Raw genomic sequence first — 72089 nt, forward strand, 5'->3', positions numbered from 1 at the left:
TTTCCACTAAAGCCACTTCCCAATAGGCTTCGTGATCTAACTGGATGGTCTGAGGTAATTTGACCGTGTAACAGCACAACGTGTTCTTGGGAAACACCTCCATGGAACTGTCACTGGGTAAGGTTAAGTAAAATTGGTTGTTATTGCTCATAATTCCAGAGTTTTGTGGCTCTCCGAGGCGATACTGGAAGTTAGAGGAGTGTCTCCGTCCAAAATGGGGTTGTTGTTGGAGTGGTGACTGGCACTGACACTGGACACAAGGTTCCCGTTGTTCCCGTTCGAGGAGAATTTCAGGGAGGGATTAGGAAGCAGGTAACCGATGTAACTGCTCAATACAATGGTCCACAAGTGTTTGTCTCCTTGTTGCAAACTCAGATTGGCAATGGCTGCACCGATGACACAATACACCACGAAGGTTTGGCAGAAAAAGACGATTTGCGTTTTAGGCACACGTTTTCCATACCACACCCACAAGGGTTGTGTTTGTAAATCTTGCAGAGAAGAATTGGGTGAAGGAGTGATCGCAGTAGCTGAATCTGTGTGAAAGGGCATGATGGTCACTTCCTTTTTTAGTGCGAAGCGTCGATGCAAGAATCAAAACTGGGTGGATATCCTTTCCAACGTACTTTGACTTCTTTGACACGTCGTTTGCCCACTTTACGGTTTCTGCGTTTGACAATGCCTTTGATGTCGTACACGTCGTCTTTTTTGGTGACACGACGTGATTTGAAATAAGTACGGGCTAGCGTTTTGTTGAGTACTTAACTCCCATGGCTGTCTTTTTGAGCACCTTTTTCCTCCTTTACCACGCTCGGACAGAAAAATGAGTGTGTGGTGAGACTATTCCCACTCATATTTAAAGCCTTTCAGTCAGGTTGTTAAGGACTAGTTAGTCCTACACCTGAGTGGCTAAATTTAAAAGTAGTCTGTGAGTACATAAAAGCCTGGGAGATGAGGCTCTCTTTCCTTCCCCAGGAGTAATTAAAAATCACGCAGTGCGTTATTAAACCAGTGATATATGCTCCATTAGAGCGAAAATCACTTTAATTCAAGTAAGCAAGCAAGCAAGTTCGGGTACCGTCTCTAGCACTCTTGATGACACCAACTGTCTGGGTTATTTTCTTTCTTGCAAGCCCCTATGTTCCACTTCTGTTTGTGATAATAACTTGTGATACTTCACATTTTCTAAAGTGGAAATCTTTACAAGCCGTACAAAATACAAAACTTATATGACTTTGGCTTTTGACACTTGCACAGACTCTTCACTTTATAAGTGTCACGAGAAAATTGTATATCCCATTTTTACCATTTTCAAAAACACGCACACACTTGCAGCTTGACCAGAAATATGTACATCTTGTTTTGTGGATAAGTCACAGACAAGTCCAAGCATATATAGGTGGTTATGAACGTTAGGAATATCCCCTCATTTTTTCAGAAATATCAAAGCTTGTATGTGCATTTTCCCTTTTCCACTCTATATTAGTGCTTAGATTTGTTCCAAAAAAAGAAAAAAGAAACGAAACAATTTTGAAGAAAAAAACAACTGAATTTTGAATTCAGGTTTCTCTCTGTTTATAATTTTTTTCAAGTTGATGGTGCATGACAGAGTACATTCGCCTACCTTTCCAAAGTGAGAGACATTTCTTCACATGTCACTGCCTTTGTTAAATTCGGTTTCATTGGTTAGTTATCGTTAATCTTTAATTTTTTGATGCATTTCTTTTTGATAGAAGATTTAAGGCTTTCTAGTGTTGTAACGGTATTTATGTTGTTTAGTCTGTTGATGAAATTATCTATAGCAAAGTGCTTAAGATTTTTTCAGGTTTTTTATTATTTCAAGCCCTACAAAAGGAGACCAAGTTTGTCTTCAAAGAGGATTGAAACTCTAAATTACACGGGCGTGAAGGAAAACATCGTTATGTTCATTCTAATCATGCTTGCCGTATCTCTTGGTGTTTTAGAGGTCATATTTCTTCTTAAGTAAATACACGCATCAATAGACAGACAGATTGGGTCATCATCCTTGAGTTTCACTGTACTTTCGGTTCTTTCCTTCATACAAACCCCAAATTCATTAGTTTAAAAAAAAAAAGAAAAAAAAAGATAACATGCCCCTCAATACTGTAACACGTCTGTTCTGACTCTATCGATGTGAGTGTGAGCGTTTATGTTAAAATGTTTAAGTGAGATATAAAAAAAAAATGGTCAGCTTGAAAACGCGAACCAATACTGTGACGCTCAGTATTTTGATGTGGTAAGAAGAAATGGTACAACACACACAAAGAGGGCTTGTAAGTTCACATTTCAGTCTGTCTGCACTGTAATGGTAACAACGCAAGAACATAGGGATTATTATGCCACACAGTCAAGATACCTAATATCGTTGTCAGGAGAAAGGACACTGGAATTCAGAGTGCCCTACGAGAAAAGAGAAGAAACAGAAACAAAACGAAACAGAGAAGAGGGATTCAGAAGAAGAAGAAGAAATTGAAGATGATGAAGAACTTGTGCCAGTAAAGACATGGAAATGGAAAAAATTGACAATGTGAGCCGATGCGTTGGCCCTGATGTGAAATTTCATACTACCTTCTAAAAGAGAATAAACCAGAAAGAAAACGTAAGTGTCTCTTGGTCTTGACATTGTATAATAAGGATGGCGTGTTTTGTTTTTACTCACACTTTATGAAATTGTGCTCTTTCACCTCTCTCTATCCTTCTGGATCATGTTTTAGTTAGAATTGAAATGGAAGGATGTTTTCCTTCACGCACGCTCTTTAGGCATGCAAGTCCGTAAACAATAGCCAGTCTATTCATCCATCATTTTGTGTCTTGATATTTCATAAATCACACACTGATGTCATAAAATAACGGGTTAAATGGGTTTTGTAATGTTGGGAGTGGGGGGTGGGGTGTAGGTGTTTGGCAGAGTTGGTCATTGCAGGTGAGGGCTTAGGTGCTTTCAAAAAACTTTTTCTTCTTCACTCTGTGTTGATAGTATATTTGGGGTTTGTATGCGTTCGCGTACGTTTGTGTGGATAGTTTATTTGGGGTTTGTTTTTTCCTCTTCCCTCTGTGTGTGTGTGTGTGTGTTCGCGTACGTTGTGTAGATCGTATATTTGGTTGTTTTTTATTTCTTCTTCCTCCCGAGTGTGGATAGCATATTTGGGGTTTGTATGCGTTAGCGACGTTGTGTGGATAGTATATTTGGGGTTTGTATGCGTTCGCGTACGTTTGTGTGGATAGTTTATTTGGGGTTTGTATTATCTCCCTTCTGTGTTGATAGTATATTTGGGGTTTGTTTTTTCCTCTTCCCTCTGTGTGTGTATGTGTGTGTGTGTGTGGGTATGTCTGCGCGCGTACGTTGTGTGTGTGTGGGTGTGTGTATTGGTCTCTGTTTGTCCCTATAAAACTCACTTTACCCCTATCAGATACACTCTACCTACCTACCTGCAGTAGCGTGTATTCAGGTCAGCCACTTGCAACACTGTTGACACTTATCCCCTAGTGTTCAGTACAGTGACGTCACTGACGCTGGAAATTTCGAGACTATAAATATGGACTTGGGGATTTCCACAGGTTGTAGCTATACATATATACTAGAGTTCATAAACAGGAACGTCACTCAAGCTGAGGCTATAAAAAGATAGTGGGATTTTCCAAAGGAATAACCCACAAGTTGGAACCATAAATAGATAGTGGAATTTCATAGGAATTTTAGCTGATTATAGCTATAAATAGATACATGGGTGTTTATCGACGATCGTCACACAAGTTGATTTTGTAAGTAGTTACTAATTTTATCCATTTTATTCTAAACCGTTGTAACTTAATTTTCGGGGATATGTTTATTTTCCTTTAAATTCTGGGACAATTTCGTCATTTTAGCGTTACTTTTAGTCACATCCATTTTGTCGTTGAGCATTTCCTTGATTATAGCTATTTTTAGCATCATTACAATTATGCAAATTTTTGAACACCCCAGCAAGATTTCAGGTTTTGGTAATGCTTTATATATAAATCTCACGCTTGTACTAGTGTATGTATGTCTCTGTCTCTGTTGTGTTTGACCCTCCACCATCATTGTCCCTAGACAATCCCACCATGTTCAATTTCCCTTGACGCTAGACAGTCCCACGATTTTTCTCCATATTCAATTCCCCTTGACGCTAGAGTGGCCCACGATTTATTCCCATGTTAAATTCCCCTTGAGGCTAGAGTGGCCCACGATTTATTCCCATGTTAAATTCCCCTTGAGGCTAGAGTGGCCCACGATTTTTCTCCATGTTAAATTCCCTTTGAGGCTAGAGTGACCCACGATTTTTCTCCATGTTAATTTTCCATTGAGGCTAGAGTGACCCAGGGGTCTCTGTAATGATAACTCCCATTGAGGCTAGGGTGACCCCATTCACTACTGGTATGAATGGGAAAGTTTTGATCCATTGTAAATTTAATGTACTTTAACTTGTGGTCATGCGTAAACTCAAGTGAAGGCTAAGCCGAATACTTTGGCAGTACGTAGTGGACCAGACAAGGTGTATTTTTAGTCTACTATTATCTTCTTTATTTATTAGCGATTTGATTCCGTTGCTGAGAGAAAATTATGATAGTGGTTTTTAATTTCAGAAAATGTCCCTGCTGTATTTGCTAATTGTGCCGATACATCAATAGCATTGCAACAAGAGATATACCAAAAAGGTAGTTACCTTGAACAAGACCAAAATATGTGTGTTTGGCAATGGAGGACCTTTAAGGAATTATTAAAAGTGGTTTATATATGGGACACTTATTAGTACAGTTACATTTTACACATATATGATCTTGTGTTTACACCCAAATTATCCTGGACCAATGCTATAGAAACATAAATACCTCAAAGTATCAAATCTGTTATGGCTATTATTTATTACAAAAAGAAATGTTGGTACTTTACTTGTGTAGATGCTTTTAAAATATTTGCTCCTATGGTAAAACCTATGTTTTGTTATTGTTCTGAAATTTGTGGACGCGTATATTTTCAAAGTCGCTTGTGCAAACAATATCTATGCATCTCACGTAATGTGAATGCTGCCCTTGGAAAATGTGGACTAACGTAGTGTGTGATATGTTACTCTAGATGCAATAAATACTGGTGTAAATTGTTACGTATGGACATGAGCAGATAACCAGCAGAATGCTACAAAAAGCTCAGATCATTAGATGATAACGGATATGTTGCAAGGGTATCAGATGTGAGACATAATTAGGTATGGGATTTGGTTTTGTATCGATATCGCAAGATGTTGGAAATGTTCGTGTATTTATAACAGAATTCTCTCAAATAGTGAAGAATTGTACTTGTCAATACTGGCATTATAAAGTCACGCAGTCGTCAAAAATGTTGAGAAGTAGCTTTCCATGGGTTTACTTATTTATTCCGGCAAAGTTGTTTCGAGATTTAAATTTTCTAGTGATAAAGGTCTTAATTTTTTAATTTTTTTTATAGATTAGATTGTTAGACTTGATGGTGTAGTAACTTCATAACTTTGTGTAATTTTTGTTATCGTAGTAATTTGGCGTCCGTAAAGATGAATATTGTGCATTTTGTCATTTGTAAACATTATCAAGAGAAAAGTATTTAGACAAAGCTTGGTATAATAATCCATCCCTAGAAAAACTGTGGTTTTATGCCAACACAAAATCCGCTTGTAATTCACCGATTTACATTACTCATATATAATTTACTACGTCGAGAAAATACAAACAATATTTGGTATCATGCCAAAGATATCCCACTTGCATCTGACAACCCCAGATACAACACAAATAACAAGTTTCTTGAATTTCCACTGAGCGGTTTAGAAGATATAGTCACGGGCAGACGAACAGACACACAAAGGGTATCACGCTATTTCGTGCAAAGGCGTGAAAATAACAAGTTTTAATAGTCTTTGCGAGCATGTCTACGTATAAATCCTCTCTGCAGGGCCAAACTTCCAAAAGCATGGCAAAAAGACCCTTTCGTTTAAAGTTCGTACTCTTCAACATTGATACAGTAAGGGGCCATCCATTTAGTACGTACGCAAAAATCTGGCAAAGCTTGACTCCTCCCCCCCCACCCCCGTACACATGCTTACTTTTTTACACCCACACCCACCTGCGTAAGTACGCTTGACGCATACCCTCCCCCCAATTCAATAGAACGGCCTAATTTAATCCACGCATAAGCGATAATAGATTTAAAATATTGACGTGTTTAATAAAACAGATAGTCCACCGACGTTGAATATCTGGCTGCATCAAAGAAATAACCTGCGCAACTTTAAAAAGTTTGTCTAGTGTCCGATAAAATTCAAACGCCGACTGAACCCAGTGCAACAGGTTACGTATTAGACAAATTATTATCGAGGTTTCACCCCCTCCGTTTCTTATGCGTACGTACATTATCAGTAGACCCCCCCCCCATACGCAAGCGTATGCATTTCGGTTAACCCCCTCCCCCCTCCATGCCTAGTACGAAATGGACCATACTTCACACCGTGACCCAGTTCGCAGCACTTATTGGTACAAAGAATAATTATGTCTTAATCTGAACTGCTTGCCAAAGAGTAAGTCGTCTTATCGGAGCAAAACAAATATACATTACGTTTTCTGAAAATGGCAAGCACTACTAGGCAAGAGTCCGATGACTAATCAGTCTTTGAGTGCAGTCTTACCTACAGTGGGTAATTGCTCAGGTGTGGCCAGACTTGTCATTGGAAATAATGAAGTGTACACTCGCTTTTTTGGTATCGAAGCTGCAGTTGGGTTTTACAAACATACACACAGCAAAAACACGGGTTTCCAGTAAATAAAGAAACCTACAGTGAACATCATGGCTACTGTTATAAATTCCTGCAACTCGCTGAGGTAAGTGTCGTGGAGAATGGCAGAGACCACATCAGACGTGATATTATTTTAACTTTCGGGGTGGGAATGTAGGGGATATAGGATTCTCATAGATAAAAATTCCGGCCCCAAATTCTGAAATAGCTTGAAGATATGTTCTTGCTCTGATTTGAATAATGCTAATAATACTACTGCTAATATTAATAATAACGAAGAAATTACTTATCTTGATGAGATAATAAAAAATACATTCTGGTTCGAACGATGATAAAAGCCTTCACCACCACCAGTCGAAAATTAAATGGTCCCTAAACTGTACCTGTAAAGAGAGAGAGCGATAGAGAGAGAGAGAGAGAGTATGTCTTGCTGTCTATCTGATTAGTTATAAAAAGTAGGTATTTTGTGTCATACATGTGCACTACTCTATGACAATGCACATGCTTTGGCCGACTTTGTAGGGACTGATCATTCATTATATTGTGGGTGGGGTGCTCCGAAATTGTCTTTCCTACTATAATATTTTTTTTCCTTTCCCCCAAAATTAATTGGTTAATATGTCTAACAGATAAAGTTTTTGTTGTCAACAGCTCAGAGCAAGAATTTTTTTAAAACCTCAATACAAAATGCCCTGAATTAAACGATTGCTCCCTTAATAACATACATTGGTTTCCAAGTGCAAGATGTTAACCATTCAGGTCGGCATGGCACTCTGCAATCATTTTTTTTATAATAAAACTTTAATACAGTCATGCACATACTTTACATATATTTATAATCCTGTGCAGATATTATGTGGTCCCATATCGATCTATGTAATACAGATCTGTATTATATAGATCGCATGGGCCCATATCGTTCTATTATATAAATGGGGGGGGGGGGAGCGCACTTACGGGTTCAAAATGCAGCTTGGGGGTTGTAATAGAAATTAACATGGGACTGCCACTTGGGGTCATATGAGAAGTTAACATGGGAATGGCAATTGGGGGTCATGCGAGAACATTAACATGTGTAACGTTATGGGGTTTATAGGGTAAAAATCTATTTATATTTTTATAGGGTCATAGGGTTTTATAGGGAAAAAGGGATTTATAGGGACAAACAAAACATAGACATACACAGACAAAGAAACAAATATAACATTAATTCAACAAAATGTTTGGCTATGGTTATATATTTTGGAGGCAATTGAGTGGTCCTGAAAATGGCCGCTGGTTTATTCTTTTTACCTTTTAGTGTCCTCCACTTCTTCCACCATCTCTTTCAGTTTGTCAAGTATCGTTCGTTTCGTTTTCTCTTCTTCTCCTTTTTTGCCCAGGTGGCTTTGATCTTGTCCACTTCCTTTTGAATGACTTTTCTGACCATCTTCTCAGCCTGTTTTACATTGACTGATTCCCACTGCGCATTCTTTAGGGGTAGATAAGACCAAACTGCCCAGTCCTGTATCTCTTCTAAAAAAATACTTGACTTTCACCATGCAATCAATGTCCTACTTCAGTTTACAATATTCAAACTCCATGAATCGTCTCATCTTCTTTACTTCATCCTCTATCACGTCTTTGTCCATCTCCTTGGCTGCTGTTAGAGCTGTCACTTGGCTTGTCATGAAGACTAGGGTGACTGGATATATCCAATAAAAGTCTAAGGTGATTGAAAAACCTTCAGTAACCATTTCTACCACATACTCTGCATCCAACATCCAATACTAAGCGTCTCTCAAACCACTCACCTAGTTCATTTTTCTACGTCTTAACGTGTTTACAAGGGATATCGGACTGATTGACTGACTAACCTGCTGTAAATTCTCAGGGGTTGGGCAATGAGGGCAATTTGGGTCCCACTCCCTGTTGGTCGGTAGGTAATTTCCGAAACTGCTGGATAATAGGGTTCTTCCAGTCTAGATCTATTAATGGTTTTTCGATAGTGCTTATTATCCAGCTTGGGTGTTTTAGCGTTCCTGCACACTGTTTTTTAATAGAGTACAGTGTACGTCCATTTGGGCTGTTGCCCCAGTTCGTGTTGATATTTTTCTATAATATTTCTGCCAATGATGCTATATATTTCCTTGATGCTGTTGTTCGGCTTGTTATGTTAAAGTTTTTTGAGTTTGAGCTTTGCTGCTAGGTCCGCTTTTTCATTTTCAGGGATGTCGATGTTAGAAGGTATCCACATAAATTCTATAATTTGGTTGTTACGTTCCATATTCTTTAAGAGGAGATTGGTCTCTTTCATAAAATTGTCTCGGCTGTCAGTGTGTCCGGTTTCTAGTGATTTTAGGACGCGTAGTGAATCACTAATAATTATAGATTTGCGGATATTGTTTGATTGAACCCATTTGAGTGCATCCATTATAGCCCAGAATTCTGCTGAATATATGGAGCAGTTGTCTGGGAGTCTGTCTCCCAGTTCTGTGTTCTTTTCTGGTATAATTACAACGGCTGCTGTTCTGTCGGGATTATTGGGTTAGGACCCGCCATTGTAGATTTTGATGTAGTCCTTGTTGGACACGTCTGTATCATTTGGTATTCTTGATCTTATTTCTAGTGGCTGGTCGTGTTTTTGATCCAAAAATCGTATTGCTTGTTAGTAGATTTTGTGTGTTTTACATGTCCATGGTATTGGATCATGGAATTTAATTTGATACTCTTGTATGCTTTGTAAGTCTAGAGCCATACTTAATTCGTGGATCTTCTTTTTCCCGGTGGATTTGGCACTAATCTGCGGCTGAATGCGATGTTGCATCTTCTGCTAATTGATTTGGTGGGGTGCGAATCTTCATGTATCGAGATTCTTGCCGCGTATTCAAGTATTAGCTCTTCTCATATGTTGTCTGTGAGAGACATTGGCCTATACGATGTTCTTTCTGTTGGGTCTTTGCTCTTTTTAGGAATTGGGATTACGATAGCTTGTTTCCATTTCTGAGGGATTGTACCGGTTCTTCATGATGGGCTCAAAAGGTCGACAGTTGCCATTTCCATATTTTCCGGTATATTCTGGTAGATTTCATATCCCAAATTGCCTTCTCCTGGTGAAGTGGATTTCTTTCTCTTTACTGCAGTTTTCCATTCTTGAATGCTAAAGTCTATATTTAGCAGGCTATTTTTCGTTTCCAAATCATGAAAAAGGTGATGATATTTGTTTTCCACTATTTTTCGGTTGATTTGGAATGGGGTTGTGTGGTTAACTGTTACTGCTCAATCCCTCAAAATGTTTTGCAAGTAGGTCTGCATGTTTTTGGTTTATTTTGGCTCCTGTTATTTTTGGTATGGTTTTTGTTGTCTTTCCTTTCATGGCCTTAATTTTGCTCCATACCTGTTTAGCATTGCATTTGAAATCTAGGTTTGAGCAGTAAGTTCTCCATGAGTTTTCTTTCGCAGTACAATTAGTTACCTTTGCTGTGTTTTCCTGGGATTTGTATGTGATAAAATCCAATGATTGTCCTGTATGTTTGAATCTGTTCAGGACTCTTTTCATCTCCTTAAGAGTTTTTTTTCTTCGCATTCGTAGTTCCACCAAGGGACTGACGGTTTTGCATTTGAGATGTTTCCTCTTCCTGTCATTGGTATGCCCTCGGTTACGGCCGTTGTTAGACTTTCTAGTATATTTGTTTTAAAAATATGTCTATGTTGCCGTCTCTCAGAGTTTCTATTTTTATACTAGTCAGTATGGATCTGAATGTGCCCAAATCGCCTTTGTCATCCTCCATCTTGGGGTTTTGGTGAAGTTGGTGATTTGGATGCTTAGATTAATAGTAATGATTATAGGGAAGTGGGTCACTTCCTAATTTACTATCTGATCTACTTTCCAATTTGTTATTGTAGCCAGTTTGGGGGTACTAATGGTTAGGGCTGACAGTGAGCCAGTTTCTGGGTCTATTCCGGTTCGTGATCCTTTATTGAGTATCCCTAGGTTAGAGCTGTATACCCATTCCTCAGTGAATTTTTCTCTTTTATTTAGGCAAATTCCTCCCCAGCTTTTGATGTGGGCGTTAAAATCTCCGTATATTATGTACTCATTGCCACTAATACTAGACAGTTCGGCGTACATTGTGCAGAGATTTGGTGATTTCCTCCCTGGTTATAAGTATTGTAAACCTCGAGTACCGAGTGTCCTGTGTGGATAATGACTGAATGAAACTTAAGTGTTTCCAAGTTGTTATTACTTATTTGTCCTATTGTGGAATTGGGCAGTGTATCACCGACATAAATGGCTAATCGCCCTCTTTTTATACCATTGTCTCTGTTGTGAAAATAACCTGTATATTATCCAGGGATTTTCGGGATATGTCTGGTGCCATTTGTTATATATGATTCTTGTATGCAGATAATGTTTGGTTTATTAGTTTCTTTATTTAATTTGATTATTAATTCAGGGCGATTCTGCAACATTTCTTGGCAATTCCATTGCCAAATTATTAAAGTCCGTTTTTTTTTCTTCTTTTTACTCATTTTTGAATACAAAATTTACTGAAATTCTTATTTTTGGGTGGTATTTATTTAGTAATAATCTGGTATTTTTTCCAGGAGATCACGAAATAAATTAAAGAGCGGCATACAAGGAGTTTGGCCATTTTTGGTTAGGGCTATAATTCCGGCAGTTAGTTCCTCTAAGTATTGAAGCATAACGATTAATTGAAAATATTCAGATTGATTGATTTTGGTATCTATTTTAACCACGTTACTATTGTCATTGCTTGAGGTGCTACCAGATGGTATAGTTTGGTCTTTTGGGTTGGGTATGGGTGCCTGTTGTCTGTTGGCATTTCTATTAATAGGCTTTCCTCTTGACTTAGATGTTGGGGCCTGTGCTCTATTTGCATTGCATTCGCTATTTGGTTGAATGACCTGTTTTCCATTTGCATTGACATTATTGCGATTAGATACTAGTGATTCATCTACTGAAGGGGCATTTTGGTGGGGAATGTTATTTAATTTCAGGGAAGGTGGGAGAGTAGGAGCGGAAGAGGAAGAGGGTGCTACTGCAGTTTGATAGTTGACCTGCAGTGATTCATTAGGTTTTTCCGTGGTTATGGTTCTTCTTGTTTCTTGATTATAATGTTTGACGACTGCTTTGTCCCTGTGGTATAGTAGATGATCCTTCTCCATTATGTTGATTATTTCTTCTTCTCTCATGGCATAGGTGCAATCGCTTGATTTGGGATGATGTGATTCCCGACAGTTGGCACACCTCTGTCCTTTGTATGTGCATCTATGGATATTTTGACCACCACATGTGTCGCACCTAGGTTTGTACATACATTTCGTTGTGTAATGCCCCCGTGCTTTGCAATTGCTGCAGAATCTAGGTTTGTTAATATAGTCTTCTAGTTGGTAGAAATGGTCTCTATCACCAAATCCGACTAGTAGGGGTGATGTTGACAGGAATTCCACCATGACTATTGTTGTCGTATATCCGTATCTGTTCGATAGTCTATAAGCTCTGCTTATATCGGATGCCTTTTTCAACATTTCTTATGTTATTAATGTGTTTCCTTTTTAGCTGTGTCTTCTGTGCAGTTTGAAGACATTTTTGTAGGTGGGATACATTTCGGATATAAGACGTCTTTTGGTGGCGCTCACCAGATAATATGTGCTTTTGAGAGAGTGACGTATGTAAGGTGAAGTAGTTCGCATTTAAAACATGCACAGTGGAGAGAATGTTTGCATACCTCTATGCTACATTAATGTAATGTGGATGATATTTCTTTTGGATATTGTACTTTTGGAAATTTTACATGATTTAAGCACACTGCTAACTAAAATGACTGCTCCCTTGTGTTAAAAAATCAGTCTGAATTAGTCTAAAGTACACTATACATAGCAGCTATTAAAATAGGGAAAATGAATTTTGCCAGACTAGACAATACCAGCTTCTGAAAGTGCAATGAATGAATTACCAAATATATAAAATGTAAAAAAAGTTATCGGCTCTTTTTTATACAATTGACCTCTGAAGTTCAGGAAGTGAAAATGACCAAGTAGAGCTAGCACTTTTTTGAAAGGTGCACATTTGAAGTAAGGCCAAGCTGTAGACTCTATAACCCATAGTACACCCATCAATCATACACCAAAATAAAGGGAATTAAAGGTTCTTTGCATTATACCTAAGATATACAAGGTCTTTTTTAAATAGCCAGTATAACCAGTGAGGAAAGCCGGGGACATTCTTTTTCTTTAAATTCCTAACCCTATGCAAAATGCGAAGCTGTATAGCGCCACCTTTGTGAGCTTCTTTCCTGCTTTGTTGTCCTTTTTTGTTCCTACTAATACTTTTGCAGCCTTTCTTGCCTGAATTGGTGTTGAGAGATTTGTGTCTCGAAACAGCTACTTTGATGGGACTGCATCTCACTACTATGATGTAATGAGTTTTAGTTCTAATTATTTGAAATTCAACTCCATGCGTTTTGGATAGAGTTGTTGCAATGCTCTTGGTACTCAGGTTGAATATCTGAGTGCTGTCTCTGCATATATATATATATATATATATATATATATATATATATATATATATATATATATATATATATATATGGTATGCTTTTTGCAGTAGTACTTGGTTTTGTGAGATTTTGGGTTGTTTCCATGAACAATGGAACTATCCATAGTTTTCCTTTCCTTGTTTTGTTCGTACCTTGTCTTCGTACACGTGTCTCTGTTCCGTTCGTTTACCTTCAGATTTATACGTTGTTTTGACTTATCATTTGTTGGTCAATTTGCTTATCATTTGTTGGTCAATTTGATCCCTGGGTATTTGTATGGTCGATTTGGCTTTGGATTGTCCATTTTTGTGTTTTTCCTTTTCCTTTGTACACAGCTGGTTCACCAGTGACTAGAGGTACGGAGTTGTTCTTCTTTAATATGCCTAAAGATGGGAAGAAATTTTAGATTTCGTCTGCATCTAGAAAGTCAGTGAGTATTTTCTCTTTGGAAGGTCCAGGTGGTTGGCTGTTGTGGATCTTTCCCTGTTTGGTTGTTTTTACTTTAGATTCTGTAGGTTTGTTTCTGTGGAATTTCTGAGGGTGGTATTACTGATGAGACTTTGGGTAGGGTAGTGATCTTAATATATTTTGAGAGACGTACTGCTGGGGGGATTAAACAGTGATGTTTTAATCTCCTTTCCCTGAGTGGTTTGATTATTGTCCAGCTTCACTATTTCATCATATGTTCAGGTTGGTAGAGTGGGAGTCTGGATATTCATGTGGGTGGTTGTTTGTCTTGGGATTGGAGTCTCGTCAGTATGTACCTGAGTTTCTTCAAGGTCGTCAGTGTAGTTGATCTTGTTAGCTTGAACAGGGATCTTTATTGTATTTTGTTTGCCAGGGGTGATTGATATAGTTGAAAGGCTATCAACTTTTATACTCTTATTCTCTAACTGGCCATTGTCAGTAGGCGTTTGTAGGGTATCTTTGTTATTTGCAGTTGCTAGGATATGCAAAAGTGAGGGGGACATTGCGATTATATCATTGAGATCTTGTGGTTCACGGGATTTTGTAAGTCCCGGAAAGGTTATGTAAGGGTCGTCCGATGGAAAGGACATTATAGAAACGACGTCTATTGGCCGATGTAGAAGTACACGAGAAGTTGGGTTTGACTCAAAATGTCCAAAATAAGTACGAAAATTACTTGGTGAAGAGGAGGATGCTGATAATATTGTTATTGCTGTCACCAATGAGTGAATTTCTTGGGGAAATTGTTGGGAGATTGTTAGGTTTACCTGCCATATTCAGCGTTGTTTTTGCTTTCCTAACATGATGCCTAATAGATTTCATTGGGACATTGTTTCTGGTCTGTTATTACATTTTTAAATAAAGCGCAAAAAATGTTTTGATTTTCAGGTAAGATCGGGTCAGAATTTCTATTTAATATGCTAATTCAGATAAAGCAGCAATTGAATGATCAGTTTGTGTCTAATACTATTTTAACCTACTGTCTAGTGATAACAATAAGCTGGGTAGTGAAATAATGATAACTAATTTAAAATGCTGAGCTATAATCACTGGCAGAAAATCTCGCAGTGGTGAAGATCGTGAAGGTGTTCCTACCTTGCAAGGATTCCGCTCAGGTATGGGTCAGTATGATTCCTGACACCGGTTGTGAGTTCTAGTTCACATGTATATTATTTACCTTACTTGTTGATTTATTTGGGTTCAACTATTGTTATTAAATATTTATTAATTGATTTCTTTAGCACCATGGGTGACTAAAATAATTAACGGTTAAATACTGTGAAAAAATACACTCTATAATTTAATTGTTAGATAGGTAAATAGGTAGTAACATTGTAGAAATAGATGGAAGAGCATGTAGAGTAGAAATGGAATAGAGCAACAGTACTGAGTACAATACCTGTAGGTTTAATAAATCCCCTACCTTAAAAACATTTTCCCTCCGTTGCCAAAAAGTTCCTAATTAGCGTGGAGTCAATTGGACTGTCTGCTGTGCGGACTGCTGGACCTCCGCTTGTCGATACCGGATGGCGGCTGCTGGTCCTCGTCTGTTGGCCTATCTGCTAGGCGGGCTGCAATGTCTGATGGTGGTGACTCAGTGTTTATGAATGCCCTGTATGCTCCAACTCCATCTTGTTTTATGTGGGTCTGGACACTTCTTACGAGTGACGCATCCTGTGTCTACTCTGCATGTGAATGTAATGAATGAATGACTAGCGAACGCAAGACTTTATATGTCTGAAGCACCGACATGAAGGAAAACATCCCTTCACACAAACTACCCATAACGCACAAAACGTCACGAAAAATACTAAAAACATGATCACGCATGCAAAGTTGGTAAGTATTTATAGTCACACCACTAAACCCTCATAAACACACATTAGAACAGGAGTTTTTTTTGTAAGGGAAAAAAGACAAACACATACGCACAAAGAAACAAACAAATACATTCATACACAAGCATTTTCTTTTGCAATTAATCAATCTAGAGATATCTTGGCTCTGAAAAGTGCCTTTTTGTTTTTGCTCCAGTGCACCTAGTAAAAGCCCGTACCTCTCATGCCGAGCACCACACACATGTGGAGACTTCAGTCATTCTCACAAGCCAATGACAAAGTTGGGAGTTCAGGGTGTGGATGGTTGTCTTTAACCAGACCCGATCCTTCATTTGATGGACTCTGAAGACTCTTTCCCTCTGAATGTGCCGATGTGTATGTGGATGTTGTAGCGGTCGTGGTTGTGGTAGTTTCAAGTTTTCTGTTGGAGCGACAGCAACCCTTTGTTGTGATGGTTGGCGTTGTGATGGTGGTGCCATTACCACAGACTTCACCTCATCTGCCTGTCACATTATGAGATGACGCAGCATTGACTTTTTCGTTTCATATTCATTCCTTGATCTTCTTCTGCTATTTTCTCCGCTTCGTTTATTGCCTCCATGGCCAGCTCGTCCAGGAGGAGATGAGCATATTCCAAGAGCATCTGGAGCTCTGACAGTTTATGTATTCTGCTCATTTGTTTTAGTATTGACACGTCAGTGATGGATAGCCAGACTTACGTTATGGGATTAAAGTCGCCATCGCTATTTAGGCATTTGCGACTAGTTTTTTCCCCACTTTGTGGTATAGTTAATTGGTTGAGAAGGTAGGATTGGAGCCACTACCCTTAGCTTTTATGTATGCAGTGCATACTACTCAGCTGTAATGTCCGGGCGTGGAATAGGCGAGAAGCGACGACTGAAAGCGCCCCAGACATCCAGGCTGAGACATCCAAGGTATTTTGGAGTATTATAACTGGGTAACATTTTTCCTTCTTCATGAATGGAGAAATAAGCATTTATACAGTCTTGTTCTTGGAAATGTTGAAACCCCACTTATCTGCCCTGGTTCCAATAGCATTTATATTTGTTTGGATCTCGCTGATGATGTAATTTTCAGGGTTTCCTGGTCTCCAAATTCCACGGTGTCAAATAGGGTTGGGCTTATAACGCTTCCTTGCGTGGTTCCATTGTCTAGACTCTAGACTATAAGTGTCTGAATATTGATCGCCTGTTCTTGTTTTAATTTGCCTCCCTGTTGGAAAGTTATCCATCGGTGCTTTCTGTCCGTTATTCCATATTGATTGAGTTTAGCTATTAATCCTTTTAAGTCGAATGCTTCTTCTAGGTCGAGAAAAATACGATTATATGTCAGTCGCACTTACGTTTTGTATTAAAGGCTAGTTTTGCACTGGCTTCTATTCGGATCAGTTGGTCGATAGTTGATCTTTGTTCCTAAATTCGCATTAGTTTGATGTGATAAGGTTATTTCTTTTAAGGTGGTATTTGAGCCTTTTGTTAATCGTTATTTCCATGATTTTGCAGATATTGTTCGTCAGAGAGATTGGCCTGTAGGAACTGAGGGTTGACGCATCTTTTCCCGGTTTTGGAATAGCTATGACCACTGCCTCTTTCAATTTGTTTTGAATATTTCTAGCCTGCAACGTTACGTTGATGAGGTCTAGCATGATTAGTTCCATATCTTCTGGTCTGTTTCGATATATTTCATATCCCAGTTGATCTTACCGGGTAAGGTAGTTGTTTTTTGTTGCTATTTACTGCATTTCTCCATTTTCAGGTTGTAAAGGTATCCATGTTTGGTGACCTGTCACTATTATTGCCTGGTCTGTGAATGATTCAGGATATTTTGTTTCTAAAAATGTTACATTGGGTTTACAGTTGAGTAGAGTGATTTCTATTATTGCTCAAATCTTCAAAGTGTTTGGCATTCAAGTTTGCTTGATTCTTTATCGGTGACCGCTCCTGTGCTTGTCAGACAAGTTCTTGTCGATTTACCTTTGATTGATTGACCCTGGGATTGTCAGAAATATTCTTGTTGATATACCTTTGATTGATTTAAATTTATCTCAGACCTGTTTTGCATTGACTTTTCAGTTGAGATATGAACAGTATTTACGCTATGAGGTGTTTTGGCTTCCCTAAGTATTTTTTTTTTGCAGTTGCTTGTTTTTGTTTGTATAATTTAAGGTCTGAGCCCAGTTTGATGTGTTGAAGCGGTTAAATGCTTTCTTTTTGTCCGCAATAGCTTGTTTACATGTTTCTGTCTACCAGGGCATTGTAGTTTTTGTCCCTTTTTCCGCTAGTTTTTGGGATGATCTTACTTGCAACATCATGCAGCACTTTGGTAATGTTATCATAATATATGTCAGTGTTTGTATTTCTAATACTACGTAGTGTGATTTTAGTTATTGCTGCACGAAACTAATCCCAATCGACTCCGTCAAATCTCCATCAGGGTAAGTTATGTGTCTTCCTTAATACTGGGAAGTGATCGCTACCAAGTGTACTATTTTGTAATACTTCCCAGTCGATAGCTGTTGCTAGTTGGAGGGTGGGGTGCTGATGGTCAAATATATTGCTGTTAGTTTATCAATTTTTGGATCTAGTTTTGCGGGGTCACCATTGTTGAGTATTACTGGTTTGTCTCTCTGATCCATTTTTCGATAAGTGTTCCTCTTTGACCTTAATATTGACCGCCCCAGATTTCATTATGGGCATTAAAATCGCCGCATATTAGAAGTTTTCTTTTAGTTATTCTGTTTCCATAATCTTTGAAGGTGTTAGATGTTGATCCTCCAGGGTCATTGATATTGTATAGGGTTATTGAGGTTTGATTAATTTTAAGTTGTATTTGTTGTACCTAAATGTGGGTTTCATTAGTATTTTTATCTGGTATATCAATCTTATTAACTTCGGGGAAAGTGTCGTGGACGTAAGTGGCTAGTCGACACCACTTTTTATTATTCTTTCAGTGTTTGAAGAATTGCCGACTATATCCTGGTAGTTTCGGAGTATAGTGAGTTTCTCCGTTTAGGTGAGTTTATCGCAGGCAAAGAATGTCAGGTTTTTCGCTTGTTTTGTTAATTGCTATGATCAGTTCAGCTTGTTTTTTTTTTATAATTAAGCCTCGATAGTTCCATTTCCATTTTACAATCTTGTCCTTATCACCTGCTGCTATCGTTGTTTACTTTGAGTATTGTATTGATCGAGATTAGTTAATCGAAAAGTGTTTGTCTAACAAGTTAGTAATATAAAAAAAAATTCTCGTTTTTAACCAGTTTTTTATTAGATATATGTAATATACCCGATACTAATGCATTGGTATAGTTTGTTACAATATTTAACTCGATATCTTCAAGTCATTTCTAATTTCTGTGACATTTGGGATTGAATCGTTCAGATATATAGTCAGTCCGCCACCCTTTTTTCGATTATTCCCATTTTGAATGTACATCTTATTATAACCTTTTGTTTTCAGTACTTATGTGTTTTTCTTGTAAGCATATGATGTCGGGTTTGTTTTCTGCTGAGTTAATGGCGGCTGTTAGTTCAGGATGATTCTTAATTAAGCCTCTACAAATCCACTGCAAAAGTATTATGCTTTCAGTTCTAGTACTATTATTTTTGATCTATGCTGTTTGATGGTAGTAATTTGAACATTTTACTCATTGGTCTCAATTGTTTTCAAATAAGCTGGTTAATAAGTTAAAGAATTCTGGGATTTGCATTTTATCTTGGTTATCAATGTAATATGCCTATTATTTGTTCTTTAATATATTTTAGTATTACTATTAGATTTATCTTTCTATATTTATCATTTTGATTTGGGACCATGTTACTATTGCTTATGCCTGAGTATGAAGAAGTGTATTTTTGTTTTCTTGACCAGTTACTGTAAGATTTATTGTCTTGCTGTTAGTACCTGTTACAGTATTGCTTTATGTATCATCCATTACACTGCTTGCTACTTTTATATGGAGATCTTTGACCTGTTTACTATGCTTGCTGTTTGATTTGGTCTGATTACTCCTGTTTCTGTTCTGATATTCATTTTTATTGATAGTCTTCTCCGTCTTTTTTACTTAGTATTTCTCTTAGCTCGTATCCTTTCCTTTTCCTCGTCTTCAATTTGATTGAGTTCCTTCGTCCGATTCTTGTTACGCTCTGTTTTACTTCTGTCCATTATATTTTCTGTAATTGTCTCTTTTTTTGCTATATTTGTCACTTGTATCCTTGTCTCGAGTTTATTGTTTAGCTCTGTTTTATTCTTGGCTTGGTGATACGTTAGGTACTCCTTCCATCAGCCTGATAATTTCTTGCTCCTTGGTGGTGTAGATACAAGCTGTGATTAGGGTGTGTGTTTTTCATGGCAATTAACACACCTTGTTCCTTCCGATTGTTATTGCTTGGTCAGGTTTTGGTGGTTGGGCTTTTGCTTGGTAGGTGGCGCTACGGTTATTTTTGTTGTTATTGGATCCATTTGTTTATTATTTGCTGTTTGTTGACTAAGTTTTGTGCAGTTTGTGGTTTTAGTTGATTTGTTTGCTGGTTTCTGTCCTTTATTGCTTTTGCTTGGTTGCTTCCATTTACCCCTGGTTTGATTAAGGGTTTGGGGTGGGGGTGATTTTCCAGTTTGGTGTGTTGTTTTCCTTTGTTTGAGTTGTTTCGTGGGTGTTATATAGAATCCTTAAAGTTAGTATTCTAGAGGGTCTTGGGGTTTTGCTATTATGATACATATTTTGGCGGGGTTTTACTGGATTTTGGGGATAGGGTTTGAGTGTTTATTGGCTTTACTTTTTTGTTTCTGGTTTTGGTAATTTAGTTTGTTCAATGATTGTTGCAATTCGTTTTTTAATTGGTGATTGCGCAATTTCTAGGTAGCTGGGGGTGGGTGGTTGATCTTGAATTACTTGTTAGTCTGTGTTAGGTTTTAATAACTCAAAATGAAAAATGGGCAGGGTATCTTCGTACGAAATATCATGGCTGGTGTTGGTCCCTAATTGTCCCGTGGCTTCGTACAAGAACAAGTACGATCTCAAGTAATTCTTCTGGGTAAACTTAAGTTCGAAGGGTCTGGTATACAAGGTTTTGCCATTGCGACTGACTTCAAACTTGGACACTCTGTAATACGTAAATTCGAAAGAATTGGCAGTGACGGCTCCGTTGAGGGCTTCATTGCTGACGATACCAATGAGTAAACGTTTGGGTAACTGTTCTTGGAATAGATGATCTTCATTAGATTGGAGTCAAGTGGCAATGGTGAAGGTTTTCACTTCCACATGTCGTATCGAATACTTGGCGGTCATTCTGTGACGAATGTCGTTCCCCACTTTAGGTAACACTTCCACGCGTCGCACGTAAAGTCTGACTTCTTGGATGATGGTTTTGTAGTCGTTGGCACGAGCCGTCAAATGAAGAACGGTACTGCTGAGATTCAGTCTCAGGCGGATATCCACTCCATTCAGCAAATATTTTTCTTCCAACCACATGTCCAAATGCAAACGATCCAACAGTTCTAAACTAGGTCCTTGCAGGATTTTCTTTCGACGTTCATTAAAGCCCACATTGTGAGGATCGTCATCAGCTGTCAGGACTGTGTCGTTAAACTTCTCCACGCCTTCACTGTCAGGTTTCGATACCACGCAAACATCCAGATGAGTGTTCTTGGCCTCCTTTCCTTACGTCAAGAGATTTTCCAAGTACGCTCGGTAAGAGTACGTACGCATGCTGACTAGTTTGTTGTTCAAGTACAAATAAACTTCGCTGAACAAGGAATGCATGAAATTGTTGAAGGCAGCTACTCTAGCATCGGCTCCCGGAGCGGTGTCGCCCGTTTTGATCACTTTGACTTTCAGGTATAAGTGACTGCATTTCAGATCGATGTACTTTTCAGGCAGTCATTTGATTTCAGATTCGATGGGGCTGAGGTCGTCAAAGAGGAGACGGGATGAAATACTACCCATTGGGATTCCTGCATCGTCATCATGGTGGGTGGCATGGCAAACAGATTCAGTTCCGACTTGGAACATTCGCAATACTCTCGGTGCATTATTGTTTCTCTCTGTGATTTAATAATCAAATACGTCTAATTATCGGACGGTTCTTCATTTCTTGGTTTTTCTAGCTCTGAGTGCGTGAAGTCCTCTGGTTGAGTGTCTTTGTAATCCTTTTCCGCCTTGTCCTTGCTGTGGCGTCAGGGAAGCAGAAATGCTTGGCTCAGCAGTGTCTAGGGCATTTATTAGAGTTTCTTGTCGGCCCAAAATGTCTTTTCTAGTTTGAAGCAAGACATTTTTGCCTGCTCTCAAGAAGGCTTCTTTGGGATTTATTTTGTCGATGATGACAATTAGGAGAAATTATTTGCCGTCCGTCAAAGCGGCATTTTTCAAGGCGTGTAATCCTCGTGTCACCATCGGTTTCAAAACGTGGGCACCGAACGAAACGACAATTTCAATATATTTCCAAACTATGTCGTCGCTGTATAACGACTCCTCGATACACTGGATACATGACTTACAAGTCGTTGGAAAAATCTTTTTCGAAAATGGAGTTTCGCCGTGACTTTCCCTTTGGAGAATGAATTATTTTGACCCAGATCTCCTTTTATAGCAATGTTGACACCGTCAAACTACGACTTTCTGACGGGTAAATAATGAGGATGTAAAATTTCACGGTGAACATGATAGGTGTTTCCACTTTTTTCGTCAGCTGTTACGGCAGAATCCACATTGAAAGGACTGACTTGCAGTAACGGTGCGGAAGTGTGTCCCACCACGTTGTACTTTACCATATCGGATAACCCAAAGATCAAACTGAATCCTTCGTTCAGTTCTATTGGCTGACGAAATAACTTTAAAAATCGGCAGTTGCTGAAAAAGCTGATGTCAGCGGAAACCTGACCATTAGATAAGGTGATCTTCTCTCCACCCAATATGCCAAATAAACTGGGATTCAAGGTGATGGACAGCGGTTGGGCATCCGTAAATTTCATGAGCCACTTTATGGTACTCGATTGTGACAGGTTCGTTCTGCTTGGTCAGGGCTTTTACAAACTGAGTGGCGAAAATAGTGGCAATCGTTTCCGCCAAATATTGACCATTAAAATAAAAGCATGCATTAATTTTCATCTCATACATGCTCAGTGGAGAATTGGTTTGTGATCTTTTTTCGATAGGTCAAAACCAGGATCATTGGTATCCAATTTTTCTTGTACTTGTATATTCCGGATTTCGATTTAAAACTTCGTTTGATTTTCGGTGAGGTTTACGATTTGTGTAGGGTGGATCATTTCGACCAAAGCCACTTCCCAATGGGCTACATGATCCAATTGGATGGCCTGAGGTAATTTGGCCGTGAAACAGCACAACGTATTGTGGGAAACATTTCCATGGAGCTGACGCTGGGTAAAGTTAAGTATAATTGGTTGTCTATAATTAAAGAGTTCTGTTGTCCGACGGGGTCATTCGAAGTCAGAGGACTGTCCTAAAGAGGGTTAATGTGGTTGTTTTGGTAGTGACTGCTGAAAGCGTGATTAGTGTTGGGCGCAAGGCAGCCGATGTTACCGTTCGAGTATTTTATGAAAGGGTTGGGGAGAAGGTAACAATGCAGCCGGTCAGTTAAATGGTCCACAACATTTTGTCTCCTTGTTGCAAACTCAAATTGGCAATGGCAGCACCGATGACACAATACACTACAAAGATTTGGCAGAAAAAGATGATTTGTGTTTTCGGCACACGTTTTCCACACCACATCCACAAGGATTGCTTTTGTTGATCTTGCAGAGAAGAACTGTGGTGGTTGAGGCTGTGTTGAAGGGCATGATGGTCACTTATTTTATACTCGATGACTTGCAAAGGGTCGATCCAAGAATCAAAACTGGGCGGATACCCTTTCCAACGTACTTTGACTTCTTTGACACGAAGTTTTCCCACTTTTCGGGTTCTGCGTTCGAGAGTGCGTTCGATTTCGCACACTTTGTCATCTTTTTTAGTCACGTGTTGTAACTCCGGCAAGTAAAACGTTCCTTTTAACACTTTTCGGTTCATGTCTTCCAATTTATAGATGACAGGATGACGATCACGCACTCGTCCGGTGACACGAAACAATTTGGTAGTCTAGTTGGGTAAGCAACCTTTGTCGAAAGTGCTTTTCGTGTTGCCATAGCGCACCTAATTTCCTGTTCTTGGGGGACAGCCTAAGTCGGGGACGTACCAAGAAGGTGCTCAAAGACGACCTCTTTCTTGTCGGGAGTCACTTCTTTGAGGGCACATCCGATGCTCCGATAATAAGATTGGTTGTACGCTTGGACCAGGTGTGGTAAGACGTCGATGTACTTGAAATTGCGTTGATACGTAAAATATTTCCACATGCGTTCTTTCATTGTGCGTTGAAAACGTTCCACGATGCTGCCTTTGGTTTCTGGATTCACGATGGTGAAAAAATGAATGTCTCGTTTCTTTAATTCTTTTTGGAAAGCTTACTTCAGAAATTCGGTGCCTTTGTCGGTTTCCCATCGTACAGGGTGACGACCACTTTGTTTCGACACCAGTTTTAGGGCTCGCACTCAGTCAGTGCTCGATTTGGAAGTGAATGGCACCACCCAGACAAATCTGGAAAAGACGTCGATGACACAAAACAAATATTTGTAGCCACGATTAGGTGGCCAAATGAGAGACATCGGCTACATCGGCTTGCCATTGATGATCAATGCCCTCCACTCGGGTGCGATTTCTGGAAAATTTTCGTTCAATGGGTTTGTGTAAGGTGTATGTGGCTTGCTCTTGTAACCAGCGTTGCACTTGAGGTTAACGGACACTTTTGAGTCGGGTTTTGGCAGCACGATACAATTTCTGAACTCCTCCATAACCCTCAGGATGGGATGGATCGTAGTAAATGCTGGCTAACACCTTCTCCATCAGCACTTTATTTAAAAATAAGTCACGCACTCTTTACTGATCCTACTTTGGATGGGGTAAGGTGGTGGTTTGGAAACGGCTTTACGTGGGGGAACGGTCGTGTCGTGTCGTGTTACAAAGAGTGTTAATCTAGGTACAGTCTTCTTCGAGAAAGTCAATGCGTTTCCATCGTATTTTTGGAAGGCGTTCCTCACGAAGACGACGGGATCGTGTCTAACCCCAGACAAACTCATCTGGTCATCTTTGACAACATGTTAGGAGAAAATGAAAAAGAAATTAAACTGTGGTTTACTCGCAGATGCATCACCGTAATGCTAGTGTCATTTACATACCCCACATTTGTTTCAATAAAGGTTAACCCTGCTTAGTTGATTGAGTGTGTAAATAAGTTATGACAAATCTATCGGATGGTGTACATTTGCGAGAACTGTTTGATTACTTTTTTCACGTTTTTCTTGATTCCTTTATATCGGTTTTTGTCTTACTTCGCCGCCACAAATGTTAATCAAGTACATTTTACGGTGCAATCCGACAGATTCCACTATAGGCACCGAGTTCTTTTCGTCCTTGAAATTTCCGATATCTTTTTTGTTAGAATCGTCGTAAAACGGACTTGATTTGGGAGTCTGAAAAGTCAAAGAAGCGCTTGTCCTCCAATATGTCCTGGTATACATGGCCTTTGTTCATTTCATACATAAACTGATTGTGTCCGTAAACATCAACTTGGCCTGGATCCATAGCTCACTTTGATGTTTGTCTTTCTGTTTTTTTCTCTCAAAAGTTTTCATGTTTACAAATGTGGGATCGTTTACCAGTTTATTTATACGTTCGACATCGTTGACGAGTTCGACGTTGACTCGTTTTCGTATGTTTTCACTGTTTTTTCTAAACACTGAGTTGTTCGTGAGTTTGAAGAAGTCATTTTTGAAATCGTTCATGGACGAGGCCCTTTTGGATGTGTTAAGTCTGATGCACGTCTCTAGACATTGTTTTTTTGCTTGGTAAATTTAAGCACGTTCTGAAGTCTCACCAGCTCGATTCCTAAGCACAGACACTGCATGAGATTTTTGTAATGAATACGAACCGAACTTTTCCGCATTAAATTAGGCGCGAGTTTAGCTGCTATTACCACTTCACAATCGAGTTTGGAGTCTAGCGCGAGCGTATGTGGACTCATCATGTCGTCATCGATCACTAAACTTTGTGGCGCTATCAGATAGTCATTGTGTGGATCGTGAAGTTCTGGCGGATAATACATGTCGACTTCGAGGAAATGCCCAACACATCCGTCATTGTTCGGCTTTTGCTCGGTAAACTTTTCCGGATTCATTCAGGCAAAATAACCCACCGCATCTGTTGTGACGTGGCCTAATCATACAGATTGTTCGTTTCAAGGTAAACGGTGTACTTGGGTTCGTTTTCCGGATCGTAACGGGCATATACTTGTTTTTGGCTGCCGAGTGGTGCCGAGTGCTACCGAGTACCTATAGATAATCACACTAATTCATCCGCGGATTCTCTTTTCGACAAAGTTGTACATGTTGACGTCGGTAAACATATCCAAGGTGACTCCACTGCTTGTCAACATGACATCCCACGACAGTATCGGCAATGAGTAATACTAAAAGGATCTCGCCCGTACTAATTCGTGCACAGATTCCTGAAGTTTTCGAAAATGTCCCCGAGCAATAACACGCCCGTGGTCAGATACAAAGCGTATTAATCTCCCATTTTGACTATTCCAACCACGTCCCACACTAGTAATGAGATTTTCTCCTTGTTCTTTTTAAGTGGCTTCATCACCATGACGTTAACGCTATCGAGGTCGTGTTTTTCGAGGTTTTCCCGTGTGGCGAATGATGCCAAACATATTTTTGCAAAGAATATCTGGTACTTTTTTGGGACCTAGCCGCTTTTGATCTAGCAATTGTGACTGTCGCTAAAGACTGTGTCGCCTGTGTGGCGGTCCGTATATCAGTCCATATGGACTAACAGGAGATCGATGCAGGTCTATGTTTCAGGCAGGGAAGTCAATATGAGTGGGTACACTCCTCCCGCGTCAAACCCAAATAAATAAATGCCGATGTTGGTTTGTTTTTCAAATTTGCGGCTGTCGGCGACTTATACCGGAAATGAAATTCCAGTAAAATCTGACGTGTTTTACTAGGGCGTGTAGTGGCTGACTCGGTCTGGGTTTTTCTCTGCAGGATGAAGCGCAGATAACACTGCTGACATGAAACACTTGTTTTCAATGTTGATGCAGCCCTGGCTTTAGGCTACTTTGTCGGGCAGTGCTAACCATGAACTTAACCTGAGCGGATTGTACTTGAACATGCTGACCACGAGTTGAGTCTCGCAGTCGATCACCCAACCAGAACTGTTGAGATTACATTTTTCAACGTCCTGTGCTCTTTTCTTGTACAAGGATTTAACAACGATGTCTTCTACATCAAGAGGAGCCCGCTGACGCGTAGCGAAATTGGGCACGTCAGCTATTCGTTGTTGTCGTAGCCGTCTCCAAAGAGCTTCACTAAACGAAGTTTGACGTTTAAATTGAATTTAATGATGTAGTTCTCTATGATATTTGAATCCAGCACGTGTTGTATACTAGATTCCGATACCGCGGTGATTTTATCGATCGACACGGGCTCGTCAAAATGCTCATAAAAAGCCTTTGTCAAAAACCGTTGAAGCCTGAAACCGCATTCTAAATTGCATTGTTTCTTTAACTCATTGTGTTATTATTATAAAATGGATTCCACTCTTGCGGCTTCATCGTTAAACGTGTCGTTTACGTCTGTAATGAAACGTTTTGATGAGATGATGGAGATAGCAAATAAAGATAACGAGTTATATTCCTGATTTGATTTTTTTTTCCGAGAAAGACCCCGACATATACGAAGAAGACCACTGGAGACGGTGTCAGCGCCTTCAGCGGCCAAACAAAAGGCATTGCAGCTATACCACATCCAAAATAAACTCAAGTGTTTAAACGTGGCCGTGCCACAACAAGAGCAATTTTATTTGTTGCTCAGGAGGGTCACGCGCAGCCACTTCCAGGCCTGATAAAATTTATTAACTTTGATAATGTATTCAAGCGTATTTTTGAGGCCATGGGACTGACCTAACATGTTGCGATATGCCGTCGCTTCTCTGGCAAAATGTTACCGCAGCGTACGATAAAATTACTTCTAATGCGTTTGGTGTGCATCATGGATAGGTATTGGCGCCATTGTTGCTAACGCCGTTGTCGGGATCCAGGAGTTAAATTTGTCCGGGTAACTAAACCATTTTATGAGGGATTTTTTGCTTTGAGTCGATATGATTTTTTCTATCCTAAATACGTCCTGGGTGTTTTTTTTTGTAATTCCTGGTTGTAATAATAACCATCATTATGCTCTCTTTCCGCATCGTTAAGCGCGTACGTGACTATCAGCGTCTTATGAATTTTATCTATCACACTGCTCTGTCCAGTTGCTTGAGTATCCTTTTTCTTTGCTGATTCTTACGTGGTCTCCCACCTGAAATGTATGATTAAAAATAACGCGTCTGTCACGTCCTGTTTCCGGCCATCAGTTCGTAGTTCCATGGTCGTCATTTTGTAATGCTCACTTGCTTTGTGTGATTGTGCTTGTTGACAATCTCCAGTAAAAATCTACTCGTATCCATCCCACAGTGCCTGAAATGTCAGTCTGCGAATATTTTTATATACAACTACGCCATCCTTTACTAGCAACTATGGCAACTCCGTTGCGGGAAGCACCGCTGCCGTTGTTGAAACAAAGTCGAGGCCACATTGTCGCCGGCCACGATCTGTGACTTTTTTTTAGTACCACACACATTGCACAACAGTTTGATCATAAGTCGATTAGTTTTTCTTGTCACTTCTACAGGGTCAGTATTACGCGTTCTAGTACTGTATCTGAGATATCACAACGCCATATTTTTATGTTTTATACTTTATACGGCTACTAAATGTTCGAGGAAGCTTTACTGCGGAAAAGTGATAACCCCATTTGTAATTGGTGACCTCCCTTTGTATCTTTGCTGAATGTAGTTGATGCAGTACCTACCTCACGTGCTGTCGTCAATATCCCGAATTTGAAGCGAATTGTACACGGTTTCCTTGGCAACTCCATTGCACGCACCAGCCGTCGCTGACGACTTTACAGTCGCTAAATACCGGACAACATCGTCGTGAGGAGGTTAACCGAAAGAATCAAAGTACCTTACGTCGCTCTGTTTGGGATCGGTAGCCACAGCGACCCAGTGGTCAAATGCACATCGTAATAATTTTGAATGTTAATTACCTTGATTTCGCTGGGCCAGATTTTTTAGGGAAGCTGCTCCTTGGAAACAACCCCACGATCATTTTTACGATCGGCACCAACTCGATTTCTACATCCGAATTAGACATGGCATTCACCTCCATGGCATCGTCCCTGGCTAGGTCGGACGTTTCTTCCTCTTTCTTTAACGCCTCTGCAGTGATCTCAAGCTATGGAATCGATGTCCTGGTTGTCCAGTCCGGAAATGAAGCACAAACCAGATTTTACGTCGGATGTATTCAGCATGTCGTAATATGACTACGTGAAGTAAATGCCGTTACGGTGTCTGTTACGCGGCAGCAAATACTCCCAAATTTTAGCCATGTTGTCGCGGTTGATTTGAATGTCGTCCAACTCGATAAATTTTTACCTGTCCGGGTCCAATTCCTTCACTGGCTGAACCTTGTCCGGCTAGGTAATTGTAAAGGTGACACCGGAGCTGAGCTGTCATCGCTGTCGACGCTGACACTGGTGTTGAACAACGACTCGTTAAACACGGACAGAGTTTTGTATTGCAGCGCGTTAATCACCACGCGTTCGTAATTGAACATGTTATTAAACAGTAAATTCATCAGCAAATTCGTTTTGCATCGACTCCTACGATCATGTAATGACAATCTGTCATCCAAAAATGGTGCTTATTTATTTTTTGGGCTTCGTACTGTTATCAATGTGTATTTATTTATATATTATTCATGTCCTACACTTCTTTCGGCACGTTAATAGGTACAACCTTAGGAGATGGCGCCACCTTAGTCTCCCTGAAAAAACTCGATAAAACAAATCAACCTCACCGGGACGCGATGTCAGGAATTCTTAAAATGAGTGGTCAGAATGCCCGTAATCAGTGAGTTACCCGCCGCCGTACGTTAATGTCATGCGGTGGTCGTTCATGTCGCGATTATCTCAAACTAAATTGCCGCTGGCTGGAGGCACTATGACGGGAAACCCCAGCATGGGAGCTCGTCTTTTATTCGGACTGCCCATTAATCCGTTCTTGGATGGCGTTGTCGAATTTCATGCGCAGTTGAAAAACACGCTCAATCTCAAATACAGCACTACAGATAGAATCATTAATGGACACGCGGATGTGCGATGGGCTGTCACGGCTAAGGATATTCTCATATAATCCGATGTCGCAGGCAATAGCAGTGAGAAAACGGTGAATTAAGTCGGAGCTTTCTCTCATCTGAATCCGGCGAGCGTGCTCCTAATCAGTCTCGACACAGTACACCATAGATTATACCTGCACAGGAAATTGACGCTGTAACTCTATCCAGAGCATGATCCAATCACTGTCAACGTTCCAGAAGGGTTCCGGATCGACGTGCTCGAAGCCGGGAAGTATTAAGAGTCAGCCAGTATTACGTCAAGATTACGCAGTCGATATACATAAACAATAACAAAATACTCGAGATGTACCAGGGGCCAGACCTCCTTGAGGAATACCAGTGGTGATCCATAAAAATTTTTTTATCGATGATTACGCGCTCTACAAAGCTGGTAACGCTACCATGGAAGGCAATGGACGGGCATCTCACCGTTAACGTAGATACGACATCAGCGTTGCTGACTAGCTACGTGCCGATTTGAAAACATGTCACCAATTTCACGCCATGACGGGAAATCTCGATAAGGGAGGGGATATGATTACCGAGCTACCTACCAATGCAGGATCAAGCGGCGAGTTACAGACAACACGTGACAGATTATGTGCTTCCACACGCGATCTGGTCTATTGCTCTGGGATCTCACCATGGATTATAATAAAATTTGCATGTGGTCAACACTCATCAAGGGATTTGACGTCACTAATAAACTGTACGTTAATGAACATAGACTTAAAAAATAACGTTGGCGCGATGCTCACGCTGACCTCAAAACAACGGGAACAGGACGTTATTACCAGTTGGAGAGTTAAAGTGCAAACAATTGTTAAAAAAATGGCAGATTCAACATGAAATGTTTTCTACGTAAGCGCAGCCACTATCGGAAACACACTCCAGGAAGTCACGTGGCAGCACCATCGTTGAAATACAGCATATTAAGAATTTATTGTGCCACGGAGGAGCCTTCGTATCCTGGACACAGTTATTTCCAGTTGTTTGCATTGGACGATATTGTATGAGTCTAATAGTATAAAAAAAACAATGACCGGTATTGTAGGCATTTTACGAGATACTATTGTTTTTACCCGAACAGTCGCCAAGGCCAAGATCGCCTATGACACACTACCATAATTTAAACAGGAAGGTACTGAAAAACGATCCAGCCAAATATGACATCGCATTACGGACCAGTGGCTAAATATTTCGTGGCTATGGAAGAACTCAAGAAGCTCTCGACAAATGGAACACCGTGGAGACGTTCTGTAACCAATAATTTTCTCACCCATGCTCGATAGAAATCTATAGTTTTTCTAACCTTACTTTTCTTATCTTAGTCTAGTCATCTCAAACCAGTCGTCTCAGTCAAGGTGTCCACGTGCTCAGAACTACTTTTAACAAACGACACCCTTGTTGACTTCTGCTGTGCCTGACATATTTGTTCTAAAATCAAACAAAAACTACAACGAATATATAACAAAATCATAGTAACTTAAGGTCAATCCATCTTTGAGAACACACCATACAAAAACATTTCGAGATAGACAAAGACACACGCATACGATGTCGAGCTTTTTGGTGTTATGCTAGTTCTTTCCAATAGCCTGGTCAATTTTCATCCTATATACAGGTCTAGCTCAGTACATTTTCAGGTCATTGCCATTAAAAGTAGCTAAAGCTACCTAACTAGTTTTGAATAATTTGTGTGAAACAAAATTATATACTTTTAGCGACATTTAATGATCTTAAAATTGACTTTGCTAGAGATAGGATAAAATTCTCAATGCTATGTGAGATTAACTATGACAGAAAATACGGATCCATGCACATATACTATTTACCTATACACTTTATAGCCTCCCAACTCTCTTAACAACTAAGGAAAACTCAGTAAAAGATGCTTTATTCTAATTTTGTCAAGCATCTACATTGTGCCCCAGTTGAATCTAAAATATACCTCCATTATTTAATGATAAATAATGCACTTCCCAGCCAGAAGGAATCATTTAACCGTCAACACATTATTTCCAAGACAGAAAAATAAGTTCTCAAAGAATCCGTGTACTCGAAAGTTTAGCACATGGTTATCAGCTAGTGTCCGTATTTGGGGGTGTTTTATACACGGGGGTAATTTTACAATCAATATTAAGGACAACACAAGTATGTCACAAACAGTTTCACCTCATCCAATGAAAAGGAGAGTTATATATGATAGTGACACAGATCACTTATTACTCGTGAATAACCCAAGCACGGACACTCATGCTACATGTAACGTTTCGTTATGATAATAGCCTGTACACTGCAACATAGATGTGAGGCCAGTATCATTTCATTATTTTCAATATAATTTTCTAAATTGGAACTGATGAAAATTAAATATTTTCTTGTCATAAAAATTAACTATTTATTGTTAATGTCAGATGACATCCATATATTAAATGTGATAATACCTCAGTACTATGCAACGTTTTGTGTTATTTTTTTGGCTCACGCAAAAAAACTTTGTACTTCAGACGACACGGTCACCCCACAGTCCTCATTAACATATTTGCGTTAATGCAGCACATGTGAACATTTGCGCGTGAACTAGATTGCACTAGTGAGAAGTTCTTTTTACTTTCAAGGAAATTATTGGGTGACAAAAAGAATCTACGTTGGTTTTGCATCGAGACAAGGAATTCCCAGTCGCGGCGTTGCATTATATGTCTCTCCATTGGCAAGCCTCGAGGGGAGACAAATAATGTATCCCCATGACTGGAATTTCCTTGTCTCGGTCCAAACCCCAATACAGAATATATATGTATCATAGCTGAGTTCGATCACGAGATCATCGAAGCCATCGTGGCCGCGGAAACACAACGGCGTGGTAAGAATGGCCACAGATGGTATTAAACGCCAGGACGAACACTAAGGCATGAACAAACCGTAGCCCAATTTTTTTCTTCAAAACCGTCGCTCGCTGCGTCACAAGGCGGCAAAGCAAAGCATTTTCGAGGAGACCGGTATCGATTAGGACTATATCCACACAGTTACCGAAATCAATATATTGTCCGATAAATCGATGAAACCTGACAACTCTCCTGAAGAGCACGAGCCGTACACGGTTTTTTAAGATGGCCAAGCCATGGAGGCGTTATTATACGTGATCATGTACCGAGAGTATGGAAAAAGTCGATCCGGACCTGGTCTCGGAAGCGTATCATAACCTGAAAAGTCTTTACCTGTCCCATCCTGTATTCGAAGCTAAACTCGCACTAGAATTTAGGCCTGTGAGTATGATTTCTAAAGAAAATTTCAGTGATCTAACTGGGACATGGCCAGATCTGCAAAACAGATTTCTAATGTGGAACTTGATGTTTCTAAATGCACAAAGATTCCTTGGTTGCATGAGTAGATCTATGAAACCCTTGTTCATGAAATAACAGCGTACGAAAAAAAGGACCTCAGCAAGGAAAGAACCGCCCAGACGTTTTATACCTTATACCGCTGACTATGTCAGAGATATTCTGGCGGCTTAGAGCTACTTAGAGGCTGTTAACCTGCAGGTAACTCCGATACGATAGACGATCTTGTCAGGCACATTAAGTTAAAAACAATAACCTCAAGATTATATTTTACTGTGCCTGATGAAACAGACAAAATCATAATATCAACTAACATTGGAGAACAAAAGTTTAGCGTGGAAAAGTACATGAAATTTCTGGCGGTACATCTGTTGAACTGGGTGGGTTTTTGTTCAGAGTTTAATCGATGAAAAATTATAAAGCTGACAGGCCACGGTGTGGTTAAAACTGTGATCGATTTTAATCACATAAACAAACATCAGCCACGGGATGAGCAGCACGAACTGGAATCATATTACTGCTATTATAACCGTAAAGGCTACGTGTACAAAAACGCGTGTTGGTACTATAATTGTGGTTTTGACGAACAAAACAGTGGTGTCCATGGTGGTGACAGCGCCCGGCATATTGTTTACGGGTGCTACGCCAATTCTTTCATGCTTATTTTATCCGGATGCGAATTATCTTTGCAAACGATGCTTAACGGATAGAACCCAAATTGGAAGAAAAAAAAAGAAAATAAGTGCCCGACAGGCGTTGTTAGCCAACCAGAAAGACCTCAACAAGATCAGGTCGTATTTGCGCGGTAGAAATCTGCCATCCTGATCCATAAACAGAGAACGGTAGATGATATTATCATCGGGGGCCCCGAGTGGCCGAGTGGTCTGAAGCGCTCTCCTTTACGGATCATTGCCGTCTCACCTCTATCTACGTGGGTTCGAGTCTCCGATACGGCCAATATGGGTATGTGAGAAAGCTTGCCAGTAGCTTCTCGTGGGTCGGTAGTTTTTCCGGGGTTTTCCAGGGTTGTTCCTTCACCATTAATACTGGCCGCCATGTATAGCCTATCCTGTGCTGAAAATGGCGTTAAACCTACAACAACTACACCAATATCATCGATTGGATGCCGATGGCCATGATGCGGTTTGAAAAAGACTATGACGGAAAGTTTTCAAAAGCCAACAAAAGTAGAAACGAGCCTTTAGACGTCTGGATAAAGGTACATCGCTGTGTTCCAACTACCACAAATTTTACACACATGGAATTGATTCCATGAATTTTGGCCTCTTTTGCAAGGGAATCGTGTTCAATATGAACATCGGTTTTGAGATTTGTCGCAATCACAGGTCGAGCAGGCCCAATATTTCCATAGTTCCACTACGGCGGCGACGACAGTTTTCGCGTTGTCTGACCACTTATATATTTTCTAAGTGGTTATATATCTTGTTGCCGTTCACGTGGTCGATGACATACCTGATCGGGATGATTCTCCGGTGAGCTTCAAATACACAGCGATGTCGGTCCACCACCTGACACACCAATACGGCTGTAACTTGTATTGGTAAGATTGAACGCTAATAACTTTTTTGCTCGCACTTGAGGGACGTCTGTTTGTACGTTATCCTCGTAATTATTAAACACTGTGTGCTCTTTCCAGTTGGATATTGCCATGCACTATCATCGTATTTAATTGAACGTGTTTTTCCGTTGATACGCGACACGGCTTTGTAGATCATAAGGCCGTAGTTCTCTAGACGGTCCACCGAGTGTAGAGCCAGCGTCATACGTTAAAACGGATTATATCCACCATGTTTTTATTCGGATAAATCATGTCGATCAGGTAGTAGCTTAAAATTTGGTAACTTTCAGAGTACAAAATCACTTCCATGTCCAGGCCTTGGCGGAGTAAATACAACAACTCTAACTCTAAATACAACAACTCTAACTCGCCAACGTCGCCGTAATCGACGTGGACGTCATGATTCTCGAAAAATAAAATGATTTCGATGGTTATGGATGTATTGTTGTACCGGCCAAAATCGGGTGATGAAATTTAGTCATAACGCGGCGTAAACTCCAAGTAGTGGTAAGAGCACTTGCGGAAAACTGCATCCAGCAGTAAGCCTGGGGAAGCCATGGGAGAAACCTTTAAACCCGATAACACCTTCAGATAATAATAATTAGGCAGGGTCCCTGCGCGTCTCACAAACGAGCATTTGTATTTTAACAGTAAAATTGTATTGTTCATCACGATATATCCGTCAGGGGGAGGTCGGAAACACTGGATAATGTCTTCTGTGCTAATATTAATAGCATTGCCTACAATCTTACCGACCAATAATTATTCCGTATAGCGTCGTTATATTGTATGCTCAAACAAAGATCCCCACAGGCACGGCAGCGTCATAGAGACGATTTTAGCACCGTGCGAGGACAGTGCTTTAGGCACGATCGAATCGATATCGCGAAATGGACAGCAGCCCATGACAGTAGCCAGCTCAGACCCGCCGATTGTCTTCTTCATCAAATCATATCACTCTTCGGATTTTCGCTTGATGAGGTAGCGTGAAATAATATAATCGAACTGTTGATGCAAATCCATTATGATTATCTTAAATACCATTTCTAATATAAAAATATCTGAAGACGTATTCATTACAGATGTAATCTCGCACAACCCGGAGTGGCTGGATGAAGTTGTCGCTACGGTTATTATAAATAACGTTCCTGTAACTTTAGAAGTCGTCGCGACAAAGTCGGCAGGCATAGCGTGCATACAAATCTTGCGCACAGGAGAGCAGCGCCAAAAATTATCAGATCATGTTATCGGTCGAATCACCTATGATTCAGACCTCATCAGACAACATTCTGTATCTTGCATGTGAACAGAGTATTTTAAACTACTCTAGAATTATCACGATCGTGGTGCGTTGATCTCTTGCATATGGTCCTAAAGATATTGGACAACCTGGCCAAGACAATGTGCTTGATGAGCCTGGCTTGATATAGGGTGGAGACAGGGTGGGGTGGGGAAAATCACGAGGAGGAGCTGCGCCACTACATACAAAAATGGTAGTAGAGGAGTCAAAACCTCTTTTCATTTACATGGTCACGCCGCTTTTTTTTTTAAAAAAAATCACGTCAGTGAACCATAACGCGACTAAAAAATGAGGAATTGTCAAAATAGACCTTATTTCAAACTGTCAGAATTAACCTGTTTCATTGTTTTCGGAACCGCTTGTTTATATGCTACTCGCGGTTATCTGCCTTTCTCCCTGTTATAGAGAGGACACGATAAAGGAAAATCTTCCGACTATATGAAATGTCAAGCTCCTGTACCTTTTCATTCCTTTGTATTTCCCTATATATTTCATCTATGGCCATTTTGATGACCTTTGTTAAATAAATTTTTGTATGAATGCTATTTTTTGCTTCTTTTTATTTTAGAAAATAATGGTTAATTAAAATCAAAATTGTAAAAGCAAGCCAATGAAATCTTAAAAGACAGACAAATGTATACCTTTTTCTTTCTTCACAGATCAAGATCGACTCGGACAAAACAGATCATGATTTTGTTGTTATTTCCAGTCTTAGTATCGTCTGCTCTTCTGTCAGACCCTTCTCCGGGGGTATGTCCAGAGCCGTGTTTTTGCAGTAAAACGCTAACGTCCGTTAACTGCCAAGGCAAGAAGCTCACCAGTATCCCATCTGGCATTCCAAGGTCCGTTGAGAAACTTTACCTTAGCTACAATGACTTGACTTCCATTCCGGCCTTTTCATTTCAAAACTTGACCAATCTTCAGCTTTTATACCTGGACCACAATACAATATCAAACATTGAACCTTGGGGCTTCGGAAACCTCTCAAACATGGTGTATATCGATCTAAGAAGTAACCTGCTGACATCACTTATAGGAAATTCATTATCTGGCATGCCGAAACTGGAAAGTGTCTACCTAACCACAAACAGGCTTGAAACAATCGATGGACAAGCTTTCCAAGGCTCAAATAACTTGAGAAATATATCCCTCAGCGCTAACAAGTTCTCATCTATCCCATCCCTTGGATACCAACCCAAGTTTAAATCCTTGGTAATGGAAGGAAACTCTATAACCAATGGAACATTTCCCGAATCTTTCTCCAGCAGCATTCAGTTCACAGACATCATTCTCAGTAACAACAAGATAAAAAAGCTTGCAAAGTCAGCGTTTGTGGCTTTAAGAAACACCAGTGTGAGTAAGGTAGAAATATCTCGTAATGCTATCTCAGATATTGCTGAAGACACTTTCTCAGTTTTGAAATCGTTACGGTCTTTGAAGCTAGCAGTAAATCCCCTAAGTGGACAGGCGTTAGAGATAGCGTTGCGTGGCTTGATTAGCAAGGATTTCACCTATCTGAACATCGAAAATATCAGACTTGGTGGTAATCTTCCCAACACTACATTCCATTTGTTGAGGAATACTTCTTTCAAGTACCTAATTATGTCGAATAACGTCATAAGAAATATTCCAGACCGCGCCTTCGCTGACCTTGATAATCTTTTGACGCTTGATCTGTCTGGATGCGGAATCATGACTATTGAAAACACTGCCTTTCAAGGACTGAAATCACTAGAGATACTTTTTATGAACGACAACCTTCTGAATGATGTCCCACCTAATCTCCCATCGACTTTGCGTAAGCTTTATTTAAATGGTAACAGGATCGCCTCCTTACCAGACAATGTTTTTGCCAATCTAAAGCTGCTTCAGGAGCTTTACCTAGGGGATAACTTGATTCATGAATTAATGGAAGATTCATTCGCTGGTTTGGCAGGTTTAAGTAAACTTCATCTTGTTGAAAATAAAATTGCTACGCTCCCAAAAATGGTTTTCAACTCTCTGGTACGCCTCGAATCGCTGGAATTAAACAAAAACAATTTGAAGCATGTTCAAGATACAGATGACATTTTCTCTCCAATGGTTTCATTGATCTACCTGAACATCGCAGACAACTACTGCAACTATATTCCTTTGCATTCCTTTAACAAGTTAACCTCTTTGCAGTATCTACATCTTGAAAATAACAACCTTGGACCTTTGATAGCTAATGACGGCACATCGTCTCTCCTGCTAGGGCTTCAACAGTTGCATGAACTTTATTTGGATACTAATAACATCACAGAGCTTCCAGACCCTTTGTTTCGCGATTTGGTCTCTTTAAAGAACCTCGCTCTTAGGAACAACAAAATCTCCGGATGGGGTTCAAACCTCTTCAAGACAACTGTACATCTGACAGACGTTGACCTCAGTATGAATCTCATCGCCATCCCTAGGGACCAGAATTTGAATGATCTTAGTGGTCTGGATTCCCTGAATTTGAACCTGACAGGTAATCCGTTTGCATGTACGTGTGATTTAAGATGGTTCAGGGATTGGATCAAAACCACTAAAGTAAAACTGTTCAACATAGATCGTTACACGTGTAATTCTCCCAAGGAATGGAGCGGAAAACCTCTACTTACCTTTGATAAAATGAAGATTAATTGTGACATTTTCACTTGGTATGAAGTAATGGGTGCCGCGGTGGGGTCAAGTGTCGTGGTCATTCTAGTTCTTTATGCTTTTTATCGAAACCGTTGGCGAATTTGGCTGCGTTTGTTCAAGATACAACAGAGGTTCAAGAGGACTCGTATTGCGCTTAGAGACGGACATGGGGACTACGAAGCGTTGGCTGGAGTAGACAGGAAATACGACGCCTACATATCGTATACAGATGAGGATTATCGGTGGGTTATTGAAAATATACTCAAAGGCATTGATGCAGGTAAAGACAATAATGGGCAAGAATGTGGAGGTCGCTTCAAGTTGTACATGAAAGGCAGAGATGATAATGCAGGTAAGATTATACAATCGTTTGCCAAGAAGTTTCTTTGCTTAAGTGTGTGGTTGGGAGTGATGACATGCAATCCTCAGGATATTCATACATACGTACTTTCCCTATCACTTGTCGTAGTATGTTAGTGTTAAAATTGAAATCGCTTTTGACTGTAGTGTTAAACAGCAACACCACCACTGCCTCTTTATGTAGCACTTCTCGAATTACATCACAGGTACGGCGCACTTTTTCAATTAAAGTTAATGTGATGCATATAAATATTTTGTGACGCATGTTTAACTCCTCGTGATCTCAAGGTCTAAAATAGACTTAGTTGAATTAGAGACGTTATAAATTAAGACAGAAATCATATTTTTTTCGATTTAGGATAGTCGTCATGAATAAATTTCTCTCATGTATTTTTTTAAATTTTACAAAAATATTATATTTTTCAAATTCAAATAGTCATGGATCTTGCCGAAATGAAGTTATGTATGGGATTGGTATGTTAACAATACAGACTGAAAAAATGCATGGTATTGACTCAAGTTCAGAGTATCGAAATTTAGAATTAGCATGGCATGTAAGACACTTTTTCACTGTACTGATCAAATATGTTTATACTCGTTAACATATATGTTGTTCATTCATACTAATTATGCTAGTAGTAGAGTGGGATACTTTAGACCCAAAGGGATAGAAGGAAAATTCCACTGGGACAGTTTAGGCCCAGACGGGAGTTTAACATGGGTTCGGGACTGTCTAGACCATTGGCTTTGGGACTGGACCAGACCTATGGATTAGGGACAATAGGAATTGAACATGGTGGGACTATCTCGGAAACAAGATAGGAATTGACCATGGATGGGACTGTATAGGGACAAAGTTAATTGGATAGGGAGACGTAACGGTAGTGGACACTGGGGAAACAATAAAAACAATGTTGCAAGGTTCTGACCTCAATCAAGCAGTGTAAAGAAGGACTGTTGCAAGTGGCTTACCAGAATACGCGCTACCCTAGGGATAAGGAACAAATGGAGACATAGACACAATGTTAGAGACATAGTTTTACATACATAGATTTATCGAAATAAATATATCACACAAACATACTATATGGACAAGGGGAATTTAACATGGGTCGGCTACTATGCGGACAATGACATTTTAATATAGATGGGACCATATACGGACAAGGGGAAATTTAACATGGGTGGGCTACTATACGTACAAAGGGAAATTTATCACGGGTAGGATTGTCTAGGGACAATGGGAATTGAACATGGGACTATCTAGGGACAAGGGGACCTTGAACATGGGTGGGCTTGTCTAAGGTTAATTGGGAACTTGTATAGGGCTTGTGCAGGGACAAGGGTGGTAGAGGGCCAAACAGAACAGAGACAGAATTCATTGGAGACTAAACATATCCCAGAACATTAAATTACATTGGTTTAGGCTGAAAAGTATTACTAAAATTGCCAAAATGTCCCAAACTCAGGCGGAGACTGAGAAAAACTCCGGGAGGTTATACTCACATTGCCGTGATTTAGAATATTGCACTAAATTTTCGAAGATTTAGCGGACTTGAATGGAAACTGATAACTAGCCAGATATATTGGTTGTCAGAAATGGCAAAGTTAAAGCGTAGCAATAAATTCTGAAATTGCACCAGACTTTAGCGAAGACTGAACATAATCCAGAAATATTTTATTTTTTTTTAAATTCCAAGACTTAACGTTGTACTGAAATTATTTAAACTAATAACGGCCTTCGCGGGAACTAAATAATCTTTGGTAAAATAAATTAAAGATAGGTGGACAAAAAAGTAAAACTACATTTCTAATCCAGCTCACCACATACAATCCAGCATCCGTTTTGTTCAATACTAAGAACACTAGATATACAATATAACACCAACTGCTTGAACACAATCCAACGCCTACTATTAACTACAGTCAAACACAACATATATAATATCCAGCACACCATCTATGCCAACTAATATCCCTATACCTTTCAACATCCCTTACACACACTATCCAAAAAAGGTCTTGTGTTCGCTTAGAGTGTAGGAGGAGCTGAGAACATACAAAACATACTGTCACACATCTTACCTACCATCCAACACCCCATAACATACTATACATTACATCATCTATACCATCCATCATTTGTACACACTATCAAACAAAATGTCGTGTGTTCGCTTAGAGTGTAAGAGGAGCTGAGAACAAACAAAACATACGCTCACTCATCTGACCTACCATCCAACACCCTATCAAATACTATTCATTACACCATCTATACCATCCATTACCCCACATACTATAAAAAAACGTGTTCGCTTAGAGTGTAAGAGAAAGAGCTGAAAGCAAACAAAACATTATCTCACGCATCTTACCTGCTACTCATTACACCATTTATACCATCCATCACTTCCACACACCATCAAAAAAGCCTCCCATGTTCGCTAAGACAGTAAGAGGAAGTGATGAAAGCGAAAAACAATTACTCTCACTTTATATACCATCCATCACCCCTCACACTATCCCAAAACGTCTTATATTAGCTTATATCATCCAACATCCCAATATCCCACCTATATCATCCAACATCCAAATATCCAACACCCCTCACACACACACACACACACACACACTATCACTATCGCCCTGTGTTAGCTTAGAGTGTAAGAGAAGGAGATGAAATCTCACAAACTTACTATCCCTCACACCATAAATATATTATTCATTACACCATCTATACCATCCATCACCCCTGACACTATCCCAAAACGTCCTGTTATCTTATGTCATCCAACATCCCAATATCTCACCTATATCATTCAACATTCCAATGTCATCCAACACACCATACACACACACACACTATCACAATCGCCCTGTGTTAGCTTAGAGTGTAAGGGAAGGAGAATTTTTTTTACAAAATAGACTATGCCTTGCACCACAAAAAAATAATATCCATCACATTAACTATGCCATTTAACATCACATGAACACACTATCCCAAATGTCTTCTTTTTTAGCTCAGAATGTAAACGAAGATGAAATTTCACTAAACAGACTATCCCTTACACCATACAATATTATCCATCACACCACTATGATATCAGACATATCATACTTACTATCCGAAATGTCGTATGTTCACTCAGAATGTAAAAGATGATATCTCACGAAAAAGAATATCCCTTACACCACAAAAAATACTATCGATCACATAACTATATTATTTAATACCACCTAAATACACTATTCCAAAAATCTTGTGGTTTAGCTCAGAATGTAAACGAAGAAGATAAAACACCGCACAAATTATTATCAATCACATTAATTTTACCATTTAACGGGGCGGCGAGTGGCCGAGTGGTCTAAAGCGCTCTCCGTTACGGATCACTACCATCTCACCTCTGTCTGTTTGGGTTCGAGTCTCGGGTTTGGCCAATGTGGGTATGTGAGAGAGCTTGCCAGTAGCTTCTCGTGGGTCGGTTGTTTTTTCCGGGGTTTTCTCGGGTTCTTCCTTCTTTATTTATATTGACCGCCATGTATAGCCTTTCTTGTGCTAAAAATTGGCGTTAAACCCCAAAATAAAATTAACAACAAAACTGCCATTTAACACCCCCTTAACACACTATCCCAAAAATATTTCTGTTATCTCAGAATATAAACGAAGATGAAATCCCACAAAAAAGACTAACCCTTACACCACAAAAATATTATCCATCACACCACTGTGCTTTCCAGCATATCATACTCACTATCCAAAATGCCATGTGTTCGCGTAGAATGTAAGAGAATGAGATAAAATCTCACAAAATAGACTATCCTTTACACCACCAAAATACTATGGAAAAAACGCTAGTGAATATTTATAGTACGACTTGTGGCAATTCCTCTTTTGAAATGCTAGTATCTATTTATAGCTACCTGTTAAATATATGCGTGCAGATACATGATAGCTACGGGGATTTTAATTCTTCCGTTAACCTTAACGTATCCCTTTTGAGACGTATATTTGTGTGTTTTTTTATGGTGCGAGGGATAGTAAGTTTGTGATATTTCATCTCCTTCTCTTACACTCTAAGCTGACACAGTTCGATTGTGATTTTGTGTGTGTGTGTGTGTGTTAGGGGTGTTGGATGATATTTAATATTGGATGATATAGGTGGGATATTAGGATATTGGATGATATAAACTAACACAGGACGTTTTGGGGATAGCGTACGGGGTGATGGATGGTATATATGGTGTAATGGATAGTATTACAACTTAATGTCTCCAACATGCGTCTCAGAAGGTCCCAAGACAAGCCCTATACAATTTCCCAATTGTCCTTAGACAGGTCCACCCATGTTCAAGGTCCCCTTGTCCCTAGATAGTCCTATGTTCAATTCCCATTGTCTTTAGACAGTCCCACCCATGTTAAATGTCCCTTTGTCCGTATAGTAGCCCACCTGTGTTAAATTTCCCCTTGTCCGTAAATGGTTCCACCCGTGTTAAATTTCCCTTGTCCATTTAGTAGTCAACCCATGTTAAAATTCCCCTTGTCCGTATAGAATGCTTGTGTGATAGATTTTTGTCGATAAATATATGTATGTCTATGCCTATGACTTTGTCTCTAACCCTGTCTCTATGTCTATGTCTCTATTTGCCCCTTGTCCCTAGAGCAGCTCCAATTCAGGTAAGCCACTTGCAACACTGTTCCTCACTACTCCGCTTGATTGACGTCAGCCCCTTGCAACATTGTTGTCATTGTTTCCCCAGTGTCCAGTACCATGAAGTCACCCCAAGCCAGTTCCCCTTGTCCCTATACAGTCATATCCATGTTCAGTTCCTACCTAGTGCCCAAGATAATCCCACCCATGTTAAATTCCCATTGTCCCTAGACAGTCTCAATCCCATGTCGCTACGGTAAATTTCCCTTGTCGCTATACAGTCCCAGTCCCTTGTCGCTATGTTAAATTTCCCTTGACCCTAGACAGCCCCACCCATGTTCAATTCCCCTTGATCGTAGACAGACCCAATACATGGTTGCTATGCATTCCCTATGCTAAATTTACATTGCCCCTATACAGGCCCACGCATGTTAAACATTCCCTTTGTTAAATTCCCATTGTCGCTATATAGGCCCACCCATGTTAAACATTCTCTAGTTTAAATTCCCATTGTCTCTGTACATGTTCAATACATTGTCATTATACGTTCCCTATGTTCAATTCCCATTGAAACCCGGCGTATGCCACTCATGTTAAATTCCCCTTGTCCGTCGGGTACAACCCCCAGTTTTAACATTAAAGTCTCATAGACCACAGGTTGCCCCACTCTACTACTTATGTTTTTAGTCAATCACGAGGTCTACTAGTATTTGTTGTGTCATATACACTGTGCCTTCAACTTTCAACAAACTACCGTGATATGAATCATTAGTTCTTGTCTTGAGTTGAATATTAATCATGCGAAAGTTCATTATTTTGGTTCGGTGTTGAACTGATTTTGGTCATTTTGTATTAAATATGGAGTTGTTGTTTTCGGGTTGAACGCCATTTCTCAGCGCGATATGATATCTATGGCGCCCAGTATAACTGTTGGAGGATGAACCCGGGAAAACCCCGAAGAGAACGACCACTCCAGGGGAAGCTACTGTTGTCTTTCTCACATACCCACATTGGCTGAGTCCGAAACTAGATTCCTCGAGGAGGTGAGATGACATTAAATCTATAAAAACGGAATAAGACATATATAATGGAGTTTGGCAAGCGTAATACAGCGATGTGATTTTTTGGTGAATAAGCAGTGATCCGTGACGGAGAGCGCTTTAGACCACTCGGCCACTCGGGGCCCCCACCAACTAATAAGTAAATCCGCATCAGCTGGGTTTGTCGTCAATCCCTGTTCGCTCTTCAAAGTATTCCAGCGCCACCATTGATGACCAATATTCACCCGAGTCTTACTTTTACCTAATGCATGCTTTTTCTTCTCAGATCCGCTTTTTTTAAAAAGCGGGCTTGCATATCTTCTTTCCTTCTGGAAAAGAGTTGTCTGACACTTGCGAATGTTGTTTTTCTTAGATTAGTCACTAGCGGAATTTGTCGAATATTTGACAGCAATACGTTTGGAGTAATACTGACAACTTAGGCGACTGAATTAAGAGGTTGTGCCTCTTGATTCCAAACTGAATATTTGATCATTGTTTAAACCTAACATCTTGATTATTTCAAAGAACGATTAATGCCAGATAATTTTTAATTTTAAAAAGAAAACCCACCCCAAATCATTTCTCTACTTCCAAGCGTAGAAGAATGGTGATATTTATGACAAACGGCGGCATTGGGGCTTTAATGACTGTAGTATAGAGTAGTGTAAGGCTAAATCATTTCTCTCCTTCCAACCTTGGAAGAATGTTGAAATTTATGAAAAACGGCGGCATTGGGGTTTTAATGACTGTAGCATGGAGCTATGTAATATTATTTTATCCATTACGGATACTAAAGAACCAAATTGGTTCAAGAAGCACTATAGAAGTTAGATGAGCCACATTTTCATTCAATTAAAAGGTTACACCTTTTGTCGCAGTTTTTAGCTCTACTTATCAAATAGCAGAAGAGCTTATTGAATAGTCTGTTGTCCGTCATCCGTTAGCTCATATGTGTTATCACTACTCATCCTCGTCATGAAACTTTACACACACATATGCACATTCAGCCTTAGGTCCAATCAGTCCTAAATGAACATAGTGCTGTTCAGATATACAGTATGGCCACCTGAGCAACCATCTTAAAAAACTTGTTATCACTATTCCTAATGAACGGATGACGTCGAGGTCACTTGAGGCAGCGCTTTACAGTTCCGTATTTGCATAGGATTAGATTTTTTAAGAAAAAAGAATTTTACAAGATTTCTTCACTGGTTATCCTGGGTATTTAAAATAAAACCGTGTATATATTTGGTATTGTTAAAAGAACTTTTAAGACCCAATATTTTGGCGTATGATTGATGGATATAATCTGGGTTATAGAGTATAGAGGTTGGCCATACATAAGATGTGCACCTCTCAAAAATACTACTATCGCCGCTTGGCCGTTTTCACTTCCTGGACTTCAAATGTAAATTGTATAAAAAGGATCCATAACTTTTTTATACTTGTTATGCATTTTCATTTATTACACTTTCAGAAACTGGTATTGTGTAGGCTGTCCAAATTCGTTTTCTCTAATTTAGTCACAGCTAAAAATAGTGTACGTTAGACAATTTCAGGCTGATTTTTCGAACACATGGTGGCTTCCACTTTAGTCAGCTGTGTGCTTAGATAGTGTACAGTATCCAGTAATTGTCAGCCATTGTATATGAAAGTAACATAGAAATATGCCAACATTCTGTCCATTGTGCATGTTGCAAATGCAAACAACTTCATCTTACACCAGTCACTCTCTCAGACGTTCGTAATATATGGAGAGTGCCCACATAAAGAACATATAGTTATTATTATTATTGTGTGATATAACGCTGGTTCTATACTGAAACATTTAAGTGGCAAGCATAACAGTAATCTTTTTAAAATAATTCTCATGGTTTCCATACATAACGGCATTCATTAGTAGCAAGGACCAAGATATGCCCAGCCCCCCTCCCGCCCCAATAAAAGTGAGCTACTTTAAAAATACCCAATGCATTGTCTCAACACAGTATAATAAATCTACAGTGTGTACCGTTTGTATTTACGTATCTGTTTTATATATTTATTAGAGTTTAGTGAATAGTTGTCATGATTATGGAAAGTCGGAAATATTCATCAGCCGGAGTAATTAGCCAATATCTACGGGCAAACGTCACAGAGTGCAGTGTTGATGAGATTTCCTGATGGCATTGTTTAGTTTCGTTGTGTGTTCAGGTCAGATGTGCATAAGTGGGCCTTTAGCCAAGTAGTTCTATTACAATCTAATTGTTTGATTGATTGTGTATCTCCATCTGAACTATTTGTGACAGGGACTGATACATTGTACAATGGAATAATTGAGAAGGGATTGTTCCATTATCTGTAGACGCCTTTTATTGTTGCTATGATAGTAAATATCTTGTCGTGATACAGGTGAAATGAGGTTTATAATCGTGATTCGACTTACTCAGTATAGCAAAATAGTTCTCTGTATTTGGTGTTTGAGTGGTGACTTGTATTTTTTAGCATTTATGTACTGGCGCTACGTTACGGAAATCTAACAAGAAACCATGCAGTTGTTGGGTTGCCATGCAGTTGTGGCAATGTGATGCAAACGCGAAGTTGTGATATTTGTGGTCATTCATTGATTAGAGGAAATTAATAGCCTTGGCGTATTATTAGAACTTCGAGTAGACAACGGCCGTTGTTGAGAAGTCCTTTGAAATAAGGGGAAAACAAGTGACTTCTATCAGTATTCACGCGAGTGTTGGATTTGTTCGGTAAATAGATCCCTTGATAAATTACAGTAGTAACCAATGGTTAAGCTGAAAGACAGGAACATAAAACTTGCCACAATTATTCCTGACTAATAAATTTTACGGTTTGAACATGGATGGAACAGATCAGGTTCATGGAGCTCAAAGATCGAAGGGTAGAATGTTTCCTTATTCTTCTAACACTTGTGTATGGAAGAAAGCGAATATGCTTTATCATAATTTTTCCCGTTAATTTCATTACAAATGGATGAAAAGAAACATGTTCGCTATATGTTTCTTACACTTGATGCAACAGTGTTAAATTTAAGTTCACTACACTCCTATGTTCTAAGACTTCTAACTTCCCCATAATGAAGGTCAATAGACACACAATACTGCCACAGTGTATAGAGAAAGCAAGGGCAAACAATCATAGTTAGCTTATTTTCCTGCACAACATCAATGTTTTCTTGAGAACATGATACATAATATAAGAAAATAAGAAAGAAAAAATGCACAAATTTATATTTATTTTAAGGTTGCTCTCTACCGTTTCGTATGCATAGGGTTAGAGTTTTAAAGACAACGAATTTCCCAACATTCCTTTACTGGTTATCCAATCTAGATAAAAAGCCCTTGTACACCTTAAGTATTGTTTAAAGACCGTTTATTTCCATTTATTTGTGTGCATGATCGATATGTGTTATTTTGACTATGGAGTATACAGGTTGGCCTTACTTAGATGTGCACCTATCAAAAAGTGCTAACTCCGCTTGGTCATTTACTACTGCCTGGACATCAAAAGTAAATTGTAAAAAAACTATAACTTTTTAATACTGTTTATATATTTTGGAATTGATTCTTCTTACTTTCAGAAGCTGGTATTCGTTTCCTATCAACTGTAATAACTGCTAGTAATAAATTACTTTAAACTACGTTTAGGCTGATTTTTTCGAGCACATGGGAGCATCGATTTTGGTTAGCTGTGTGCATAGATTATGTACAGTTTCCCACAAGAACAATATGCAAAGAAATTTCAGCCACAGTACATGAAAGTAACATAAAGGTGTGCCAGCATTCTGTCAATTGTGCATGTTGCAAATGCAAACAATTTCACCTTACATCCATCAATCTCTCAGAAGTTCATAATAACTGTAGAGCGCCCCTTCAATATAATGATATCTAGCTGATTTTAAATGAAAATAGTGTCAAGGCAGCCATATTGAAAATCTTGTTTTCGCAATTCTTGTTCATATTGACATGCAATTTTCACTTCTTATGGTATCTAGTTGATTTTAAATGATTTCGACTCGGACATTCAGTATGACCGCCACAGCGACCAACTTGAAAATCTTGTTACAGCTACACTTCTGAATTGATGTTCATAGTAACATGGTGCTTTTACAAGAAAGCTTTTGATAATGTCTAGTTAGTCATAAATGCAAATGTTGTCGATCTAACATCCAATATGGCCGCCATTGCAGCCATCTTGAAAATCTTGTTATCGCTACGTGTAGTTAGTGAAAATGATTTCACTCAGACATATAATATGGCTTGTTATCGCGACACCTCCAGAATGGTCATATCAGCACAGGGCTTTTACTGAATGACTAATAATGTCTAGTTGGTTCCAAATGAAAATGTTGGCTATCAAACGTACATTATAGCTGCCGTCGTGAACATCTTTACTATTGTTACTCCACCTGATCGGAAAGTCTATTCGGCATGGAGTTTACACCAGAATACGTACTGTGTGACATCTGTTTGTCCTTAAATGCAAAATTGAGAGTATATATATATATATATATATATATATATATATATATATATATATATATATATTAGCTTTTACATTTGATATTTTTTGTAGGCAAGCTTTCATTGTCTAGTATGTTTAAAACGATGGATGCCAGTCGTCACGTGATAATCGTCCTAAGCCAATACTATATTGAGGACAGATTCCACGAAATGGAGCTAGAGGTGATACTTGGCAAGTACGCGAAGCAGGAAATCGATAGCTTTGTGGTCGTCGCGGTAAGTCCACTGAAAGCCATGCACGTACCAAAATGTCTTCACCAAACGATGAAGTGCGAGAATTCCCTGGAATGGGAAGACGATGAGGACGCAAAAGCAGCTTTCAGGATAAAGCTTCAAGAGTGCCTTGACTAGAAAGCTTAATATTCAGAGTGATAACGGTGTTGTCCTTCAGTTTGCCTTGTTTATTGTTGTTTTTCAATGGGTCTGTAGACTTGCATATTAGTTTCATTTGAGGCTAATCTTTTATTTTTTTGCATAACTGAAATTTACATTTGCGGAAGAAGGGTATGTATTACATGTGTCATATATCTTGATCAAGGCAGAAATACTCTAGAACCTTTATTAATACTTAAAAATACAATAAATAAAAGAACGTGTACCACCGTGTCGGCCCATACTGCGTTTGTAATTCTGCGCAACGATACGTCATTTCTGTAATCATTGGATGACTTGTTGTTTTTGGTCAAAATTCATATTTGTATCAAGAAAGAACGATCGTCCTTTAACTAAGAAACGTGATATTCATAAAGTGTACAAAAGTATTCAAATAAATACGAAAATGTGATTTCTAAATGTCAACATGAAGACCCACTCCATGACTTTTAACCCAGAAAAAAACCCTATTTAATATTCATCTTTTAGAATCATACAAATAAATACATTATTTAAAAGATGGAGATGTTTATCTTAGAACAATACTGCATCTTAATCCAAGTTTCTAATGTGCAAGAAGTTGTCCCACACCTACTTTATCGTCTCCTATCCAACTTGTCAAGTTCTCGCCCGAGCGGATTCTCAACAAAATTCACAGGCATATAGTCTGTATCTAAATTCTTTAGTAATTTTTTCCACATAAACGAGATGTTGTTAACACAATATTTCATATTAATTGTTGTTTCTCATCAACAGAATAGCTTAGTTTATAAAAAGTCGAACTTCTACAAATGTTTTACAAGAGCGGTTTAGGTTGCTTATTATGTCTTGCCATTTAGTGGTATTGTTGAATTATTTGAAACAAGCTATACACTTGACATAGTTCCTCGGCTAAAATGCTGACAGAAAGAGTACAAAGTAATGCATTCAATTTTCATCGCCCGATGCAAAAATATTACATATTTTCAAAGCCATTCGCAGAATAGGCCGACATATAGCGATTCATGAAAACACAAGGGTGGTATCCTGTGTTTCCAAAATTAGTATTATTTTCAACAGAATGTTCTGGCGAAAATTGCTGCTTTTCAAATGGTAAGCTTTGCAGTATTTTATTTTCGACAGTCGGTCGAATGCGGTATGCGTTTGGCGCATATATTGGTGACGGAAACAGATGCGCAGAAAAGTCCGACAGCGGCGTACTTCTAATATAATCTCTAAAAAGGACTTTTCCGCCAGTTCTTATTCGTTCGTGCCATTTTTTAAAAATTATTCTCTGGAACCGTCTTATCTAACCTTTTATTCTCATGCGATAACTAATTATTAATTGTAGTTAATTTTGATTTCGTCTTGTAGTTCATTTGTCTCTGTGTTAACTTTACATTGGTTAGTTCAGTGTTTCCTTGCCATATGTCTCTATTTGTATTATAGTATTCGTGTAAACTCCTGCCATTTGATCCAGCCCCCACCCGCAGTTTTAAATGCAAAATATACCAGGGATATTAAAATGCGCGAAACAGTCATTTGATTCGTCAGTTTATAATTTCAATCATAATTGTCGTCGCGGGGGTGGGGTGGGCAGGGAATAACATTTTCATCTTGTTCGCCATTTGTAACTTCAAGGCCTGTCTTATGTCGTTAGCTGCCATTCTGCTATTTGCGAACCAAAGATTGATCGAGAAATTTCAAATGGTGAAACTCAAAGGGGGGGGGGATACATTTTCAAACTTCTTAAGTTTAGGAGTTTTCAACACCGATCGCTTCGAATAGGACATTATGGGATTGCCGAATACTTGAGCATTCACTTACCTCAAAAATACTAAATTGAATGATAATATAGCACTTATCAACACACAACACGACGCCTTTCGGTACCCATACAATTAAGAAGGGGGCATACCCTGTAGTGTTAAAAAAATATAAGTGGATGCCCCCCCCCCCAAAAAAAAAGTCGAACAAGAAGACAGAAACAAACCCACCCCGACCCCGCCGACGACAAGGTTGGAAATTATAAATTGACGAATGAATTGAGTTTTGTGCATTTTTTCAAAAAATATCCTTGATGCTTTTAGTTTTTAAATCTGGTGGTGTTTCCCCCGTAGGTGAATACTATAGTTAAAAGGTTTCGTTCTTGGTAACTGTTTCTTCTTCGATGCTAAATTAACATTAGTGATCTATAAACATTTGAAATATCAAATTTGACGCAGATTAACTTTTATAACTTGCTATTCTTTTTCCTTTCAGAAATAATCTAATAATACTTGAGGACTTTAATATCTTCAACTACCTTCGCGTTAGCACAAATGATGTACAATTCTCTCCAAGTCTAGAGGGAAAGGAAAAGTGGGTTGGGGAGATCCGAGTTTTAGCACAAGAATTAGGAATGTCTAGCTACCATCAAAAACCAAAGTCTGCCAATGAAAACCTAAATGTTATAATTTTTCAGCAAGATACAACAGGAATTGATAGTGCTGAAACAATTCTTTCTATATCCTCAGATTGGGGCAGGATATCCGAAGTTGCCGAACTTCTGGCTACACCCATTTTATAGATCGCATATTTGCAACACAGATCTGAAGTTTTCTTTCGTTCATTGGGTTTTTTTTTGCACATCCACGATAAGGTAGAGTTTTATGTTATGTTGTCCATCCGTCCGTCAGAATGTCTGTTACCAATTTAATTTCTGCACTATAACTCATGCTGTCTTCCATCTACAGTTATCGAACTTCATGGAAGGGCTTACCTGAGGAAGGAAGAACCGTATTAATTCTATGCTCAAAAAATGTTGAGGTTAACGTCACTGTGACCGAAAGAACGACACAACCGATTTCTGTATAATAACTAGATGCGTCCACCGTTTACAGTATCAAACGTATTAGAAGGCTTGCAGATGCGGTAAGGAAGAATACTTTAAAGTTTGGAGTCAAAAGGTTAAAAGTCAAGGTCACTGTGACTAACAAGAGAAAATGGTTTCCGCACAATAATTAGAGTTCTCTGTCATCTGTAGTTACCAAACATGTGACATGGAACAACCATGTCGGTCATGGGTTCAAAACGTAAAAGGTCATGGTCACTGTCTTAAAGAAGAAAAACGGTTTCTTCGTAATAACAATCGTTCTACATCACACACTTTAACCAAATGTATGTGTTGCCTAATGAACCTTTTGCTCTGCAGATTGTATTTAAGAAACCTAATTTGATCTTGTTAACATATTCCTCAACTGACCACAATCTAAGACTGCTTATTGTTCTCTCTTTATGCGATCACTGATCGAGACCTTGCATTCTTCTTGCAGCTTTTCTGTGGCATACTTCTAGGTCATATATCTGCGATTCATTTTTGACCGCAATTCGCATCCATACATCATAGCTGGCAAAACTGTTGTTGTCCCGATTTCAGCCCTTGTTAACTGGATTCAAACCATCCTTTCCTATGTCAATCCCTACAAGGGAATACAATGCTGATCTTCCTTTTTCACCAGCATTTTAGAAAAGTCTCAGGCGAGAGTAACTCCGGCATATATTATTGACAAAACTATAGGAACCTGCTTATCTCCTAGCATGAACGTGTTTTCTTGCTGGAATCTTTACTTTGATAATACGACAATATTGGTTTTATCCGCATTGTAGCGCAGTCTCCACTGAGTTACAAAGTCATGGAGTTTCCGAAGCATAATACTCATGCCTTTAAATGACGAGGATCGCAGGGTTGAGTCATCAGCTTCTAGAACACGTGAGATGCTTAAGGTACCAACTTGAAGAATACATGGATGCTTAAGGTACCAACTTGAAGAACACATGGATGCTTAAGGTACCAACTTGTAGAACTCATGGATGTTTAAGGTACCAACTTGTAGAACACATGGGATGCTTAAGGTACCAACTTGTAGAACTCATGGATGCTTAAGGTAACAACTTGTAGAACACATGGATGTTTAAGATACCAACTTGTAGAACTCATGGATGCTTAAGGTACCAACTTGTAGAACTCATGGATGTTTAAGGTACCAACTTGTAGAACACATGGGATGCTTAAGGTACCAACTTGTAGAACTCATGGATGCTTAAGGTACCAACTTGTAGAACTCATGGATGCTTAAGGTAACAACTTGAAGAACACATGGATATTTAAGGTACCAACTTGTAGAACTCATGGATGTTTAAGGTACCAACTTGTAGAACACATGGGATGCTTAAGGTACCAACTTGTAGAACTCATGGATGTTTAAGGTACCAACTTGTAGAACACATGGGATGCTTAAGGTACCAACTTGTAGAACTCATGGATGCTTAAGGTACCAACTTGTAGAACTCATGGATGCTTAAGGTAACAACTTGTATTCCAGATGTTGTAGACTCAAGTGTAGATATTGGGTCATTTGTCATGACTTAGGATAGCCACGACGAAAACTTTATTCCTCGACTTTCCGCTGGAACAACTTGTATTCCAGATGTTGTAGACTCCAGTGTAGATATTGGGTCATTTGTCATGACTTAGGATAGCCACGACGAAAACTTTATTCCACGACTAGCATAGTTTGGAACGTTAGCCGTTGATCAGAATGAGCGCAATGATATCTCGATAATAATTACGAATCGATCTCCTTCCTTTTCGAAGTGACTAAAGCTTTTAGAAAAGGTCGTCATGCCATACTGCATTGAAAACCTTTGCGTTGTCCAGGAATAAAGCATATACCTTTGAGTGATCTTCAAATTAGTGAGCTACTCCCCCTTTTAAAATAAAGGCCGCGTTAATACCACTACATTGGTATCGAAATCCCTGATGTAGCGGGTAAGAAAAACTGCCCTTTTCACTAAGCTGCGCATATCTCTTCAACATTATTGTTTTCAAATACTTTTTGAAAAACTGGAACGAACGATATATCTGTGTGGTTATTCGTGTAAAGTCCATCTTTTTCACCACTGAAGATAGGAACAACTATCACACAGTTAAAATACTCGTGATAAGTTTCCATGGAGGCGATGCGATTGTATACTTGGCACAAAATGGAACAAATCGATTGATGAGCGCAGATGACATGTTCTGTATATATTTTATCATGACCACGTGATTTATTTTTCTTTAACTCTCTCAAGGCCTCTTCAATGTCATTTTCCATTATGATACCACACAATTTGTTGCATGTTACTTCTCAAATGCTTGAATCCACAATATTCTTCACGGTATTCCTAATTTCATCCGCAAAAGATTCGTTGAAATAATCGTCTATTGCAGTGGTTCCCAACATGCACACACAGTTCGCAAGAACGTTCTGGAGGGCCCTCATGATTTGTTTTTTCAGTGTGGCAAAGCTGGTTACAATCTGGAAACAGATTCATGAGGCTCAGAAAAAGTGTCTTGTATAACTAGTTTTAACGAGTGTAATTGTTCATAAATCTGAATTTTGTACATCTCCAACTGTTCTGTAGAAACCTTTCTCCAGTTGACTGTAATGGTCGTGCGAAAAAGTCGATTCTTGGAGTTTATCCAGAATTATTAACTGTCCTCTTACCGGTACCACTTGACCGACCCGTGGCCTAGTGGTTAGAGCGTCCACCTCGGAACCGGAGGTCGTGGGTTCGAACCCCAGCCGAGTCATGCCAAAGACTTACATAAGTGGTACTAACAGATGCCTCGCTAGGCGCTCAGCATTAAGAGGTTAGTGTTAGGACTGGTCAGCCTGGTGTGAGGATAATGTGACTGGATGGGACATCATGCTACATGTGTGCGGCATGATGCCAGAGTGTTAGCCATCACTATAAACTGCCACACTGCAGACAGCGTAGCAATATGACTAAAAAATTGTTAAAGCTATGTTAAAAATCACACAGAGAGAGAGAGAGAGAGAGAGAGAGAGAGAGAGAGATGCCACTTGATCAAGAGATTTAGGGGATAGTCATCTTCCAGGTTAGCACTGCTGTGCCTCTATTTGAAGAGGGTTCAAGAATATAATGGATCAAGGACGAGTGTTTGCCGTCATATGAGCAAACAGTATATCCTGACGTGGGTTAACTATTTGTAGAAATTAGATGTGTACGTTTAGGTCTCACTGGAGAGTTTATCTGGTGAATTTTCATCCGACATATTGCAGAAAAATGAGAATAATTTTACACTAAAGATACAAATAAAAACAAACTAATGATTTTTGTAGAACGCATACATGTGAGATTTTGACTGCGGCAATCAGGTTAATTCCTAATGCAACTGGTCGCTTTTATATTGACCCAACACTGCCACCAACCCCTAAATTTTACATTCATTTTTGACAGCAAAGAGCTATTTTGGATATTTTCCTGTGACAAGGCAGCTAAAAGAATCAGTATGTGCCTTATGCATGAATAAAGTTCATTAGTACTGTAACAAATTAGCATACTTTTCATCACCCATCAACCAACGAGATTTTTAGATATTTACCTCTGTAGCAGACACATGTAAATATGTAAGCCAAGTCGGCTGCTCATTTGCAGCCCAAGTTACGCATTTGATCTCCAATGCGCGTCTAATTGTGACAGGCAGTCACCAACAAGCCAACCCATTTCCAAGCCTAACTCAAAGTAGATCTCAACCACATTAAAGATTTAGCTTCCGTGTGAATTTATAAATACTAGGCTTGTGATAATTAGGTTCATGCCTTCTGCCTTAAAAATTAGAGAGGTGTCAAAATACGAAACTATCCAGTGAGACCTTAAGAAACTATCCAGACGGGAATGCAGCTAATAAACCACATCTTTGTTTCCTTTTCCGAACCACTTTCGGTAGTTCTGCATTGAAGTCGCCACAAATAATCACAATACGTATCTGACTAATCATCTTAGAGGCATTCCACTGTTTAAGTTACTTCCGTGCAATCCTCTTAAAAGACATTTGTGGAAGGAAACCACAAACAGATGATAGGAATAATCTGTAATCACGCATACTAATTTCAACAGCAATAACTGTCCTCTCCGACTTTTGCGTGGGACAGACCAACAGCGACTTTCAATAGAGAATTGCAGTTTCTCAATAGCCGGAGGGTCGCTTTCTTTCCACAGACATATATGATCTCTGTCAAAAGCAGTAAATTCGCTGGGGATGTTCTGTAGAAAGTGCAATTGTTCTGGAGGTAGGCAATGCTCTTGTATGCATGCGAAACTGGGGAGATAAGAACAAAGATAGGGCATTACTGTCATAATTATGAGCAGCCGTCACCGCCAAAATTACATTAATCAAATGATGTAGTATGAAATCAAATGATTTAATCCAGCAAATTAAATGATAAATCAAGATTCCGAATGGTGTGGTCTCATATGAAATGATTCGAAGAATAAAACGGAATGACGTGGTATTAAATGAAATGATGTAACGGTAGTATGAAATGAAATTATTTAGCCCAACCAATGAAATGATGAATTCTGATTCTAAATGACGTGTTATTAATTTTAATTTATGTAGCATGAAATCAAATGATTTAACCCAAAAAAGGAAATGATAAATTCAGATTCTAAATGACGTAGTATTATATAAATAAATTTACAGAACAAAACGGAATGATGATGTGTGTATCCAAACGACGGAGTCTTAAATGAAATGACTTGACCCAACAAATGAAATGATAAATGATAAATTTAGATTCGAAATAATTTGGTATTGATTATAATGGTCTGAAGAACAGAATGGAACGATGCATTCTGATTCCAAGCGACGTGGTATTAAATGAAATGTGTGGAAAGCAAACGGTCTGACAAGGAATAAGCACTACAATGAAAGGTCAAACTGCAAATCATCTAGCTTAAATCCAAACATACAAAGGGCGCTGATATTCATGACGTGTGGTGTCAGCAAGTCCAAACTTATAATCTTGTGACATATTTGCAACATTCGGCTGATAGTTTTGCAGACGACACTTGGACAGCCATGGTGTTTCCTTTCCACTGATATAAACAAGAACAATAGTTTCTAATCAGCATACACTGACTTGATCTACATTAATGGATGTGCGTGAATTCTTTTAACATTTCTCCATCTTGTAATGCGAATGCTTCCAGGCTTCAGTAAGCCTAGATCTATCAATTAAGGAGATTAAAATCTTGCTCTTATTTTAATCAATAGTAATAACCATGTTTGATGACTAAACTAAAAAAAAAATCTTGAAACTTTTTGTATATATCTAACATTATTAGCCGTACTTACATTGTATATGTAACGATTCTTCTTTTATCGCCATTGAATCCCAGTTTGCAGCGACATATTACTGTGTTTATAATTTTCTGTAGAACCCTAGACTCGCGAATCTTAATGCATTTGAAACGCCGCACTCTCCATTACAAACGTATTGACAATTATGGTGGTGGGTAGGGTGGATGCTTAGTCATTGATTTTTAAAGAATTAAACACGTAAACAATAAACAGTTGCCTCCTGTGGAGTGTTTTATGACGAAAACAAGCATATATCATATTTGAATAAACCCAAAATTAGCAATGGTCTATGAAAATATCAAGGAAAGATGTCATTAAAAAATTATCAGTTTGTTAAAATTAAAAAATAAATTTTAAAAAAATTAAAAAACAAACAATAAAACAGCATCAACGAGTTTTAATTGATTGCACGGGTATTTGTTGTAAAGACAGTTTCGGATACTCTCTCGAACTGACATAGAACGAGTTGTTATTATTATTATTATTCATAGTAGCTTCGAACTACTAACTCGGTTTAAAATCAACCAATAACAGTGCTGTTTCCAAAAATATAATCCTGTCAGTTTCACACTCCTCCACAAATCAAGAAACCATTATAGCCGATACCACGTCATTTGGAATCTGAATTCATCATTTCATTTGTTGGGTTAAATGATTTCATTTCATACTAAATCATTTCATTTAATACGCCATTTGGAATCTAAACGCATCATCCTATTTTATTCTTTAAATCATTTCATGAGATTACACCATTTCGAATCTAGATTTATCATTTCATTTGCTGGGTTCAATCATTTGATTTCATACATCATTTGATCAATGTAATTTTGGCAGTGATGTCTGACCATACATAATGCCCTTCGTTCTCCAAGTCTGTACGCGCAGAGTAGTCATGCAAATTGTATTTAAGTATTTGAATATTTTGAACTTTCTCTCAACTGTATGCATGTCTGTATATACATAATTTATGTCTTAGGGGACAGTTTCGTAAACTGACCCCTGTGCAAATTTCGTAAGGCTATGTTGTGACTTTTTGAGCTAGTATGGTTTTTCAATTAAAATTATGGATATGTTTATGAATTAGGTGTTTCAGGCTTGTGTTGTTTTTCAAATCGATGTGAGGCATATGCACCTTCCTCACTTTACAGTATGTAGCCAGTGAATACCAGTATTGCTAGGAAGCAGAGTTAGCCACCAACAGCGGTAGATAGACATCGAACACAATTAATTTTACTATATGTTCTTTACATTTGTTTCTCAATACTGACCTTTCCACTGTGTGACAATCAATACAAATCATATGTTAATCTAAATACCTTCAAAGATGACTTCACGGTGAAGTTCTTGTCAAAGGTTGACCTGAATTTTTTTTGAGAGGCTGGACTGTCAGCAGAGCAACATGTAAACAGAACACAAATTTCACTTCCGGATCATCACTAAGGCCTTATTACTCACTGTGCATTGTCGCCGAAATACACACGGAAAACCACACCCTGAGTTTATATTCTCAAGAATAAACAATTACCTTTAAATCCCTACCAAAAATGCATAATTTATAACTCTTCTATCACCACCAAAATGAGAGAGGAAAAAATGTTCTAAAAATAGTCTAGAACTACATTCGTGGGTACTGAACTGGAAGTACTAATTGTGACCCGATTCCAGATATATATGGTTCCAGTCAAGTAGACTGTCTCAAGAACTTCATGGATGACATTTTGAATTGCACCAAGCCATTAAGTACAGAATGTTTTTCAAAATTATCACCTAGAGAAAGGGCTTGCTTCTGCACTGTGACCATCACGTGTAGTCAAAAATAGCCATTGGAAGTGAACAATGCATATATAAATCTGGGTTTGGATGCATAAACGTGTTATTCTATTAACTTCCTTACACTTGTCAGGTCAAGTGAATGATGGTGATGTTCTTATTTTTTGGTTTATTATACGTATACAAAAATATGGACATATTTTACCTCACTTGTGTATTTTATTTTCTATGAAATTTTATATTAGGCAGCTGTATGCGGCATCAAATGTACACATTAATACTGTCCCTTACACCCTTAGCACCTCTAGACCGTAATCTGCTTTAATTCAATTTAACAACAACCATTTTGTTTTCAGGCTCTTCGCAGAATGCCACATCACTGATTTGCACCTGGATTGGTTTAGATACATCATTTATGAGATTCATGTCACAAGTTTTGATGGTGTGGGCATGTATTTCTAGCAGCCGATAGCTGACTTTGATTTGCTTTCTCATATGTCTTATTTTCACATTTAAAATTTTTTAAAACTTTTTTGTGCTCGTATTAGATATTAAGCTTTGGTGCTTGGGGCTTTTCCTGTTGGATATTGCAACACTTCTGAACTGCAGTTCTCTGCTGTGGTATGTCTGCCATTGGTTGAGCTGGTATTTCTGAAATCCCTTGGGTCAGAAAAATTTGACTACAAGACTCATGATGTTCGCTGTCTATTATAGTTTTATTCGGTGTTTATTTGCTACATTTGGTGCATTCTTAGGTAGGCAAAAAGAACTCACTATCTCATCGTATGAGCAGGACAGCTGAATAAAGCTTTTATTGTGAAATGGAATTCCACGAATCTGCGCACTTAGTTTCAGTTTGCTTCTAGTTTACGACTTACCACTTTTCCAAATACCATTGCCTCTTTTATTACTTTTGCTATTGTATGTAGGTCTGCCTCCAATCGCAGTTTTGGCTCCATTGCCATGTCTATGCTCGATTAATTTTCTCCTGCTTATTTTCGATCATATTCAAACAACAGATATATGTTCTCTTTCTCTTCATTTTGTCCACAATATTTTTTTTGCATAAATTTTACTGCATACTTTATACATGTTCATATTGTTGTATGGGAATGTTGGTTTAAGCTTTTGTTCATCTTGACAGTTTCTCCCAAAATCATGTATTTGATGCATTGCCTTTTATTTATTAATATCACTTGACTGTCCAGTATCTTGTAGATTCTTTATACAGTTCAGACTTTTGGTTGTACTCTGCTTGTTCTTACCATACCATGACACACATACCCTTCCTTCTCTGGCACTTCCGACTTAATGAACTCAATGACCTCTAATTTGCAGAGTGTTTATCACAGCAAACACTCTAAATCTCTTCAGCAACATATTGGACCCAAAGAAAATTTCAGATTCACGAGACATGAAATTCTACATAATTTTATGCATCAAAATGACGTAAGGTACTCGGAGGATAAACCATTATTTGTGCATTAGACCATCAGGCAGTGTTCATAGCTGTTAACAGTGCATCTATTCAACTGAAGAGCTGTTTGCGCAATTACTATTTATGGAATAGGCTAATTAAGCACTGGATAAATCATGAACTTAACTTACAATGGATTTAGTATATACACGAGTATACAGTTTATTCACCGTTTATGCAATGTCACCAAACATGTGCCTGGTGATAACAAGTCTACCAACTATTTTTTCTTTGTAAGTGTATTAAATCTTTTAAAGAAAACTGACACGTTAATTTCTTTTATTCACAATTTAAATAAGATGAAGTTGCTTACTTGTACTGACATCCATTGGGACCTCAGAGCACACTTTTTGTGTCTCAAGACCCCCCCCCCCCAAAGAAACATTTCTTCAATATGACATGCATGCACTTATTGATTACTTTGTGAAATTATTATGAGTGTCAATTTTCTCAAGTTTTCTGCAATTTCATCAACAATCATTAACATTACAGTGTCCAAATTTATTATGCTTTAGAGGAAATCACACTCTGTATATACATGTACAGTACAACTGATTATGAATCATGTTTTCTTTCATTTGTTGAAGAAAAAAAACCTCTTCTCAGCTTAATGTTGTTGTTGTTGTTGTTGTAGGGTTGAACGCCGTTTTTTAGCACACCATAGGCTATACATGGCGGCCAGTATTAATGGTGGAGGAAGAACCCGGGAAATCGACGGAAAGAACCACCGACCCTCAAGAAGCTACTGGCAAGCTTTATCACATACCCACATTGGCCGAATCCGAGACTCGAACCCACGCAGACAGAGGTGAGATGGAAGCGATCCATAACGGAGAGTGCTTTAGACCACATGGGGCCCCTTCACAGCTTAAGACTTTAGATAATGGTAATAAGGAACTTTTTATGACAGAAATAATATTCATGAATGTATTTTATCATTTTGTGCTGGACATATCTTCTCTGCATTATCATTTGATTTTACTGTTCCTCTGTGTGTGTGTGTGTGTGTCTATATATATATATATATATATATATATATATATATATATATATATATATATATATATATATATATAGTTTGGCTAGCAATAATTTTGGTAAAAATACTTTTTCATCTTGTTTTTATTTTCCAGATTTACAGCAAAACAAGTTCATGTCATTATTCTATGAACAAATTTTAATTTAAAATAAATTTGCAATTATGTTCAACTTTCTGATCCAAACCAAATCCCAATGGCAGTATCTGTTTCAAAAGAAAGTTAAACTGAAATGTAACTGAAAAAGTAAAATTTGTTTTTCCCCCTCCAAATATTAGAATAGAAGAAATGTTGAGTATGTTTGTATCACAATAATGACAGAATTTCATTAGCTAATAGCCACTGTCCAGTAGCCCGCAGAGCCACTCACGTGCAGATCATTCTCAGCTACAACAAGCCCTGTCTAGCTTTTTCACCCCCCTATATTTTCGAATGGAATAATCCCATTTCAAATCCAGCTTAAAATATGCAATATTTACATTTATTATGCAAATTTCAAAATGCTATTAGAATTTGGGAACAAAATGTTTATTTTGCTGTTTTCTTCAAAATATTCATAAATTATTGCTTTTTTTCAAGAAAATATATATTATTTCTTTTTATTTTCAATATTGCCATCCTACAATTTGAATGCAGTCAATATGCAGGTCACAGAAGACTGCTATTTTGGTTAAGCTTACTATTTATAATGAAGCCTGGTAAGACCACTCGCCACCAGCACACTGATCTCCGACTCTTGTGTAACTATCTGAGAAAAAACCAAGACTTAACAGATCTGTGATTCTTGTTTTTTTTTTGGTTTTTTTGCCTGCCTGCCAACATAATTCTGGTAGCCCTTAACAGTGGCTAAACACTGAGAAATCAACTTCTATAATGCTTAAGTCCCTGTGTCTCAAGATCCTGATGTTCTTAACACAGTTCTTTTAGCTAGAGACCCTAACAAAATTCTCTTTGCATAGAATTGTTTTATTTAACATCTCCTGGCCAGCCCACTAGCTCAGTTCTCTTAAGCCGTTCCAGTGTGTGTGAACCTTGAGGAAAATGTTTCTTTTACTTCATGTCTCTTAAGATAAGGAGATTCTTGCCAGAATTATGTTAGCAAGGACCCATGCAAAATTCCAGTAGGACTTGAATCTATTATCATTCTTTCCCTGACATATATGCTAAATGAATTCTATTAAGCTCTTCCAGTGAGAGAAGGACGAGAAATTTCTTGTTATTCCACATATCTTAAGATTAGGAGGTTCTTAATAGAATTCCTCGAACAGAATTATGTATGAAGGAATTGTATCATCAATCTTTCCTCCCGTCAATATTCCAATTATTTTAAGGACTTCCAGAGGGAGAGAGAGAGTATGAAAAGACAAAGTTTATATTCCTCGACACATATCAAGATCAGGAGGCTTTTAATGGCATTTTGCTAGAAAGACATCTAACATAATTCTGTTTGGGCTCAGTATAGGGTTGTTCATTTCTCTACCATTATGGTGAATGGAAGGGTAGACTTAACGACAGTGTGGAAACTGTCAAATGCAACTGGAAGCTGTTTGTCGTATTTTCATTCATTACTATCACTTTCTTCCGAATTTTAAAACTAAATATTTACAAGAAAATTCTCTTTCCGAAATGAATACAGAAATGCTTCCCCTGCACGTCTATCATTAGTTACAATTAGTTATTATTTAGACAATAGAGAATGTACCTTCATCCGAGTCTGCTGTTACATAATGCAATGATTTGATGTAATGAAAATGGTTTATATTTCACTTTAAGAATTCATTGTTCTTTAAGTAATGACAGACTATTTCTTACAATGTACATAGTGAATAAATGTGATTTGTCAAGATCTCATAGATGCATATGTGCTTTGATTTTGTATTTGTAAGATATTTTGGGGGTATATTTATGTATAAAGTGCTTACATATTTAACCCATTGGTTGCATAATTTTTCAGTATTAAAAATGGTGAACAGGGCTGGTAATAAACAAGTTTTATGAATAAAATCATTCTTTTTTTATTGCCATATTTAGTTCATCACGAGGTGGATGACTTTAAAAAACACAATTTAAGTGACACAAATAAATATTCAGCAAGACATTTAGTTTGTTCAATTGCAAAATTCATGCTGTCAATAACATGAAAGTTTGTAAAGTTACAAACAATAATTGTACAGTTCATTGTACACATGGATACATTCTGTGGTAGGTCATACATTATAATCTTGACAGTTATAAGGAATCATAATAATGGCTGTTACAGTAAAACATACATTGAACCTATGGAAGGCACTTTAACAATTTAGTGCAGTTTAGAATTTTATTTTCAAATAAAGTCTTTAAGTACTCTGAGTACAAGTATATAATTATGTGAAGCAATACCTGCCTTCCCTGGGCACAATATATGTTTAAATGGAACATTCCAAATAATGACAACACTAAAAGTGGAAATACTTTTATACTAATACATATAGTAATAACAGTAATAGAAAAGGACATGCTTGACAGAAAAGGAATAATCAAAAATGGAAGCAGAAACCTCTTGAAGGGTGACACAAAGTCTCCAAAATAAAATTCAAAAGATACTATTCTTGCATTTGAAGAATTTGGTTTTAAATAAAGCTTTCCAGTTAACAAATAAGCTTGATCACATGTATGCCCCAAACTGTTATCTACTTCCCAACACTTTATTTTCTAAAATAACTTCTTTGTAGATCATAAAATGTTATGTGTACCACTCTCCCGCTATTATCAAATCAGAAGTCTTTGAGAAATCTTGATCCTGTTGGCAGCATTTACAATGCAAAATCCATGGTCATAATATGTGTTGTTAGCCAAGGATGAATGACTCCCATGTCCCTGCATATACATGCTGACAAATTGGCTTCCTGACAGTGTTATACAGCTCCATAAATGGCTCCACCATTTTTCTGGATTTCACATCTCTACAAATTTGACTGTGCAGTCTCTTAATTTTCTCACTCATCGCAGTAACTCAGGATCGTCACAAGCTCTCTAGAATATGAGGACAAAATCTGCCTACCTAAAATAATACATAAGTGTAAACAGGAACAAAGAATAATAATCATACACACACTTTCTTATATTAAGCCCCCCATTCCAAGTAATTTCTTTTATCTAATATGCTGTGCTTTTGATATTACAAGTAATGGAACCGTTTCTTCCATGAATAAGAGTGAAACATTTGCCATTTATATGTGGAGAATGGATAAGGTGTTTAATGTTCAATAACAAATGCAACTGACATAACTGAAGCATTAACTGTTTGGTTTCAACTTTTCACGGTACCGTTTGCTACTATTGTGCCGAAGTGTAGTAAAATGCTACTGCATAGATACATACAATTTAGTAACACTGACCTATATTTGTTGAGGTATCCACTGGTTGTGGCATGAAACCTGTCACGGCACAATTGTTAGTTCATTAGTTTGGTGTACAATATTTTTGTTAGTTACATATATGAAGTTCCTTACATTTAATAGTTTTTGACTGTGCATATTACAATAATTCTGCAATGTGTTAAGAGCATGATATGATAGTGTGGTAGCCAGTTATGTGCGGTAACCAGTGCAGTAATTCGAAATCAATGAAACTAGTATGTATAAATGGGATTTCTGTGCGGTAACCGGTGCAGTCATTCTTCAGCAACAACAAAAAACATTTATCAATGGGATTTCTGTGCAGTAATCGGTACAGTCAGTGAAACAATTATATATCGCCATGTCGGCCTATTCTGTGCGTCGGGTAATTCTGCGCAACGATACGTCATTTCTGTAAACATTTGATCACGTGTTATTTTGGGTCAAAAATCCATTTTGTATCCAGAAAGAAGACTCATACATTAATTTGGAAAAGTGATATTCATAAATTGTACAAAAATATCCCACATTTAGACTCGAAATGCACATAAAAATGTGATTTCTAAATGGCAACGTGAAGACCCACTCCATAACCTTTTTGAACCGGTAACCAAGAAAATTCGATTTGCTATGCATCTTTTAGAATCATACAAATAAATACATTGTATAAAATATAGAAATGTGTACCTTAAAACAAAACTATTTTAATCCAAGTTTCCAATTTTGCAAGAAGTTGTCCCACACGTTCAATATCGTCTGCTACCCAACGTGTCTACTTGCCGTTACAACATAAATTCTCAACAAATTACCCGGCGTATAGCCTGTTTCTAACTTCTGTAGTAATTTTTCCCCATGAACAAGACGTTGTAAACACATTACATCCTATTCATTGTTGTTTCTCTTCCACGTTATAGCTTAATTTTCATAAAATGTTGAACTTTACTAACTTTTTTACAAGATCGGTTTAGTTTGCTTAATATCTCTTGCCATTTATTGGTATTTTTACGTTGAATTTTGTAAAACTAGCTATAAACCTGACCTAATTCGTCGACTGAACTGCTGACAGAAATAGTCCAAAGTAATATATTTCATTTATTTAGCAAGATGGATAAACATTACATCTTTTCAAAGCTATGTGCAGAATAGGCCGACATATCGCGAGTCAGGAAAACAGGGGGGTGGTATCCCCTATGTGCAAAATTAATATTATTTTGAACAGAATATTCTGGTGACAATTACATCTTTTCAAATGGTGAGCATTACTGTATTTTATTTTTGTCAATCGCTCGAATTCGGTATGCGTTTTGCTTCAGTATTGGAAACGAAAACCTTAGGTGCGCAGGAATGCCCAACAGCAGTGTATCACTGGATTTCTGTGCTGTAACTGGTGCATTCCTTCTACGTCAAGGAAACATGTATCAATGGGATGTCTGTGCGGTAATCGGTGCAGTCATTCTACACCAGTGGTTCGCAAAACTTTTCGTGACACCGCCCCCTTGGTTATCTTCAGCACCCTCCCCCCCCCCCTTACCCCGTAACAAGCATTATTCTGCATTAGCGCTCCTTCGGTAATCCCACCGCCCACTTTGGGAACCACTGTTCTACACCAATGAAGCAAGTATTAATTGGGTTTCTGTGCGATAACCGGTATAGTCAATGAAACATATATTAATGGAATTTCTATGCGGCAACTGGTGTAGTCAATGAAACATGGATGTTGCAATGGGGTTTCTGTGTGGTAACCAGCGCAGTGAGTGAAACACGTATGTATCAGTGGGATTTCTGTGTAGTAACTGGTGTAGTCAATGAAACATGTATGCATTAATGGGATTTATGTGTGGTAACCGGCAAGGTCAGTGAAGAACGTATGTATCAATGGGATTTCTGTGTAGTAACTGTTGTAGCCAATGAAACATGTATGTATCAATGGGATGTCTGTGTAGTAAGTAACCTGTGCAGTCAGTGAACATGTATCAATGGGATTTCTGTTGTAACTGTAGTCAATGAAACGTATGTCTCAATGGGATGTCTGTGTGGTAACAGGTGCAGTTAGTGAACATGTATTAATGGGACTGAATGATACCCCAGCACAAACCTGGCTATATAGTGCTAATTAAGAGTCCTGTTCTAAAACTTCAGGGCAAATTTCCTAAAAGCCTTCGAAACCTAAATCCTTCCAAATAAAGTAAGCATAATAAAAGATACGAGGTAAAATTGTGAACATGCATTAAAAATATATAAATCGAAAGAAAGGTAAAATGCTTGAAAAAAGAAACTGGTCAAAATTTTTAACGTAAACCATTCTTTTAAAATGTACAAGATTTTATCATCAAACAGCTCCTTAATTCAATTAAAATTTCTTTGGGGTTTTCTGTATTAAAAAAAAGAACCCCTCCATCTCTCAAGGTGGGAGATGATTCAGGAAAGTAGAATGTGTTATACTAATCAGTGGACACTGGCAATAAATGCACTTTGGTCGATGGTACCATTCAATTTGATAATAATTATAGGTTTCGTTGGTGTTTGGGGTTTACATACCATTTTTTCAGCATATTACAGCCTATACATGGTAGCCGATTTATTTGCTGGAGGAAGACCCTGGAAAAAACCACTGACCTATGGGAAGGTACTTGCAATCTTTCTCACATATCACGTTATTTGAGCTGAGACTCGAACACGTGCGAACAAAGATGAGACCTGTAAAGGAGAGCGCCCTAAGACCACTAGGCCACCTGGGGCAGCTGTAAGCATTGCCTATATCATTGTCCTATTATGGAACGGACATTTAGTTAAAGAGAATCTTCTGATGACAGAACAAACCAAATATTTTTCACTGGAATTTGCTATGAAAACGTAATCATATTAACCTCTTTGGGCTGTCTAAATGAGGTCTTTTCATTATGAACTCGCTGACTTATTTACTCTTTGACCAAATACGTTTCTAAAGCTTCTAAAAGTCATCAAGTCAGAAAGAAATGCAGATTTAATTGTACAAGGATATACTCTGAATTCATCTATTTTTGTGGACACAATTTCTCTTGGTTTTGTTAAGAACATAAAACTGTGAAGGAAAGACAAATATATCTAGACAGGGGTGGGTGGGAGTTGGCAGAAGTGATATTAATACATAAATCTGGACAACATGAATGCACTTTTCCACTTGTGTACGTTGCTTTACAAACCGACTTTAAAGTTTCATGTTAATTAAAAAATTAGGTGTAAGCAACCTACACTGCTTTGTTCATAAGAATTCAGTAACCTGTTTGTACAAGTGATTGTTAACTGCCCTGTATGTACAAGATGTTGATCTGCAGGAATGGTGTCGAGAAGACCGATATAATTTTAAAAAAAAGAAGTTATCGGAGGAGACAGTGATGGAAAAAAGATTAAATGTTATCTCTTCTTTGCCAACATTACATTCAAAATGGAACGTGAATCAATGACAAACGCATCAAAACGGCATGTAGATTATTTTACTAAAAATAACAGCAGTCCTGTAATGCGTTTAATTGATCGTGAGCATCCAAAATACCAGTTCTCAAAATGGTCTATGGAGGGAAATAAAATTATTTAGATGTGGGAAGTTTGCCATAACAACATTACCATAATATTACTATATGCAAATTTGACAAAACTGCAATCGTCAGCTTAGTGAAGTCTTGTGGGAATAACAACCTAAAGTCCTATGTTTCTTCGTGCTTTCTTTTTTTGCACAGTACTCCTAAAGAACGTTAATATTAGGATTTTTCCTCTAAAGAATCTCTATATTGATTCAAAAATACCTGTTTTTGAAAAACATTCTCTTATACAATATTTGTAAGATCTCCATGCTAATTGAGGACACCATTTTTTCAAAGTGCATTTGTGAAAAAAATATCATGTTTACCAAACGTATTATACATACAAAGGATATACTATTAACTGAATTATACCTATGGTAAGAATTAAACTGGTAAAACAAATAAAATATTTATTAAGGTCAGGGTTACATCAAACTTTAAACCTGAATATGTACGTAGTACTCACTTTGGAACCTTAGGAATATTTTTCCATAAAGTAACATTTATTGTGTATATCTACACTTATGTAACTCCTGGTACATAATTTCATTTATTGTTTTTGTTGTAATTTGTATTCATTGTTCTAAATTATACAGAATATGTTTTGTTAGATTTTGCCTACGCGACCAGAATCTGTTAAGAGCATAAAATTACATCGGATCTATAAATAGATGCTGACGTATATGTTGACAATTACTAATGGTAATCTTAACAATAAGACTTAATGTTGTCATCTGGCTTAACTTTTCAGTTGCTGATAGGGCTAAACGATTCTAGAAGAATTCAGCAACGTCCCATTGGTTGAACTAGGTCAAATGAGTAGGCATGTTCACGTGGGGTCTATTATGAAATTTAGTTGCAATAGAAGCTGTATATAAGTACAGAATTTAGCAATCAGAATCATTCCGATTTTCATATCATCCTCATTTCTTGTGTTTCTCTTGTAAGTCTGCAGATATGTTTCATGTTGTACTATGATATCATTCCAGACGAAACATTTATTTCGACTGTTCAGTGGAAGAAGAAAGTGCTCATTGTTTCGACTATACTATTATTTCGGAACTTTTGTAAATTATTCAGAAGAGTTCTGGACGAAGCCTTCTTGATAACATCACGATTCTTGGCGGAGCGGTACATTTCCGTTTTGAAATTTATACAGAACTTATCATTTCATTTCCTACTTCATAGAACTTTATAAGCATTATTCTGAAGTCGTATTATAATACTATAGTTCCTCTTGCATTTTCATTTATAACTTTGTTAATTAAATTCTTTGTTTTTAGTTGTACACAACTTGTTGGTTTTGCTTCTTTCTGTTACCTTGTTTGTAACCGTAGAGTCGTAAAGGAAATTTGAGGCTCATCCGGATACGAAATTTAGAAATTGTTCAGAGACATTTAAATTGTTTTAAAATTTAAATTTATTTTATTTCGGACATTTTTCTATATCTGCTGTTTTGATTTTTCATGGTGAAGCCAACAAGCTTTCACAATGTCATCTAAAGTGGAGGACTTTATTTTAAATCCTGCTCAAGAACGGTATTAGTCCTTGAAAAAAAGAAAGAATTACTCCAACTTGCCAGACAATATGATCTTTCGGTGGCAAAGTCATCTTTATTTAAACAAGAAATAAAAACAAATATTTTGGTTCAATATTTGGGAGATAAGAATATTTTGGATAAAAGTGCTTTGGTTTTGATTAGTGAATGTAAATCTGGAATTGAAATTAAAATATAAGAATGAAATCTAGTTAAGAAATCTTGAGCTTGAAAAAGAGGAAGGAGAACGAGAGAGAGAGAGAGAGAGATTAAAATGAGGAAATGGAGATGAACATTTTCCATAAATGAATGGAAAAAGAAGAAACTGAAATGGAAATAAAAATGAGACTGTAAGAAAAAGAAAGAGATGCAAATGCAGGAAAACAAAGACAGACATCTTGTTACGACTCTAAGGTCACAAACTTAAGTAGCAGAAAAGAAGCAAAACCAACAAGTTTTATAAAACTTAAAAAAAAGTTTAATTATCAAAGTTGTAAATTAAAATTGTGAGAGAAACTTACAGTATTATAAAGTGAATCCAAACTAGTCCATATAAAGGTCTATGATAGTCCTAAATGAAAGAAATGTTCCTGATAAATTTCAATACCGGAAATACACCGGCCCTCCAAGTGGTCCAGGTGGCGTTGTGCAGGATTCCTTCGAATAATATTTTACTCCAAATAATGAGCACTCTATGTTTCCACTGAACGGTTCAAACAATTTTTTCCTCTCGAATAAAATCTAAGTACAACATAAAACACATCTGCAAACTTAGAACAGAAATACGATAAGCGTGAATGATTCCAAAAATGGGAATGAATATGATTGCTTAATTTCCACCTTAGATACACCGTTATTGCGAGTGTCCTTTACAATAGACCTGACGTGACTGCATACACTACTGATTTTGCGTCGAATTAAGCATATTCACATGACCTCGCCCAACCTATGGGAAGCTACAGGATTATTCTTGAAACATCGATAATTTCATCAGTCACTGAGAAACTAAGCCATAGGCGCCATTTAAGTCGTATTATTAAGATTATTATTAATAAATGACTACACGTATCTAAGCATCTATTTATAAATCATATGCAATAGTATACTCTTAACAGATTCAGTTTACGTAGGCCAAGCTTAACTAAAGATATTTTTACACATTACAACCATGAATACGAATTTTACAAATAAAATAGAATCATATAGCAGGAATTACAAAAAATATAGATATACATAACACTTCCTCTCATAAGAAAAAGAAAGATGCACGCAATAAAGCTTTCTTTTTCCATATTAATCAAATCGACACATGAAAATCTTTAAAGAAAGAGGTTTAACGA

General features: G+C 38.1%; 1 protein-coding gene across 1 annotated transcript; it reads left to right on the forward strand.

Moving 5' to 3' along the window:
• Positions 1 to 6713: 6713 nt before the first annotated feature.
• On the forward strand, positions 6714 to 50338 carry LOC149785863 (uncharacterized). Its single transcript, XM_089979840.1, has 3 exons — positions 6714 to 6888; positions 36882 to 39220; positions 49499 to 50338. Exons 1-3 carry the CDS (start codon positions 6854 to 6856, stop codon positions 49795 to 49797), a joined length of 2673 nt encoding a protein of 890 aa, XP_089835966.1. The 5' UTR covers positions 6714 to 6853; the 3' UTR covers positions 49798 to 50338.
• Positions 50339 to 72089: the final 21751 nt, after the last annotated feature.

Source organism: Sinohyriopsis cumingii, chromosome 13 (genome assembly GCF_028554795.1).
Source record: "Sinohyriopsis cumingii isolate HCF-2022 chromosome 13, ASM2855479v2, whole genome shotgun sequence".
Taxonomy (NCBI): domain Eukaryota; kingdom Metazoa; phylum Mollusca; class Bivalvia; order Unionida; family Unionidae; genus Sinohyriopsis; species Sinohyriopsis cumingii.

Bases quoted from the DNA above. Each gene is read 5' to 3' on its own strand.
- LOC149785863 (XM_089979840.1), top strand. From the start codon at position 6,854: ATGGCTACTGTTATAAATTCCTGCAACTCGCTGAG. The intron at 6,889-36,881 runs GTAAGTGTCGTG...CTTTCTTCACAG, and splicing joins AATTCCTGCAACTCGCTGAG to ATCAAGATCGACTCGGACAA. The intron at 39,221-49,498 runs GTAAGATTATAC...TATTTTTTGTAG, and splicing joins AGGCAGAGATGATAATGCAG to GCAAGCTTTCATTGTCTAGT.